General features: G+C 48.9%; 1 long non-coding RNA gene and 1 pseudogene across 1 annotated transcript; one reads left to right on the top strand and one right to left on the bottom strand.

The window, feature by feature from the left end:
* Positions 1 to 37745: 37745 nt before the first annotated feature.
* On the bottom strand, positions 37746 to 46763 carry LOC149369476 (uncharacterized; annotated as a pseudogene).
* Positions 46764 to 57243: 10480 nt separating this feature from the next.
* LOC149369475 (uncharacterized) lies at positions 57244 to 59641 on the top strand. The gene is made up of 2 exons (XR_016285345.1): positions 57244 to 57670; positions 58449 to 59641. It is a non-coding gene; the product is annotated as an uncharacterized LOC149369475 (long non-coding RNA).
* Positions 59642 to 72089: the final 12448 nt, after the last annotated feature.

The following is a 72089-nucleotide window of genomic DNA, read 5'->3' as shown; positions in this document are numbered from 1 at the left end:
TAGTCTGCCCGATCCGCACTTCCAAAAGAGGCTCTTTGCTGCCGGACACCCGCGGCGCAGTCGCGCAGGTGCTCGCCGGAGAAGCACCTACTGCCTCCCGTTTCCCCAGCACTGGGAGCGGAAATGTCCTATTCCGTTGCACCGGTAGCAGCGGAGCGGGCAACTTCGCCGACCTGTAGGGCACTCGCGGGCTAGGTGACCGGCGCCTCCGCAGCGATGGCAGGTAAATTCCCTGGAGTCGAGCGCTTGGTATCCTTGCGCTTGGTATCCTTGCAGCTGTGGCGGCGCCGGAGGACGCGGCCCGGTAGCGGGCAATCTGTGCAATTGGTCTCGATGGTACGATGGCTGTATCGCCGCAGGATGCAACGGCCAGTTGGGCGCCGCCAACTGATACTGGAAAGGCGCGGCTGCCGCCGCCACCATAGCGGTGGGTTGCGTTCCAGGCAGTCCAGTTGCGTTTATAGCCGGCTGGAAGGCTAGGTCTCTCGCCACTTGGTCGGCCGGAGGCGGTGGTGGCCTGTACTGCAAGCGCCTGCAATAACGCTGCATGAGGCCGTCGGCAGCCTTTGCCAACTCCGCGAGGTTGGCAAACTTTCTTCCTTCCACCAAGTCTTGGAGCTGCGGGTGCATTTGCCGCAACACGCGGTCCACCTTTTCCGACTCCGGCACTTCGCCGCTAATCCGGTCATAGTAGGCAGCGATCGTGTAGATGAATTCTTTTAAATTTTCTTCCGGGTGCTGCGTGCGGAGCTCAAGTTCTTGCTTTAAGCGGCGCTTCGCGTCGATGGAGGAGAATTCCGCAACGAATGCGGTGGTGAATGCCTCCCAAGACGCAAATGGGCTCACAAAGCGCCACCACAACTTCGCGCTGCTCTCCAGCACAGCAGGCACGATGTGAGTAAGCCTTTTGTCGGCGGCGACGCCGGTGACGAGGCAAAACGTTTCCAGCCGGTCCAAAAACTCCTCGGGAGACTGGGCGTCGTTGAATCCCGTGTATTTTGGGAGCTGCCCGGAGGAGCGCGGAGCGCAGTCCACCGCCGGTGGAACCACCATCGTCGTCGCCGCAGTCACGGAGCTGGCCGGCGCCGCCTCCGCCGCCATTAGCCTTTGTCGGACGGCCGCCGCGATTTGCTCACGTTGTATGGCGGAGCCGTTGGTTTGCCCCAGAACATGTTGCAGCAGCGCTTCAGGAACATCCACAGAGTCTCTGTCTATATTCATGCCGATCCCGGACGAGCCCCCACTTGTCACGTTTGACGACGGACTCGCACGTAGTACACGTTCCCTATCCTTTATTCCCACCACCAACACCAACACCACATCGTTCTTCCCACTCCGCCGCTCGTCTCTCCTCAGTCCCCTGCCTCCCGCCGGTTGATGATGATGATAATGTAGCCTTCCCTTTGTAACGGGTGGGCGCCTACCAAAGGTGCCCCGGCTGGATATACACACACATAAAAACACCACTATCAAACGCGAAGCGGCAAACACACACGCAAATACCGACGAAACAGTACTGTTCTAGTGCCGCACCAGCGTCCACCACTCTGTCAATCGGCGCTTCGTCGTTGCAACTAGAGCACTGCACGGGCCTCAATTTGAGGCCCAAGCCCGGCCCGGGCCCGAGACCTGAAGCCCGGGCCCGGCCCAGGCCCGCTAAATTATCGCTCTAGCGAGCCCGGCCCGGCCCGTGAATCCGGGAGTAAAGCCCAGCCCGGGCCCGGCCCGGCCCGTTTCACAGTATCGCTTGAGGTGCTCACTCTGAGCAAGTAGGCTGCTACTAGACCGATAAGAAACTGGCCGACAAAGGTTCGGAAACCACAGGTTGGCTTGCAGAAAGTTGGTTCTTTTTAACCCAGAAAGAAGTGATTAAGAGTAGTGCTCGCCAGGACCATCTTTTGGACAGTGATCTCGTGTAGGTGCGCAAAGATAAACTCGGAAGTTCCGAGAGACAAATAAAAAGGGCCGCATACGCGCGTAATAGACTACTTTGCATTCCCTCATGAGTTTAATCAGTTATATTTTGTCGCCCGCGAAGTATAAGCATTAAAGCTGCCTAGCAAGCAGTGGGATGACATTTTTTTTAGTGAACGCGATCTCACAGGTCGAACTCATAGCCGAACTGGTCGCCTTTTAGCAGAAACGAAAAGCTAAAAGGCTTGAGTATTTCACGGTGTGTGTTTGAAGACTATAACCGTCCTAAACTAATATGCTCTTCCCGAATGCATATCTAATAGCGTATAGGTATGTTTTGGGATGACGAGCGATCAATGGCCAATTAAGATCGGTTGAACTTTACTCTTACAGGTGGAGCAGAAGATAACGCGCGAACCACGTGATAACATACAGGGCTAAACACTTGTCATGACAACTAGGCGGAAGAAGCGAGGAGCGATAGATGTGGTTATGAGATGAGATTTAAAAATTCTCGCGAGCTTTTGTGGCTATTTCATTTACGTGATGTTCCGGTCAGCTGATCAAAAGAAAACCAAACGCGCTTTAGTTTGTCAATTTTTCCACATGATAAACATATAAAATCTATGTTTTTGGGGCTTAAGGGCATAAGGGGAGTCAGGCTGTGAGAGACACCGAAGCAGAGTGCTCCGGATCATTCCGACCCCCTGGGTTTGTTCAACGAGCAATGATAATGCAAAGCACATGGCTGTCATGCTTGCCGCCTAAATAGAAATACGGCCGCCGAGGCTAGGAGCACACATTGGTTCCCCGGCTCAGTAATCAAGCGCCTTGACCACTAAGCCACCGCGGCATGGAAATAAGGAAACATATAAGTCAATGAATAAAGCTTAGTTGTTTTCTCAGCGCGTACTATAACACACAGCTCATCCGTGTCGCTGCTCCAATGCTGCAGTTGTGTACTTCACTCTGCAATAGTGAAGGAATAGTCGGACACCAGCAGTTTCTGTACGAACCCAAGTCCGGCTCGGGTCCGCAGCTTTAAGCCCGAGCCCGGCCCGGGCCCGCTACTTCAGGCCCGGGCCCGGCAAAACAGATCATGTCCCGGCCCGGCCCGGCCCGCGGGCCGGGCCGAGCCCGGGCTTTTGGGCCGGCCCGAGCCCGTGCAGTGCACTAGTTGCAACCGCCGCCTGGTTTGCCGCATCCGCCGTGCAGCCCTTTTATTTGCGCGTCATCTACCGGGAGGAGCGCGGCAGCGCATTGCCTCTGTCAGACGTGGGATTCGCCACCGGCTTATCATGATGACGAACACTTGCCTAGACGGCGCTTCGGCTCCGTCCTTTTTTGACAGGAGCCACGACTCATTTGATCGGACCCCATCAAATTTGCTCCCTTTAGAATCGGCAAGTTCATCGGCATTCGTGGACACCAATTTCATTTAGGTGGGCCCACTTTTTGCAAATTTTAAAGCGGATTATCTTTCCCTCATCCGGCGCCGACACTAACGGCGGCGCCGGCGATCGGCTGCGAGGGAGCCGCTTCTTCCGGCAAGATGGCGGAAACGCTACTGCAACGCGGCTATGACCCGCACGCCATGTCTTGGTCGACCATTCCCATCACTGTGGAACCCAAATCGGCGCCGGCGCACCCGATCCGCAATGAAAATCTTCTCCGTCTGCTTGAGCGCCGCTCCAGACGAGAGGACAAGATAGCGGCTAACTCTGCTGCTGCTGCTCCGGCAAGCACCCGCCAAGCATTGGCCATCCGGGACGCCTTTCAATACGGTGAGCTCGGTGCCGCGTTCGGCGCTTTCCTCGGGGCGCCTAAGGCGATCGAGTGCAGCCTGCTTTTATGCAAAGAGCAAAATTTGATCCTCGTTAGCACCCGAAACGCTGACGTCGCAGACTGTCTGCTAGGTGACTTTTCCATCAAATCGGCCGAAGGAGATGTCCCTCTCGCCGGCCATCTTAAACATAAAGAGGACGTCAGCTATGGGGTCATTACGGTGGCCAATAAATAGACGTCTGAATCACTTCAACCTTGCCAGCAGTGGAGCTGGACCAATAAGGCATAAAGCTTCACAGTGCATTAGTGTTATATCTTACGCTACATATTTTCGAATTGTTTTTGCAGCAAAACAGGTATAAGAGGTCAGCACACTCGTCTTTCATTTACCTAGGAAGAAAGCAGCGCAGTCAAGAAAGTTACTTCCTCCTGCCAGTGAAAATTTAAAAACTGCGGTTTTTTCAGCGCCCGTATAAAATCCTTACATGCTGATGGCATGTTGTAATTTTTGTTAATGCACCGTAATAATTATCTCATGAAGCCCCAGCTCTTCTGGCCCAGGACGAAGAGTATGATGATTTATGGCAATATTTGAAGTGCATTTATGAACAAAGTTCTTATTGCTCTAACGTTCTCCTAAGCAAATAAAACTGAAAATTATGATGATTTTGATAATGCTTCATGGAGCTAACACCACCAGGACGTGGTAAATAAACAAAAAATAAATTATTTGATAAAGGCCTGTACGCTGCACTTGTGCTGCTCATTTATTTCATGCTGTCCATTTTCTCAGTGCAGTGTCTTCTTTGATAGGCATATTTCTGGCTCATTACATACTTTGCTTCGGTTCACAATTCTTTTAGCTATATTTTATCCACTTTCCTGCCATGATCTCTATTCAAACGTAATTTGTGTAATTTTGCTTTGTCCGGGCTCCTGCAATGTTCTAGTATATACGAATGATCTGAAGACCTGTTTCAAGCTGTTGCACTATAATTCAGTCTAACCTCCTTGATCACGATCACCTAAGCCTTTCCCTATCTGTTGCCATACTTTTTTATGGAAACACTTAAAAACAAAGCACCATGATCTATTTCAGTATTGTTTTATTTACCGATCTAATTTTTTCGAAGATAACATGGAATACCAACTCCCCTTTAATGTCCCCGTTCTCGTCTCGAAGTCGCGAATTTTTAGATGTGCGCTCAGTATTCTCGTTAGTGCATTTGTGCTCACAAGGGACTATAACAGCCAACGCGGCGAATAGGCTAGATTTTATCCTGTCAAATCGATCTGACATAGTCTCACCTATTACATACCTGCCAGGCATCAGCGACCACTTGCTAATGCACTCTGACATTAATCTAGCCACTCCGAACACTAACAAAAAGAAAAAATAATAATACGATACTAAAACGGAGCAAATTTTCAGGCGATAAATAATGAACTATTTTTTTATCGATGCTTTCCCATAGCTTTGGTGTCCGCAGCATTCAAACGAACTGGAGCATGTTCACAGCTATAGTCACCCAACTCACAGAACAATACACTCCTGAACGCACTGCTACCACCCACTCAATAGCTCCCTGGTGTAATAATCACATTAAACGTTTATCTAACAAAAAGAAAGCCTCTACCGCATCGTAAAGTTCTCGCCAACTAGTGAGCGATCGGACTTCGTATTCAGCGGCTTCCAACATGTATGTTCAGGCGCTAAAAAGCGCTAAAAGCACTTCCACTCACATGTAACCACCAATGTCAAAAATTCTGGCGGGTCATTAATCCTTCCACCGACGATAGTTTTGCGTTATCTGACCCGTTAGACGACCCCATCCCTTCTGACGTTTGCGTCACGATTCTTAACCGCGCAATCACTGACAACTTTACACCCATATCTGATGTATACATATATACAACTCACCATTTCAAATATGTTTTCATGCCACCTATAACTGTTGCTCCTACTGGTGTGAATAAGCTTATTGATGGACTCAGTGTTCATTCCGCTCCGGGTTATGAGTGCGTTAGCGCAAAGTTCTTAAAAAGCACTGCAGCTTATTCGCCCATTATACTAACCAAACTTTTCCAGCATTGACCAGTCAACGCTGCTACTGAGTGGAAGATCGGAAAGGTGGCTACAGTCTACAAATCCGGCAGCAAAGCATCCCCTAGTAATTATCGTCCCATATCCCTTACCAATCCTTGACCCAAAATGTTCAAACATATAATATTCACCAGCCTTGTTAACTTCCTTTCATTGAACAACTTTTTTATGTCAGCGCAACATGGTTTTCGAAAACCTTACTCTTGCGAAACACAGTTAATATAGTTTACACATGCATTGCACTGTATTCTAGACCTATCATCACTAACTGACTGTATATTTCTGAATTTTTCAAAGGCTTTCGACGATGTATGTCACAACCTTTTGGCTCACAAACTAAAACATCTGAATATTGACTGTAACTTGTAATAAGGGTGTAATTACTCATTGGCATCCACCCGAGCGCAGCCATACGGCTACAAAGGAAAGCTATACAGCTTTCTCAGAAACTTCGTAGTTAAAGAAAAATTCGTCCTGGTCCGGGGTTCGAACCCAGGGGTTCGAACCCTGAGAAAGCTGTATAGCTTTCCTTTGTAGCCGTATGGCTGCGCTCGGGTGGATGCCAATGAGTAATTACTCCCTTATTACAAATCTACTCCACCTTGGGAGATTCCCCTAAACATTTGACCAACACAGTTCCCACTTCGAGTTATTGATCAATTCGCTCTCGTCCTACCATAAGCTTGCCGTTCTGGTTAGCTCAATTGGTAGAGCGACTGCTCCGGTGTAGCGGTGGTCCTGGGTTCGAACCCCGGACCAGGACGAATTTTTCTTTAACTACGAAGTTTCTGAGAAAGCTGTATAGCTTTCCTTTGTAGCCGTATGGCTGCGCTCGGGTGGATGCCAATGAGTAATTACTCCCTTATTACAAATCTACTCCACCTTGGGGGATTCCCCTAAACATTTGACCAACACAGTTCCCACTTCGAGTTATTGATCAATTCACTCTCGTCCTACCATAAGCTTGCCGTACTGGTTAGCTCAATTGGTAGAGCGACTGCTCCGGTGTAGCGGTGGTCCTGGGTTCGAACCCCGGACCAGGACGAATTTTTCTTTAACTACGAAGTTTCTGAGAAAGCTGTATAGCTTTCCTTTGTAGCCGTATGGCTGCGCTCGGGTGGATGCCAATGAGTAATTACTCCCTTATTACAAATCTACTCCACCTTGGGGGATTCCCCTAAACATTTGACCAACACAGTTCCCACTTCGAGTTATTGATCAATTCGCTCTCGTCCTACCATAAGCTTGCCGTTCTGGTTAGCTCAATTGGTAGAACGACTGCTCCGGTGTAGCGGTGGTCCTGGGTTCGAACCCCGGACCAGGACGAATTTTTCTTTAACTACGAAGTTTCTGAGAAAGCTGTATAGCTTTCCTTTGTAGCCGTATGGCTGCGCTCGGGTGGTGCCAATGAGTAATTACTCCCTTATTACAAATCTACTCCACCTTGGGGGATTCCCCTAAACATTTGACCAACACAGTTCCCACTTCGAGTTATTGATCAATTCGCTCTCGTCCTACCATAAGCTTGCCGTTCTGGTTAGCTCAATTGGTAGAACGACTGCTCCGGTGTAGCGGTGGTCCTGGGTTCGAACCCCGGACCAGGACGAATTTTTCTTTAACTACGAAGTTTCTGAGAAAGCTGTATAGCTTTCCTTTGTAGCCGTATGGCTGCGCTCGGGTGGTGCCAATGAGTAATTACTCCCTTATTACAAATCTACTCCACCTTGGGGGATTCCCCTAAACATTTGACCAACACAGTTCCCACTTCGAGTTATTGATCAATTCGCTCTCGTCCTACCATAAGCTTGCCGTTCTGGTTAGCTCAATTGGTAGAGCGACTGCTCCGGTGTAGCGGTGGTCCTGGGTTCGAACCCCGGACCAGGACGAATTTTTCTTTAACTACGAAGTTTCTGAGAAAGCTGTATAGCTTTCCTTTGTAGCCGTATGGCTGCGCTCGGGTCGATGCCAATGAGTAATTACTCCCTTATTACAAATCTACTCCACCTAGGGGGATTCCCCTAAACAATTGACTGTAACTTATTGAAATGGATTGAATGTCTACTTAATCGCTCACAATTAGTTTTTGCTAACGGTTATAACATCTGTTTTACAGAGGTGTCTTCCGGAGTTCCACAAGGTTCAGTTCTTGGACCCTATATACTGTTCCTGATTTAACATTAATGATCCCCGCTCTCTTATGGATTCTCATATTCACCTATTCGCTGATGTTTGCGTCATTTTTAGAGAAAGAACCGACACTAACAACCTTATATTACTTGTCAGTGGCGGTCCCAGAGAGCGGTTTTAGGGGGAGCGTACAGACTGCTGTATATAAAAAAAGAAAAAATAGAAACAACGATTTTTTATTTTATTTACACAAACATTTTTTTGTGCTTTGTTATTGAAAAATAAATGGCGAAAGGTATAGACGTTATACCATTACTCAATCTTTGAATGTTAACGTTTACGCGAGCAATATTCATTTCGATACCAGGGGAAACGAGTCTACGTCTGAGATATTCCGCCACGGCATGTCCAATAAGGTCAAAGCACCTGCCCGGACATTTCACCAGTGGGGTTAGCGGCCTTCATTGCTCAGTTCTGGGAAGTGGCTTTGTTCCGCCCTCAGTCCCCTCCTTCAAGGCGGCTGGTCGGCGTTCCTTGTCAAGCCAGAAAGGGATGGTCCCCTCGCTGGCGTCGCTGTGTCCCAGGGTGGGATAAAGACATGAATGGGTGGCTCCCCCCCCTCCCTCCGACGAGGTTGTTGACCACCGCAACCGCAGGTGAATGGCACCGCCGTCGCCGCCGCGCCGGCGGCATGGCAAGACAACGGAGGCGGCAAGGCAGGAACACGATACCTCGACAATCACAACGAATTGTGCTTGTATAACTATCAACGTGTAGAACGTGGAATTGTGTGAAATAAGACAGCCGCTAACAAGGTGAACGTACAAAGCAGGGGACTACTTGACGAGACCACCACTGACTTCAGTGCGAAGAATGGTGAATGCAGCTATATATGAACAAATGCAAAGTCATGCGTGTATCTAGAAAAACTTCCGTCCCACCTCACTACTACGTCGATAACATTTCGTTGGAATCAGCCTCGTCATATAAATGCATCGGCGTCCACATCACTTATTATCTTAACTGGTCTCTTCATACCGAGAACATAATTGAAAATGCTAATCGCATGCTTTGCTACTTACGTCGCAACTTCTTTAACGTTCCTTCCAATTTGAAACAACTGCTTTATCAAACACTAATACGATAAAAACTCGAGCATGCAACACGTGTATGGCACCCTGCTCATGACAACTTCATTAATGATCTTGAGCTGGTGCAAAATAACTCTGTGCGTTTAATCCTTGTTAACAAAAACCGCACAGCGAGTATAACTACTATGAAGTCTAATATCTGCCTCCCATCATCGCGTAGAAAAGTGTTTCGTATCACCCTGTTCCACAAGCTGTACCATCATCCCGCTCTTCGTGATCACCTCATCCCCCATCCAATTTCTGTATCCCGCCTCATTGATCATGATCACAAAGTCGGAAGTATGTCATGCAACAGAAAACGCTGCTCGCAGTCATTCCTGCCGCGAACCTCATGCGACTGGAACCGCCTTCCCGCAGAAGTTGCCGGCACTGAAAATTATGAGCAGTTCCGCGTAGCACTAGCTAACATTGTATATTCAGGCGCTGTTTAATATTCATGTAATCAACTGCATTTTTCTCTGAGTCTTCGTATATTTACCATTCCCTTTGTGTAATGCCACTGGCCTTGAGGGGTAACATAAATAAACAAACAGAGTAATATGCAAGCCTCTCACACAACATTCACTAATATTTCTTTCTTTCTGTAATAACTATTTGTAGACAGCCTAAAGACTCATATTTCACTGACGTGAAGGTTCATTTTTCAGTCACAGTAGCGCAGGATAGCGCTTGTGCTGCATCGTTCTTCTGTGTGTGTCATTGTAGGCGCTATTGTTTGTTTTCGCAAGTACTATGCACCATGTACCCCAAACTGAAGTTCTTCTAAATCTTCTTTGATATTAGCAGTTGCAAATTCAAGCCTTCTGCAGGATTTGAAGGAGGCCCAAGGAGCCGAGGACTAATTTTATGCATATGTGAACAGCTAATCTATCTGTACTATTGTAACTTGCATTCTCTTTCTTGCTTTATGTGCTGTTCTTATATTTCGTACCATAGTGCTGAATGTCGTAATTTTCGTATGTATTATAGTGTAAATTGATACTGTATGTCTGCTCTCAAAGTGTTTTCTTTACTGTAATGCGCGATTGTAATGTTTATCTCTTATATTGTTTGGTGTACTTTCCATGTTCTTTTAAAGTACCAACCTGTTTTTCCTACGTTCAAAACTGTCATCTAATGGTCCCCTGAGCCTTGTCAAGCTGTGTGCTGTTGTGCCGGCGCTCATATTTCGCTGGCTGGCCTCTCTGGAAACAAGCGCTGCGCGCCCGCCGGCGCTCAAAGCAGGCCCAGACTCTCGGACATGTCGCGACGTGCAGCGTGACTCATCCCGACACCGCGGCGCCGACACGGACCCTTCCTCCTCCCCTCCTCTCCGTCGGTGCGAACTCCTCCGACGCTCGCCGGCTCTCGACCATTGGTCTAATTTGAACGGTGGCCAGTGATTGGAGGATTTGAACGGCTGGCTGCCGTAACCGTTACCAGCGGCTTTAAAAGCGGAGCCGCGATGAACCCGCGCAGCAGACGGGCAGCAGAAGAGCCATCACGCCGGAGCTACGCTCGCCGCCGGGGCCGCCCTTCTTCTGTGTGCCTACCCGTGGTGCTCTTGACCCTTGTATCATGTAAAAGCCCTTGCACATACTGTACATAAACGTCCTTTACTCACCGTCGCCTCGACCGTTTCCTGGCTCGGACTCCCAGTCCCAACAGTGGTGGCAGCGCTGGGATGCCAGAGTCCCAACAGTGGATGGCAGCTGCGGGATCGACCGGCGTCAGCTACCTCGGCGCGGTGAGTGCCTGATGTTTTCCCCTCAATTCGCCAGACTGCTCTAGCACACGTGATTGTAGTTTAGAGTAGGGCTCGGTGTAGCACTGTAGAAAGCTTTGCTGTTTCGAGCCAAGTCGGAGCGCTTTGAAACGAAAGCTGGTGCAGAGGGAGTAAACGAGGCATTGTTGGAAAGAATTACTTGCGCGTGTCATACTAGTAGCGCTATAGTAGTGAACGGCAAGGGAATTCTAAGAAAAGGGCAAACTACAAGAGGCTATTGTGCGCGATGGAGAACTTCAAAGTGAAGGAACTCATCGAAATTTGTGAGGAGTTGGGCATTGATTTGGGCCCCGCAAAACGAAAGCAGGCTATCCTTGAGATCATACGGGCAGAGGAGGTAACGGCTGAGGAAGCCAATGAGGCCTGGGAAGAGATCACAGAACGCCGTGAGCACGAAGAGGCTGAAAAACAGAAGCAGCTTGAGCGCGAACAGGCAGAACGTGCGCGCGAGGAGGCAGAAAAACAGAAGCAGCTTGAGCGCGAAGAGGCAGCAAAACAGAGGCAGCTTGAGATAAAACGGTATGCTCGCGCTAAGAAACTGATGGACCTGGAGCTTGAAGCGCATGAGACCGATTTCGAAAGATATAAAACATTGTCCGCTCTGCATGAGACCAACGGTCAGCAGCTGAGAGACAGGCCGCAGCCCTTCGTGATCGCCGAAGATATGGCGAAATATTTGGCGGAGCTCGAGCGCGTCTGCGAGAGAAAACGCGTTGAGCGGAATGGTTGGGCACAGAAGTTGGTAGCCCTGCTTTCCAGCGAAGCGTATGACGTTGTCAAGCGCCTGTTGGACGACGGCTTGGCGTTCTACGATGAGCTAAAAAGCTTCTTACTGACGAGATATAACGTGTCACCGATGGACCTTCGCCAAAGGTACCTGCGAGAGAATAGCACCCCATCGTTTAACGATTTTCCCTACCAGTTTAAAGCCGACATTTTAGAGTGGCTCGAAAATGCTGAAGGGTCGGAAGATCGTGACACAGATGCAGAGTGCGTCGCCGTAGAGCAGCCCTGCCAGTGCGGCACAGAGGAAGGTAGTCCGTACGTGGCAGATGTAACTGCTGCTGTAACAGTGAGAATTGCCTCGCATTCGCGAACTGAGGAAACCTCTCTACCATCGGATAAGGTAGTCACAGCATCGGACGATGCACTTACAGAGGTCTCGCCCATTGATATTGTGGCGGAGTTACCGGAAAGCGAATCTCCTAGCGTGTCGAAAACAGGAGAAGTTGCCGAACAGGGCAGAGAGGACGTCCGTCTGGACATTACTGAAAACGCTTGCGCCGACGCAAGCGAAGTAGATGAGGACGGCACACCGTGTTGTGATGCGCGTTCGGCAGCGATGCAGAAACCCGAAACTTACGATCAACGGAAGCAGGCGCATGGAGAGTTTGCGGACGCTGAGTTGTGCGTTAGTGTCTCTGGCGAGGAATGCAAAACGAGTCCCGTGCTTTCGCACTGCTCTGAGCTTAGCGACATTCGAGAAAGCAGCTGCAGTAGCGGGAACACCGCGACTGAGTGCACAGCCGACCCTCAACCGAAATTGGCTGAAACGCGTCAGGAGCATGACGAGAGCTGCGTGTCAGCAGTAATGTCGACAGAAAACACTGGTTCGTCTGCGCCTGAAGAAACTAAGGTGCTGGACGACAGTGGAGAACAGAACGTTCCAGACGACATAGGGGCGGTAGACGTCAGCCCGTCCGAGAAAGGTGAGGACGAATGCGCACTCAGTGACGCTGACAAGGAAGAACGCAGTTTGGAGGAGGCTAGTAAAGGCGCCAAAGACAGGCCTGATCCAGGTAGCACATATGAATCAGCTGACAATCAAAGCGACGTTGTCAGAGAGCAGAAACTTAGGCGACGGAAGCAGGATGTGCTTTCACAGGCGAAAGTGAAAGGAAAGCTCACGATAAAAAGCTGCAACCGGAAGGAAAGGCACCGCCAGTTCAGGAATGTGAGCTATCGCCACAAGGTGATAGCGAAACAAGAGAAACAGTGCTGCCGTCGAAAGGAGAGGAAAGGCAAGCTCAAGAGAGAGAGCTGTCACCGAAAGACGATGAAAGGTAGGCAAAAGAAAGAGTGGTGCCGCCGAAAGATGAAAGGCAGGCAGAAGAAAGACGGGCGCCGCCGAAAAGAGAGAAAGGGCAAACGCGCGAAAACGGGTTGCCACCATCGGAAGCGCCAACGTCGCCGGCAAAATGACTCTAGTAAAATCAGTCACGTTGTTAACCCTGAAACTAGAGTTGCAATCAGAGCTAAAGAAATGTGCGAAGCATCACTATCGCGCAAAGCGAGGTGCATAAGTGTGCCGAGGCAGATGGATCTGGGCAGTAGAATAAACTGCAAAAAGAAATCGTATAAGCATTCGCGCGGGAAAGAGTATAAAGGCAGGAAACCGAGATACAAGAGAGCGCTGCTCAAGAAGCTCAAAATGAAGGAGCGAGGCAGGGGTGAATCTTGCCGCGAGCACAGAGAGAGCAAGACGCGCAAAGGCGCGTGTTCTCAGGACGGCTCTCTCTTTCCGCTGCAGTCACGGGAGCAACCGCGCTCCCACAGAAACCGGCACGCGCGCGCAAGGAAAACGCGAGAACGGCTCAAAGAGCGAGAGATTGTACGAGGCCGCAGTGACAGGGGCAAGAAAATTGCCAAGAAGAAACCGTCTAAGCGCTCAGCCAAGCACAGTTATCGCGATAGAAAGCCGCGATTAGAAATGACGCCACTTAGTAGGCGTAAAATCAAAAGGCCGTGTAGAGGCGAACTACAAACCGAGCGGAAAGGCAAACGGATGCGCGAGAAAGTCAAGACTCGTGCAAGGTCTGACTTGCCCCCACGAACAGAGAGAAAGAAAGAACGGTCCCATCGGAAGCGTTGCGCACTCGCTATGGGACGTCGCGACTGGCGCGCGAAGCGCAAAGAAAGGGACAAGTTGCCAGTCTATGAAAGCGAATCGCTCTCGTCCTGTAGCTCCCGTAGAAACTGGAAAGACAAGTACAGAGAGAAAGAAAAGCGCGTATACCGTGAAAGAGGCGGAGACATTAGCTACCGCGGTAGTAGAGAGAGAAAGAAAAGCGCGTCTACCGCGAAAGAGGCAGAGACGTTAGCTACCACGGTAGTAGAGAGAGAGAGAAAAAAGCGCAGCACAGCGAAAGAGGCAGAGTCATTAGTTTTTCGCTGTAGCGGGGGTCGTTTACCGTCCGTTAGAAGCGAGGAAAACGCGAACGTAGACGCACTAAGCCGTGTGTTCTAAGCAAGGCTGGCTTCGCCTCCTCGTGACCTACATTTTGTCTCTTCGCGAACAGCTGTTAAGTTCGCTCGTAGATCGGGGAAAAATTGATATCCTCATTTGTGGCCTCAGCTGAGTGTCTTCTGGCCGAGTGATCTCAAGAGAGCGAATTTATTTTGCATTCATTTCATTCCGAGAGTTTCATGTGTTTGACACTCTGTCTGAGTTAATTACTTGGGAGTTCTTGTATCCCACATGTGTCTCTTGTAGAAGAGGGAACAAAAACGGGACAGAACTATTGCTAGCGGAGTTTTTACGACCTTTAAGTCTGGCGTTTTGACGGGTGACGGAGGGCACTTGCTTGTGTTGGGTGTTGCCTGTTGTCGGTCGGTTCTTGGCAAGATGCAGAACGATCAACGACCGATGCTGAGAAGCAAGCTCTTCCGAAGGACCGAGCGAAGCTGATCCAGTCACCTGGGCGACTAAGCTGCGGAGCAGTGATCCTGTCCTGGTGAGCGGGACCTGTTCTCGGAAAGGAGCCTGGAGCTACCTGCGGCTGAACACCGTACGAGAACTTGGAGGGGGAGAGAGAGAGAGAGGAAACTTTTATTGAAAATGAGGAAGGTTGCTCGAGCAACTTGGGGGAGCCTGGCGTACGAGCGCGCCCCGCATCCGAGCCACGCGGAAGTAGCTCGTCTTCGTGGCGCATTGTCTGGCGGCGGTGGTGCTGTTGTGCCGGCGCTCATATTTCGCTGGCTGGCCTCTCTGGAAACAAGCGCTGCGCTCCCGCCGGCGCTCAAAGCAGGCCCAGACTCTCGGACATGTCGCGACGTGCAGCGTGACTCATCCCGACACCGCGGCGCCGACACGGACCCTTCCTCCTCCCCTCCTCTCCGTCGGTGCGAACTCCTCCGACGCTCGCCGGCTCTCGACCATTGGTCTAATTTGAACGGTTGCCAGTGATTGGAGGATTTGAACGGCTGGCTGCCGTAACCGTTACCAGCGGCTTTAAAAGCGGAGCCGCGCTGAACCCGCGCAGCAGACGGGCAGCAGAAGAGCCATCACGCCGGAGCTACACTCGCCGCCGGGGCCGCCCTTCTTCTGTGTGCCTACCCGTGGTGCTCTTGACCCTTGTATCATGTAAAAGCCCTTGCACATACTGTACATAAACGTCCTTTACTCACCGTCGCCTCGACAGTTTCCTGGCTCGGACTCCCAGTCCCAACAGTGGTGGCAGCGCTGGGATGCCAGAGTCCCAACAGTGCACAGCTTTCAGCCCAGGGTGACCAGCCAGATTTTTCTGCTAAATAAAGTGCATTGACTGATTTATTAATTCATTGATATGCAACTTACAAATGATTGGAAATGAGGGGAACATGTGCACAGGGCGGAAAGCGCGTGGTCTGCCAGGAAACACTGAGGTGGCCCCGAGAAGGGCCTTTAGTAAGGACGACATCAGTTTTGTGCCTCTTCAATTAGCAGCGACGACACAGCGTGCGCAGTCCTCGTTTCGCCCGAGCTGTCGAAGCAATCCTTGGTAAAAAAATAACACGAGGGAACAAAGTCGTGCTGTGTATGCAGATGCGATCGCCTGGTGGTTCCATTCACGGCGAACAATCATCCGGCAAGCCCGGCTCTTTCGACGGATTCAGGAAACGACTGAAAAGAACAAAAGTAAGGAGCGAACAAAGGTGCACTGCTCACAGATTAGAACACAAAAAAACAAAGCTAGGCGCTGCACTCGGTTAACCCATTCAACGAGGCGTGGCGTGAGCTTTAAATCCGATTTCGACAAGGCGTGAGAAGTCGCTAAAAAAGCAAGGCACACTGCACTGGGTGAATGATATAGCTAGACTAAGCGCAAGTCATAACTTCTCTAAAGCCACACTGCACTCGTTTAACCCTGCAACGAGGCCTAGCGCGGGTTCTGATGTCTGGCGCCGATTTCGACAAAGAGAGGGAACACGGCCGCGAGATTGGATGCCCGCAATCTTGCAGGAAGCAATGAAGCGGCCCTGAAAAGGGCCGTTTGGAGCAGCCCTTCAACATCAACCTACAGCGGCGTGGCGGCGAGCAGTAGGCCCAGCGTCCGCGGCGAACAATGACATCGGCTTCCGACAAGCATATTCAGGGAACGATGCTGCAAAAAAAAAGTTTCGTTACAAGCACCGCAATTTGGTGAGTCCTCAATGCACGAGAAAACTTGCGACAATGTAGTTCAGTCCTTACCTCGGGGTTGAGAATGCGCACGCCCGACAAGCGCGTCAGCGTAGCTGTCAAACGGCGGTCCTCAAAGCGCGCCTGATGCGGATCCTTGTAGTTCCGCGGCAAAAACTTTAAATACGAGCACGACACTAGCCACGTGCTCCTGGCGAAACGGCGAAAGCCGCAAGCAAAAACTGCACAGAAATTTCAGCTGGCTGTCGCCGACGAGAGCACCACGCACGAACGCCATAGCTGCACACGCCTTTAAATGAGCGCGCCAAGGATGAGGATCCCGAAACGAATGCCCGCTCACCACGCACGCGCGGCGGGTGCACCTAGCGATTCCCCAGACGCTCTAGGGAGAGGTCGAGAAAGGCGCGCTGACGCCACGTCCGGTTGAGAACGAGGGCGAAGTCAAAAAGAAAAAATGGCTGAGGCTTAGCTAAGGTTAAGCCTAGTCAGATGCGAAGCATATTGATGGCTAGGCTTGGTAATACATGGCTTTCCTTGGTTGACGTTCATCCCGCTCTTCATCGGTCTCTGTGGCACGCTGAAGCTTTCGCTTCTCATTCAAATCAGCGCTACTTCTAGGCGGCATCCCAACACCTGGCCGCCTCGTAAGTGCCCGGAGAGCGAGGCAAGCTCAGCTTTATACCGCTGCTGTAGCGTCACGTGGTCAGCTGCAGCGCCTCTGATGTGGAGCCTCCACCGCCGCGGCCGACCGCGCGAGCCGGCAGCCCATCTCTCCTCTGCTGTGACGTCATGTTGTCACGTGGTCAGCCGCCGCGCCTCTGATGTGGAGCCTGCACCGCCGCGGCCGACCGCGCGAGCCGGCAGCCCATCTCTCCTCTGCTGTGACGTCATGTTGTCACGTGGTCACGCTAAAGGTCAATGGTAGCTCCACCGCCGCGCTGGACGGGTTGTAGTGTAGCTCTAGTAATATGCTTCGCATAAAAACGTCACGCAGAAGCGCATCCCATCGACTAAGAGCCGTGAGACGGAACGCTAGCATGGTGGCGGGAGCGGACGCATGTCGGACCGCCTCCCGCATTAGACACTTTTAGTTGGACGTACGCAGCGAGCTTGCGTACGCAACGACACCGCGGGTAACGAATGCGCATGCGCAGAACGCAACGTATCTAGCCGCGCGTTGCGGACGCCCGCCCGCTGTAAAGCATAACGTAGCGTACGCAACGTGGGACGCTACGTGCTGCGTAGAGAACATGGCGGCGACCATCTCGCCCGCTTCGGACCGATTTCAATTCGCCGCTGCTTTCTTCAATGCGATGGCTCGCTCTAAACGGTACTGTTTGCTTTTATTTTGTCTACTCTCACCCACACACCAAAATATTAGGGACAAATGCCCCTTGTTTTTCAGATAATGAGGCGATTTTTGACCTTTTAAGCCTAACTAAGGTTGTGTACGTTTATCGTCATAGCAACCGCACCTTTTGAATAATTTCTTTTAGTCATGTGCCTACTTTTGCACTTTATTAAACATTATACATTTTTTCCTTCATCAAAAACAGTAATATACTATTCATATTGTCAGAAACTGAAAAATGTTGAGCCGAGCGCTACAGCGCTTTCAGTGTATGTCACTAGATGGCGACACAACACAACGCGCTACGCACTGCTCTGCGGAGGTACGGCCAACTATAAGTGTGACGGGGGTGTCCTTTACAGCGTACGGAACGTAGTGACTCGTGAGCGTTGCGTACGCATTGTCGCTACGTATGCAGCAACTAAAAGTGTCTATTGTGGGCTAATTTTACCAGGTTAAAACGGACGTGGCCCAACCATTTTTGGTGTGCGAGGAAAGCAAGATATCTGACGCATCTGGATGCCAACTTCAAAACGGTAGGCCAATTTTGCGACTTTTTATCGAGTTGTAAAGTTCGCCAGCGAACCGCCGCAGCTAAGCCTAACGAGACGAAGGCCTCCGCTAGACCTCGGCGCTTGCGCCCAGACAGAAGCCGACGGAGCGATGCTCGCTAGCCCCAGCGGGAGCGGAAACGCTCCCAAGGGCGTGCAAAGCGAGGATTCACAGTGCGGGGATTCTCACAAGGAATACGAAGTTTCTGAGGACGAAAGTTCTACCGAAACGTGCCGGGAACGCGCGAGCGACGCCAACACGGACGCGGAGGAAAACGACAACGATGGCGCGGATAACTGGACGCCAGTTATGCGGGCCAGGGCGCGACGACGAGAAAAGCTCAAACAAGCAAAAGAAGAAAAGAAAGCCAGAGCGGAAGCCAGGAGGCTACAGACGCCAGTCGGACGGCACGCAGGGACCAATTTGGAGAAGACAGGCGGCAAGGCGCCATCGCGGAGGATACCACCGCTACCTAAGACCGACGTGAAAGTCATTGTAAGACCTAAGCAAGGGCTGCAACTGAAACAGTTTCCACAGTTTCTCATCTCGAAAGCAATCCAGGCGGCTACCGGCCACCACTCAGCATGCGGAGGAGAGAATTTCATTACCAGAATCCGACCTGGATCCAACATAATCATCACAAGCACGCCATCTGAAGAGACGGCAAGACAAATCAAGCAAATAAGACAACTCAGCATCAAGGGCGTCAACTACGAAGTCAACACGTACATTGCGGCGCCGGATGATGTGATCCGAGGAGTCATCCACGGAGTCGAGCCGGGCCTCAAGACCGAAGACCTACTGGCGGAACTTAGAGTCCGAACGCATGGAGTCGAAATCGTCGGGGCGAGAATGCTGGGTAAATCCTCCTCAGCAATGCTACTCTTCGACGGCAAATTCCTTCCCAAGCAAGTGATTTTTGCAGGGGCTGAGTACCAATGCTACCGGCACCGAGTCCGAAGGCAGGTGTGCCACACATGCATGCAGCCTGGACACAGAACAGACGTGTGCCCCACCCCACAGGTGAAGATATGCAAGTCATGTGGAACCCGGGACCCCCAGGAAAACCATCAATGCGAAAAAAGAAAATGTGCGCTCTGCGGTGGTGACCATGCTACTGGAGACAAGGACTGCGAGATGCGGTATAAAATAGCCAAGTACCAAGGGGGGCAACCGAAAGGCAAGACCCCGCCTGGTCAACGAACGCAAGACAACGGGGACGCTGGATCGCCGGGACAGCGAACGCAAGACACCGGGGACGCTGCTACACGAACGAGCAGATCCAGAGAAAAACAAGGGGCAGACGCAACGAAGCAACTGCTTCGTTCAGACAACAACGCAACACTCAGCAGCAACGCCGACAAGCGCACGAGATAGAGGTCAAGATCAGCGATGCGATCCAGATCCAGGTCGACAACGCGCAAAGAAAACAGCGGGTTCCAGGAACGCAAAGGGGACTTCCCAGGCCTGGCGAGCGAAAACAAGAAGCGAGATCTCAACCAGCCACAGCAGAGACCGGAGAAGAAGGTGAGCTGGCCAATTGGAAATAACTGTGCAACCACTGTGTCACACTCTAAGACAATGCAACTTGAGGACAGAATAGTAAAACTAGAACAGCGACTTGCGCAAAGCGATCAAAGGGTCAGAGAGCTAGAAGAACAAAACACGCATCTTAAAATAGAACTCCAAAAACAAAAAGCACAATACATGAACGCACTAAGAAACCTCGAACACGCCAGACAGCCCATGTCCATCTCGGAGGCCGATCATGTAGAAACGTACCAACGTAGGACAGAATCCGCAGAGGTGGCCGCCATAAAGGCGGCACAACACCAACTACAAGAAATCCAAGAACTCGATCAGGAGATGGTGAGAGCAACTTTGCTAGCAATAATGAAACACCATGTCAAAGTCAGTGAAGACCTGGAGAAAATTGACGGAAAATACAACTACATTAAAGGGAAAGTAGCGACTACAACGCAGGAAGCACACAGCAAACGCATGAGAGAACACATGAGCAATAGGCCCATCCATTCCGACGAGCAGGAAGCAAGAATACAAAATGTCTAACGGCAAACACACAAGGCTAAACAAGAAAGGAAGCTTGAAAGTTTGGCAATGGAACTGTAGAGGAATAAAAGGAAAACAAACTCAGTTAATCCATCTCATAAAGAACCAAGAAAAACCGCCGGACATCATTGCCATCCAAGAATACGGGGCCAGGGCTAAAACAAGCATAACTGGATACGAGATGTATGACGGAGACGGTTCCGGCAAGGCCGTCACCTTAGTACATAAGTCAATTACGGCAATCTGCAAAACCAACATACCGGATACGGACGTACACCACACTGTACTAGAAATTGTACCAGAAAAACCAGCGGATGACAGCGCTTTCATCACAAACGTATACAGCCCCCCAAAACAAAAGAACCCCAGAATACACGAACTGTTCAAAAAAGCCAGCGATATGGCAGGCCAGAACCCACTGTTGATCCTAGGAGACTTCAATGCGGCAGACCCCATTTGGGGGTACCAAAAACTCAATGCCAAAGGTAAAAGCATAGCAGAAAGCGCAGAAGAAAACTGCATGGAGCTAGCTAACGACCCCACAACTACGACGAGGATAGGAAACAGCGTCTGCAAAGACACCACGCCTGACCTAGCCTTCTCAAAAAACAACGAGAATATCCAATGGGAAAATACAATGGAAACCTTAGGGAGCGACCACTTCATCCTTAACTTAGAAATAGCCGCAGGAGAAATGAAGAGATGCCTAGGGACTACCAAAATCACAGACTCTGAAGCCTTCAGAAACCACAGCGACGAAATAATAAAACCGATAACCAACATAGAAGAGTGGTGCACGGAGCTTATGAAGGTCAGACAAAAATACACGAAGATTATCGTTCGCACGGAACAACACCCAGACGTAGACAGCCACCTTCTTCACCTATGGGAAGCACGAAGAAGCCTTATCAGGAAATGGAGGCAGCAAAAACACAACAGGAAACTCAAGCTGAAGATCGCAGAACTGACTAAGAAGGCATCAGAACACGCAGACAACATCGCCACGCAAAACTGGCAACAGTTCACGGAACCACTTAGAGGAACACTAGGCACGGCCCGAACTTGGAATATACTAAGAGCTTTGATAGACCCCACAAAAACCAAAACGGAAAGCGACAAGTCCATGAAAAGACTACTACACACCTTCCCTGGAACGGAAGACCAACTAACACAAGCACTGAGGGAAAAATGCTACGGCACAATCATGCACCCAAAGCAAGACCAAGTATACACCGGCGAAAACAACCCCGAGATGGATAGGCCAATCACCGAGGAGGAAGTAAGGGCAGCCATAGGGGAAGCACAAAAGAATACGGCAGCTGGAAAGGACAAAATAAATATTGCTACCATTAGAAACATGGGAGACACGGCCATCGCCGAGCTTACGAAGTACCTAAACGCTATCTGGGAAAAAGGAATCGTGCCGGCGGAATGGAAACATGCAGAGGTAATTATGATACCCAAGCCGGGTAAAAGACTCCAAATTGAAATCCTAAGACCAATCTCCCTAACCTCCTGTCTAGGGAAGATATACGAGAGGGTGATTAATGAAAGGATCACAAACTACATGGACGACAAGGGATATTACCCTGATGCCATGTTTGGCTTCAGAAGGGGACTGTCCACGCAAGACGTACTCCTACAATTAAAGGAGGATGTCCTCACTGAAATACCAAGAAGCGGCGAACACATAGTGCTAGTACTCGACATAAAGGGAGCCTTCGATAACGTGAGACATGCGGCCATCATGGAAGGTCTCAATAACATAAACTGTGGAAGCAGAGCCTTCCGTTATGTCAAAGCCTTTCTCACGGAACGAACAGCTACGATAGGCATCGGAGATACAAGATCGGAGAGCTTCACGGTGCCAAACAAGGGTGCCCCGCAAGGCTCAGTAATATCACCGCTACTATTCAACATAGCGATGACAGGACTCACGAAAGTACTGGACGAAATAGAAAACATCAGCTACGCAATGTATGCAGATGACATAACAATATGGACAACCACAGGCTCCCTAGCAGCTAAACAAGAGCGGCTACAAAAAGCGATCGACCATACTGAACAATACGCCAGGGCCAGAGGATTATCGTGCTCAGCAGAAAAATCAGAATACCTAAGAATCAAAAAAGGTACACGAAAATACGACTCCCAAATCACCCTGAAACTCGGAAACGAGACAATACCTGAGAAAACGGAAGTCAAGGTACTTGGAATGTGGCTGCAAAACACAGGCCGATGTAGCAAAACCATTGCCTCTATTCAGAATACAACAGAGAAAGTCGCCAGAATCGTGCGAAGAATCAGCAGTAGAAAGAAGGGGATGAGAGAACAGGACACCCTAAGACTCACTGACAGCCTCGTCACGAGCAGGGTTACGTACAGCCTCCCCTACCACGAACTGAACAAGCAAGAGACTCTACAAATCGACACCATACTACGCGAAGCATACAAAACGGCGCTCAAACTTCTAATGTCCACACCAACTAATGGCACCAAACTAATGGCCCTGGGAGTATCAAACACCTTCGACGAACTACGAGAAGCGCAACGTAGTGCGCAATTAGACAGACTCACTCAAACCAGAACGGGAAAACACCTACTGGAGAAATTACGGCTACCTCTAGGTACACAAAGAGACAAGGAACAGATTAATAATGAAGACAGAAACAACATCCGGGTAAGACCAATACCACGACACATGGATCCGAATTTACATCATGAAAGACGACAAGCCAGAGTCCGAGCACTCACCAGGGAACTCAGCGACAATCCCAACGTAGTCTACACGGACGCAGCAAAGTACCGATACCAACGCAAAACAATCGCCGTTGTAACAGACAAAGGAGGGCAAGAAATAACCAGCGCAACGATAAACAACCCAGACAGAAGCAGCTGAAGAAGCCGCCATTGCTCTGGCAATATCGCACGGCAACGCAACAGGACACAACCTCACTATAGTGACGGACTCCAAACAAGCATGTAGAAACTACACAAGAGGCAGGATCGACAGCATCGCCAATCATATTCTACACACGACGAGAAGACACAAAAACACTAAACATAGTATAGTGTGGGTTCCGGGACATGAGGGGATGAGGGGCAACGTGGCAGCAGACGAGTTAGCTCGAGGATACGTCAACCGAGCAGACTCAGCACTTTGCACCACAGGCACCTTTGACCCAGTTACCCCCACGTACTCAGATATACTCGATCATTACAAGGGTCAGCGGAAACGCTACCCAGCCCCACACAAAAGGCTCACCAAAGAGGAGGCGGTAGACTGGCGCAGACTACAAACCGGTACCTACCCACACCTTCACAAACTACACAAGGTTTTCCCTACACAATATGCAGACGAATGTCCGTGGTGTCAGGGTAAACCTACACTAGAACATATCACATGGACCTGCCCTAAGGCAGACTTAGAGCCAAGAATAAACCCGAGTGTGATGCAGTGGGAGCACTCGCTGGCCAGCGAGGACGAGGAAGCGCAACGATTCCTTGTGGGCCGAGCCACGATGGCAGCAGTCAAGTGCGGCATCCTGGACCAAGGATCGACCACGGCGCCCAGTGACCCGTAAAGGTCAAGAACTCCAATTTATTGACAATAAAGTTTTTTCCATCCATCCATCCATCCATCCATCCCATCGACCAATCAGCGTTTCCAGCCTACCTACCCGCAAACGCTTCTCATCAACCGGCGTAAGGCTAAATGGAGGAAGGCGCTCCTCATGCCACGTGACTTTTAATGACGTCATTCCAAAATGGCGTTTGTTTAGGTACATTTTTGGGTACTTTTTGTTGCAAAATTAGGTAAAAATGGCGTCGCAAAATTTTGAAACGTCCCTAGCCATAGTTTCTAGGTCGCTGGCGTCTCCACGGTTGCCACGGTGACCATCGCTGTCATCGCCAACGCCACGGCGGTTTGTTGACATGGCTGCGATGGCTGTTTACCGCGCGGTGCATTGACGTGTGGAGTAAGTGCTGCCGTGAAAGTCATCAAAGGTTGGTGCAATGGCGAGTAATATTGACCGCGCTAACGTCCGGACTTGTACCCCAGTGCCCTAGTGTTGTCTTTATTATGCAAGTTTGCAGTGCGACCTGTTCCAGCCGTGGTATGATATCGGAAGCCCCTAGAGACGTTTTGCAAGGCGGTGCTTGCCTGAATTTGAGGTCACTTCAGTTCTCTTCGGCACCTTTCGGTATTGTATCTCGTGTTTGAACATTGCCTCCTCTAGAAGGAGGCAATAGTTTGAAGCATTGGATGAGTGTCGAAAATTGTTTCCTTGTGTTGCGCGTAACTGATTCTGGGCAGGGTTTCGTGATTCTGACCTGTACTACGTACTGATAGGATGAGCTCGTATGCATAAAAATGGTGGGTACTGCGAGCCATTTGGAAGTTGTGGTACATATATACTATGTTCCTGGAGTGCTGCATGTGTGCCCACCGGCGACAAGCTATGCTAAAAAAAATTAAAATGCGGAAGGAAGGCGGACTGGACGTACTACGCTAGCCTTTGAAAGGACAACACATCTTCCGTCTTAATGCTTAATATGCCTGCAGTGTCTACCCACCAACTAGCCAAGCTGTAATGGATTACTTCGCGTTGACACCCATGTTGCGCAAAACACACGGTAGGCCACAGCTGCTTTGCACGACGCCGTAGCGTTGCCCACGGAGAGACTTAATTTCACGCAACGCAACGCATGGTGCCACATTAACTATGATCCGTACGCCGCTTTCTTCGCTGATAGGCGTTTAGCGAATGTCGTAGTATGGTCACACCACCGAACTTTTGAATATCTAGAAAGCTGCTTTTCTTTTATCTATTTGATGAAGTGTTTTTATACTCATTAAGTAGAACGTGCGGTTCTTGGTGTATTTCTTGTAACGTTCAGCATTGGAATAAAGCCAGACAAGGCCGAAACTTGTTTTGCTTGTTCTGTCATTTCTGTAGTGGTTTGTGATGAAGTGGGAGGCTTGACTTAGGCTTTCAGCATCTGCGTAGTCAGTGTGGCCCGTGGGTTTTGTTTGGAAACGATGATGGGTTATTGCATGGTAAGTAAAACATAACAGAGAGAGAAACGTAAACACTCGGGATGATCAGTCTCTTGCACGTTTTGTGTGTTACATTTTCTGAGCTTCAATTTCTAGACGCCATGAATGCATTCCAAATTTCACAGCTGTTTTTTCTGCTGCAGCAGTTAGTAAAAACACAGACTGATGGGCAAGTTGGTATGACATAGTAAGGCAAAAACAGCACACCTGCATAAGGAAGGTGCTGCGTCTTGTGTCATCTTCCTTCATCCTTGTGCAGGTGCACTGTTTTAGCCTTATTAGTAAAAGTATGTTGTACAGGGACGTTGGATGCCATGCATGCCGTAATGCGCTGCATTAACTTTGTGCTAGCATTTGTAGCTAGAAGGGTTTCTTTTTGACATTAGCATTGTATAAGTGAATATAATTTGTGCGCATACATGAATAGCATGCTGGCTTGGCCTTATGTAGGCCACTGCATCATTACGAAGTTTATGAGGTGTCACATTAATTGTACGCCTGCTTTTACTGCATGTTGCCAGTTTTGAGGGGAAAATCTGTTTTGTGTGGACTCAGCAGTGACTAGGAAAGCGACCTTTAAATGCAAATAAGCTTGCTCCATAGATGGCAGCTCTGTGGGGCAATGGACACACACACAAAAAAACAGTAGCCATGACCTTTCAATATAAAGTGAAGAAGCAGCATAAACCAAACATCAACACGCCATGCATGTGACGTACTTCTCTGCATACAGTGAAGAGCTTAAAAATGCATGAAATGTAAACATGGCTTGTCTACTTATATTTGGTTGTTCCTTTTAGAGGGAAGCATTTTGACAAATTTTTCTCTAGTTTATGGCAAACGTCTAAAGGAGTGTGGGATTTCAGCAAGGAAACATTTACAGTTGGCCTCATAAGTTTGAAGTATTCAAATTAGAAGGTCTGAAAAAGCTGTGTGCCTTTTCTTTCTAGCTGCATTCTAATTTTAATTTTTCCCCTGTCATGCTGCTGAATGGGTGGGTCTGCTGGTTCCTGAATTACTGTTTTTGTAATGTGCTCAGTCAGAACATATGTATACCACGAGTATGAGACAACATATTTAAAAGCACAATGTGAAAAGAGCTTGTGGGTGCATTTTTAAAGGTTGGCAGGCAGCTCAGGTCGCTGATATGTTTAGGTGCTTTTTATATTCTCAAGGCCCAGTAGGTATTAAAGGAGTAGAGACAACAAAATTTTAGTTGTTTCTTTCGGTTAGAATGATGCGCAGTACTTTAGAAAGACTAGACAGCTGCATGGATTGCGACAAGAGGCAATATATTTATAATTGCATTTTTTCTCTCGCACTGCTTTAGCTTAAACAACCGAAATACGACTGTGATTTCAGGGATGTGTTCAGGTCATGTGAGGCATACAAAGACAGCAGTATTGTTGCAGCTTTGTTCATTGTTATTTGCATCAACTCGTACACAAACCTGTCTAAGAGTTAGAGTCACATAAAGTGAACAGGCAGCGATTATATCTCTCTTTGCATGCCTCATGTGACCTGAACATGTATCTGACTTCAGAGCAGTCATTCGGCTGTTAAAAACCGAAACCAGATGACACGAGAAAAAAAAATTAAATTGTAAATTATTTAGCTGACAAAGTTAAAATCCACATGGTGGCTTGTGTACAGCATTGCCTAGTGCATCACTGTAAAGAGAAATGTGCATCCAAAAAATTACCGACGATTACGTTACTTCCTAATGCGAAATTTGAGCGCAGCAAATAAGCTGTTTCACCTTTTCGATAGATTGAGGCAAAGAAATCGAGCAACACATGTATGCGCTATCACAGAATTTTTTTTTTCACACGTATTCCTTTAACAAAGACTCCACTAACAGTTCTTGACAGTCATGAAGGAAGCTTTGTGATCGGAGAAATAGACTGATATATGTTCGACTTGGTACACCAATGCTTGATTCTCAAAGACGAGATCTATACAAGTGCCTCGCGAGGTTGTCACAGCCGTGGGACGCGTTACGAGCGAGAGGAACGGGATGTTCTCCCGCATAAGTGTTAGGAAATTGCTGTTTGTCTTTATGTCAACATTAAAGTCCCCCACTACTAACATCGGTGTGGATCGATGGACGGTTAATGCGAGTTGCAGGAAGTGCACGACGTCTTTCGTGAGTGCGGTAGGGGCGAAGTAGGCAGCTACTACCAGCAAGCCGTTGGGCAACTTTGCGGCGCACAGTTCGCCAACTTCATGTGACGTGCCAAACATTTCGACTGGTATTGCAGAGAGAGCTGTGCGCAAGTAGATAGCGACTCCCGCCGCTCTGTTGTGGTCTCTGCGAGCACCACAGCAGTATAGGAAATCTATGATTTCGAGAGGCTCTTCGGGATCCATCCAGGTTTCAGCAAAGCAAAGTACAGAGGAATGGCGCAGAATGTGATCGTGGTGTACGTCCTTGGCATGTGCGGCAAGGGAGCGTACGTTAAGAATGTGGTTGTGAATGATGAATCAAGTGCTGCCAGCGAATGACGCGTCCATTGGCTGTCTGCGTGTGTTACTGATGTGTGGTTAACATGTTAAGCTTCGCCTGTAAGAGTGGAACGCGACAGCGTCTTGCAACGCTGCCAGGGAGTCCACAGAACGCCATTGCCAATTCAGCTGTACGCCTTGCTGGACGGTAAATTTATTTTTTGAGGAAAGTAAATGTATCTCTCTCGCATATCTGGGTGGACACCTGCACCTCGCCGTAAGGGAAAGGGGGAAGATGGGAGTGAACGAAGACGCCGTATTAGCTAGACGCGCCTTTGTTCATTCCAAACCAATCAGCTGGCATTACGGAGTGGCTAGCGTGCTCGTAGCGCACTCCGGAGACCCTGGTTCGATTCCCCAACTGGACCAATTTCGTTCTCGGTTTTATTGATTTATGCGGTGTTACTAGAAAGGTTAATTAGGCTATTTCATATTTATATTCTTGTATTTCTATCCATCGTGTTCTGTCATTAACCTGTCAATTGTTGGAACTGTCTAGGATGTTCGACACAACGTATATGAAACGAGCAACGTCTTACTGAGTGGGGAAGTGCGTGGTGGTGGAGGGAACGCGGCTTCGTACTTATCTGTTTTTTTTTCAGCAGCGTCTCCTTCCGCGGACGCTGTTGTCGCTGCGGCGCGCGTCTTTCTTTTCTTTTCTTTTCTTCTGACCTCTTCATTCTCCTCTATATTAATTAGGCTAATTGATTAATTAAGCAATTAACTAAACTCATTCCAACTTAGTTGCAGCATCACTATACGATCCCTTTGATTGGTTGCATGGTTACTAGCCAAAGTACAATTAGCCCCATTTGAAATTCGCGCACTGTGACGTCACGAGCATTTCGACCAATTGAAAAGCGTGACATTGAGGGCGGAGCTGGTTACGAGGCCGACGCCGACGACGACGCGAAACCCAGGAACGGACGCCAAAGAGCTGCGCTCTAAAATTTGGTTTCTCTACTCCATTAAAGATGTAGCCCATGACATATTTGTGGCAGACCTTTGAGTTCATCATTCTTTTATGAGAGTTGTGAAACTGGCTCACTAGAGTGTAGCATATCAGGAGTCAGAGTGTTACTGGAGTACTATGAACTCATGGTGATTAAAATAGAAGAAAACTAGTTGAGTCCACAAAGAATGAGGCGCTCCTTTCAGAAGCACACCTGCTGTGAAGAATGTTCTATGAAAAGACAACCATCAGCTCTTTGCTACATTTCAGTTTATTATTTTCTTGAAGACCTAGTAACGGGTATTACAGAAATGATAAGAGGTACGTTGCAGAAATAATTGGTACCTGCATATTAGCATGACAAGGGGTGACTAATAAAATTTTTGTAGGGGTCTATAGAATTTTGCCTCCATCGAAATGCGACCGCCACAGCCGGGATCGAACCCACGTCTTTCGGGTCAACAGCCAAGCACCATAACCTCTGAGGCACTGCGGCGGCGAGTGATTTTCTATTAGTGGCCCTCGGTACGGTGGGTTCACGGTTTTGCGGTAGAAATGTTATTGGTGTGTGCCTGTTGTGCATATATTGGCTGAATATTTTTGTTCAAAGTAGTGCAAAATTTGTGAGTTCTTTTTTCTCTTAGAATCCACAATTTATACTGTGGCAGCTGTTACACTTGTATGACACCTTGATAAAACTAGCCAAAAATTATAAGCTCAAGTGTGATCAAGTAATTTAGATGGAGTGGGGAAGTTGTCTATCGTTAATTTTTAGATTGCAGATATAGTAAAAGTAGACGATACCTAGGCATCATGTAGGACATAAAGCAGACCTGGACTTTTGGTTGCTTATAATGTGGTGAGCCATTGCCCCGCCGCAATGGCTGAGTGGTTAGGGTGCCCGCTGCTGTTCCCAAGGACGGGTTCGATCCCAGTTGCGGCAGCTGCCTATCAGTGGAGGCGATATGCTAGGCGCCTGTGTACTGAGTGACATCAGTGCTCGATAAAGAGCCCCATGTGGTCAAAATTAATCCGTAGCGCTGCACTATGGCGTTCCTCATAACCCATGTTGCCTTCGGACGTTAAACCTCATATTCTATACCATACCATAACTTTGACGTGTTCTGTGTGCTTGACCATTTAAGCTGCAGTAATTGCTGAGCAATTGTTGAGTTTTCATGAGTATTTTTAAGTGCAAATGCACAATATGTGACGGGGTGCATATCGACAATTACGTATGCATGGCACTCATGCTAAGTCTGGCGTGCATGAGAATATTCGTGTCCATCGTGTAAATAAACGTAAGTTGCATAAATAGTGCACTAAATGTAGTGTCAAAATGTCTGTGAAGAAAAAAATTCTCATGTTTGCATGTGCTGTTGAGTCATTTTGATTGTAATGGCAAGCGTGGTTATGTTCAAGATTGCAGCAATATCTCGGCACATTATGATTTTGAATGGTAAAATTTTGTCTTTCTTGCATCCGTTGCAGTTTCAAGTAAGGTGGACGCACACAGTTTCAACATTGCTGCCAACAAGATTTGTGTGAATGGCTTTATTGTACACTGTTGGGAGTAAGGCTTCTAGTCCATTTGAAGTGCTCTGATGAAAAGTACCTTTTATAATGGTACTTGTGGTTCTTTCATGTTATTAAAACTAAACTCAAATAATAAATAATGTGAGTTTGAGCTGCATAAGTGAAAGTTATTTGACCGCTTTGTTCATGACAGTACATATGGTTCGGTTCAATCCGCTACAATGATAGAAGACCGTTCTGCTTTGAAACAGCCAATTGACATGCACTCAAGCTTGGGATGAGCAACAAGAGAGAAAGCGTGCATATTGTTGACGATGCAATGTTGACCCTTAAGTGCCCCTGTTGCGTTTTCAGTTTTCTTGCCTTCTTATGGTCGCACTGAGCGACCCGATTTAGAAAACTGCCAAAAAATAGTCGCGCGTCCTAGCTTTAGTCAAAACCAAGGAGAAGAAAACATGCATATTTATATTTTTGTTTTATTTTTGGCAAGGGATGCTGACACGCGCGTGTCAAGAGCGACGTAGGGGGGCTAAATCGCTCGTGACACGCAAGGAAGTACGTCATAACCACGTGACAACATATTTAAACAAAAGGGCGCATAAAATCAACATAAACATTTTATAATATTCAATTACAGCTTAAGTACTCACCTATAATAGTACAACTGTTAGGTTTTGTTTTAAAATTTGGTCGAAATGTCTTTAAAGCGCATGAGTTGAGGCGAGGCTGCGGCCATGGCTTGCGGCGGAGTGCGCACCCATGAACTGTAGAAAATGAATTGAATTTCGTCCAGACCGTCGGCTCGGAGGCACTTATAGTTCGCCCACACGGAGATACTCGATGCCGAGCAAGCGTACGACAGCGTACCCCATGCCGTGCTTTTGCCCATGTTTTTACCTCCCTGTCGGACTCGTACCTGGGGCCTCCGGAGCGTCTGCTGGTCGACATTCTACGTCTCTGTGAGGAAAACACGGTCGTCGCGCACTTCGGGTCCTCGATCGGCCCCATCGCAGTGAAGAAAGGTCTGCGCCAAGGGTGTCTGTCGTCGGCGAGCATCGAGCAAGAGCTGCTTAGGTCGCACATCGGTTTCCGCCTCAGCGGACGATCTAGTACTGCCTGTGGAATACCCGCCAAGGATTTGCAATTTCTGCTGAGCGACTGCCAGAATGTGGTTACTCGTTTGAACCGACGGCTCAGCTCCAAGAAGACTGTGGTTGTCTGTTTGGCTGGAAGCAACACGGCGGATTAAGAATTGACCTTGGAAAATAAGACTTTCGCCCAGAGTTTATAGTTCCGATGTCTGGGAGTGGAGATGTTCGCTGAAAATCCGTTACTGCCTTCACAAGGCTACCGACAGGCTGCCCTTACTTTCCGTGGCGCCGATTTCATGAGACAGTGGAGAGCACGCCATGCTGAATGTGTGAGCAAGCAGACAAAACTTCGGAACACTTGGCTCTCTGCTGCCAAGGCCTGTCTAGTCCACCACGGATGACAAATTCTACAGGCGTTTGGGTCTCCATTTCCCACCCAGCTAGAGGAGCTGGATCGCGATCACAGCGGCAAACGTAATGTCCGAGCCCCAGTGGAGACCATCGAGAAACACCTTGCTGGCTGGTGGGTGCTGTGTGCCGACGATACTAGGAGCACTTCTAAAAACACTGGTTGGGGGTGTCATGTGGCAGCAGTCAATGAAATGGCCACCAGGCTTACGATGTGCTGCTGTCATTTCTGTTCGAGTTGTCTATATGTGTTTGTGTGTTCATGCATGTGCATGCGTTATGTGTAGGGAGTGACTAGTTGTGTGTGCTATGTGCATGCGTTTGTGTACTCTGGCTGGGCACCACAGCAGCTATGCCCATCTGATTCAAAGGACAAGGCCACAGTCATCATCAGGCTGTCTCGACTAACTCAGCTCTCCACTGTTCCACAAGGGGGAAAGAATTATCATGCAGGATCTCAGAAGATTTGCCATGCATAGCAATTTCACCGAGAGCAATTTGTAACTACATACAGGGCTTCGATGGCACACTGTGCTCGGTGCCACTGTGATGCTTCAAGCTATCGAAAGCAAAGAAAGTTCCCTGTGCCCGCCCCACAAAATTTTTTTTTTTTTGCGGTTATGAAGATACCGTGACGCCTGCAAATACGAAAGACTTGAAGTGTTCTGGAGCCAGACCATTTGTCTGGCTTTCATTGGTTACTGTCACATAAAGCAAAGTGCATATCTGTGCATGATTTTGTAAATAAGCTCTCTAGCAGTGCGCCCTGAGATAACAGCCCCCATCTCCAACTTTTGTTTTTCAAACGAACGCAGCCTCTGACTGATCCTTTGCGAATACTCATGCGCTCACCAACCCCGACCATGAATCTTGTCAACCGACCCTTCGGTGTTTGCCTAGCAACAGCAACACCACATTAAGTTCGTTGTGTGTGAAATAAATATTATAATAAATATTGCTGCGACATGAATTCGAACCTGCCGTGGAGCGAACAAATCAGCTTTTCTGGCCAGTGCTCTGGAGCACTATGCTATTACCACAGCCGATCACGCCTCGTGTTAAACTACAACACACTCTTGCACTATGCACTGCATATTGTCATGTTCATCAGCTTCCTGACACGAATACATCAGAGCTTAACCTAGTCTAATATCCTTGTCAGACTTGCCGACGACCTAGCAAAACAAAACCATGAGCCAATCAGGCTAAACACATGCTTTCACATGTCTGTCCAGGTGAACTATGCGAAAACCCTGTCCTTCTTCGTCTAGAATTAGATCATTATTTCTTGTCTGACAGAGTGAGAACTGCAGTTGGAAATGGTGCATTGCATATCTTGATTGCACATATGAGGATATATGCTCTGATGTAAAATGTGTAAACTTGGTGCACATAGCTTTGGGTTCTGTTTTTCGAAATGCTCGAGCAGATTCTTGTAGTATATTAACAAGGAAAAGCTATGTACCACATTTTCCTAGCTTTGTCTTTGCAAGTTTTTTTTTCTCGAGTCCTTTTCGCAAAATTGTTTTCCCTGCTGCTTTTCTATCTACTCCTCCAATTTGAACCACTGGGTCAGTGGCCTTACCGCGGCATGTGGCTAGGTCAGTAGGACTTCAGTCAAGGAGAAATTCAGAAATCCTCAATTGCTGTGCGTTGCACGTGCACCCTTAAGAACCCCAGCTGGTCAAAGTTAATCTGGTGTCCATCGCTATGGTGTTCCTAATAGCTAACGTGTCGCTGAGGGATGTTAAGTCACAAAGTTTACAATTTAATTTTTTTTCCAATTTCTAAGGAGCTCAAGTTAGTCTTGTGTCTGTTAACGTACATATACCTCCATAGGAGAGTAGGGAGACATTTACGCCCATTCGCGTTAAATTGTTATGCACGGTGGGTGAGTGGTGCCATAGGTAGAGCACAAAACTGCATGGGAACACTTAATTTCCTCATCCTCATTATCCTTTGAAAGGATAGAGCAGATCAAAGAAAACGGCTGAAACATCTGTGTTCTAAGGCACTTTAGCTGAGTCCCAGAGCCAAAAATAGTGTGCTGATATGACTTATTTTGCAGTTGTTATAGTCACTTCAGTATGCCTGCAGTGCTAAATTTAAGAGAAGAACATTGCTCGGTTGGCGGAAAGACTTGGGAAAGCTGAAGAAAAAGGCTACACCCGCCCTTCAGGGCCACCAGGAAGAGACACAAAAGAAGGTCGTGTCCATTCCGTATCTGCTCGGTGTGTCTAATCATCTAGAAAAGATCGCGGTGCAGTGTTCCGGCGGTGTTCTCCGCTGATCATAAAGTTGGGAAAGTGAGTGTTGCAATGAACAAGAAGCTAGAACCGGCCTCTTCCAGAAAGGACGTTCAAAAGTGCTCTCTATCACATGCAGACAAGTTCATTAGTTGCAAAGGAGGGGTGGTGTGTAGGGTTCCTTTGTAATGCGGAAAGATATATTATAGGCAAACGGCTAGGTGCTGAAACGTCAGATTGGTAGAGTGCGAAAATTCCCTTGGCAAGAAAAATTCCCTTCTAACCTCGTGCTAGACTGCTACGAATGCAAAGAACATGAAGATCATCCTTGCCTGCCGGACTCGCATAACACGTCGATAGCATGCAAGAGTAGTAACCAGATAGGCAGGGAAATTTTTCAAGCATATTGGATCGCTAAGAACTCGGACACGTGTGTAGCAAAACCGTCTGTTGCTTTGCAGAGAAACAAGACAGCATTCCTTAATAAGTGCCTTTCCTGTGCAGTGTAACCCTTGATGTCTTTCTGTTTTTGTTTCGTTTTAAGTTTCATGCTGTTTCACCTTATATATTTCCTGATTTTTCCATTAAACTTTCAATTGTTAGACAGTGCCCGTGTCACCTTCTCTTCTGTCGGTCATTTGTCTGTTTCGGGCTGGTCTTCAAGATGAACTACATCCAACTCGCCCAATACAGCGTGGTGGCAAATTTAAAGCATCAACAATGTGGCTGCAGAAGCAATGTTTTTGTCGGGCTCAGCCCAAATTTACGGAAACTCGGTGCCTTCACGAAAACATCAACAACCCACAAGTCTACGAACACGAAGCAAATTTTTGTGTTGAGGAAGTGTTGATTTCTATAAAAAGAAAATGTCTAAGTTCACAATAAAAAAAATGTGTAAGTTCACAGTACAATTTTTTAATTGCTGTTTAAAAAAAATAAAAGCTCTTTTTTTAAATTTAGTTCCATGTCCCTTCCTAAAACAAAAATCACATCTGGCATGAAAAGCACTCTCCACCCCATTGGCATTAGTTGTTACAGAAATGGACATGGGCCAAGCAGTGGCAGACTTATGGGTCACTCTTGGAGGAGGTGGTTTGGGGGGAGAATCCCATTTGGACAATGTATTTACGGGCGCTTTTTTGTCTAAAAGATAGGGTTCAGTTCGGTTTGCCTGTGTAAAATTTCTTTCTTGGGAAAGAGTTTCTTCCCCATCCCGGCATAAATCCGCCCCTAGAGCCCAGTTTATGTGAACAGAGGCAGTTCTGGCGATTTGACAATTTTGGGCATCAACAGCACCCTTTAGCCCAGATCACTTCCACCTTCTAAAATATTGTGTGAACTGTGGCGGAGACCATCCAGCTTATTCTTGTCCATGTTTAGTGTGGAAAAAGGAAGACAGTACAATAAGGCTGAAAGTCAGAGAAAACATTTAATTTTCTTAAGCACGCACAGGAACATGACAGTCTTCAAAACGTGCCTCTCGTGATGTGTTCATGTGTATAGAATAGTAAAGTGGCCCAGGGCGTCGGACTTTTATTGAGATCAGTAGTGAAGCGTAGCTGGCAAATATTCTGAACTGAGCCATGAAAACCAGGTAACCTATATTCCTCAAGAGGAAAGCATGATATCTTGTTTGCCCTCACTGATGAGGGAAAAACTCTGAGAGTGATAATGAGGCTGGTATTTTAATTAAGGACAGCGCAGTCAAGCATGGAAAGTAACATGGCAGGGCAACGATAAAGGGTTTGAGGAGATCCTAATGAGTTAGGGAGCACGTAGGAGGTAAGGAAATACTAGCTGAAATCAAGGAAATGTACACAGTGAGTATGTGGAGGACGGATAACTGATGATCCATTATACTAAAGGAATGGATTCTGAGGCAAGAAAGACATGGCAGAGAGTCAGGTGGGCAGGTGAGATTAGTTTGATTGCAGGGATAAGGTGGCCGCATCTAGAACAGGAGGACATGGTTAATAGGCGGGATATTGGAGAGGACTTCATCTCGCAATGGATGGAGTTCACCAAGCGATGTTACATCAGATGCTTCTAAGGATGAAAGTTATGTGCCTAGAAAAGGCATGCTTCCTTGTGCTAGCTTTACTCGTTAGCAGTGGAGGCTCTGGGAAGCAGATGATTTCAAGCATCAGCATTTTAATGGCACAAATATAATATGTTTCATAACTAGCCAAGTTTGACATTGAAAAGGCAACTGCATAGGTTTCAGAAATTTGAAGAGCTTATAGGGGGTGAATGTATGAAACTTGAAAGTAAAGCATGCACAGTCCTTTCGGGCGAGTATTTGAAATGATGATGTAAATGCTGTCTGAAATCCTGACGGCGTTGAAGCTTCTCGCAGCGCAAAGCGCCAAGTTAGGGTGTGCATCATGATGTCATCGAAGGGACTGCTACATTTCCAATCCATCAAGGCTTGTTTTCAACGAAAAAAAATCTAAGGTCGTCAAAGGCAAATGTCGCCTACCGTTTTCAGCAGCACCCAACAAGGCACGGCAGGGTGTGGTCAACGACAGTGAAAATTTGAAATCTTGCTTTCCGTGACATCACACCAACCTTCTCTGCACTCCTCCGGTGCTGTGAGGAAAAGTCTAAAACTTAATCTTTGATTGTGTCAATATTTTAAATGCTGACGCCAGAACTGTTGGCATGCTTTATCTGCACAGCTTGTATATATTTGAATCCTTGAGTAGCGTGGAATTTTCAAAAAGTGGTGCAGTTGCCCTTTAAGACCAGATACATATCAAGCATAATTTTGAGTGTACTCTAAACACAATATGAATGCTATGCTTATAAAAGAGTCTAAATGTTTCACATTGTTTGGTAAGCACGTCAGAATGCGTTGTAATTTTATATGAAAACTGCGCCACAACTCTGTATCAGTCTGATGCTTGCCAGCATCTGTATCGGTCGTGTTGCGTTATGGTAGGACAATTATGTCGAGACAGATTTCGTTACATCACTATGATATGAGGAGGGCATACAGCAAGCACAAGCAGTAAAGAAAAACAAAATTAGGTGCTGAGCACAAAGCAGAAGAGGGGAATAAGATTGTCAAATGCAACCAGCTATGATAACCGCTCACGAATGTTCATTAACACACATAGGATATTTCGCTACCAAAAGACACGTGCAAACTGAAATGCATATGTCGCATAATAACACTGAAGAAATAGAAAGACGCTTACAGAAAATATTCTTGCAGTGTTCAGAGACTACGTTTTTGTACTGAAAAACCTGTTGAAGTCAGTTTCTTAATTAATCATGGGGCTGCGTGGTGCATCATTTGTCAGCCAAGTCCTTTAAGGCTGAAGCAAAGGTTCCAATATATTTGTTTTCAAAATTTATAAAACGGTGCCAAGTGAAGTAACGGAACGTAGCCGGTGGGTGGAACAAAGAAAATGAACGTTTATTGCTTGGTGTCACTGACTTTATAACGATACAGCAAAGGTCACATGACTGGCGCTGATAAGCAAGACTGCGACAAGTGTGAACCATCCTGCTCATGCTATAAATCAGCACACGTGCTTGATAACACTGCATCACGCGTGCTTGATGATGCTACATCCCTTCCCCCTAAGCTAGAGTAAGCGAGACGATCTGAAGGCTTCCGTATGCGAGTCGAACGACGTGGTGGTTGTTGGTCTTCGGCTTGAGAGCTGACTTCCCGTGCCTCCGGGCCTTGATTAGCTTCTGCCTGCTCGGAGCTATGCTCAGCTTCTTCTGTGGGTCTGGGCTTGGCTCGGCTTGCTAGGTGACGCCCCTGTGTCGAGTCGTGGCCGGAGTTGGTCTACGTGGCGCCGCTGCTGGCCCTCAGGTGTTTCCAGTGTTACCATACGTGCTCCCGTCGTGGACACTACCGTCGCCGGCACCCACTTCCCACCAGACTGAAACTGGCGCGACCATACATGCCTTCCTGGTTGAAACTGTGTCGGTCCTTTTGCTGCTCCTGGCACAGGTTCGCCAGAGCCATCATTTCATGTCACCTTGGTGTCTGTGAGGGAAGCTGTCAGCCGGGTTCGGGGACGGAAGCCCAACAGTAGTTCCGCTGGCGACTTTCCTCCTTCCAACGGTGTCGTTCTATAACGGAATAAAAACTTGATTAGTCGTTCTTGCAACGTGCCTGCCGGATTCTTTCGAAGCCCTTCTTTTACTGTTCGCACGGCCCGTTCCGCCAAACCATTTGACTGAGGATGGTATCGGGCTGTTCTTATGTGCTTCACGTGGCTTTCTTGCAACCCAAGCAACCACCGATATCCTTCGGACGGCCGACAGAGGTCTGTTTCGGATGTTCTGTACGTCCGCTTAACATCCGCAAACAGCCGGTAGACGTCCGTCGGCCGTCCGAAAGGTGGCCAAAGGTATACGGGTCGCCCGCCGACGGACGTCCAGTTGAGTACGTCCATTGGCGGATCTTTCTCGAATATTCGCATATATGGTGCATGCGTGCTTTTTTCACTCCGCGCGATGCAATAAAACCAAAAACAATTTGATGCATAGCACGCATATTTTATTGTGGTTGATGATACATCAGCAGGGCAATGGGTTATATTCGGAAAATTTCTTAGATGTGACTCTTCAAATGTGGCAAGCTTGGGACACACATCCGTAATCTTCCCACCCAGAGGATTTCTGAAATAAAAAGAACGTGGCAAACATCAGTCATGTGAAACAAATGGTACAATGCAGCAGACCAAGTAAAAACATTGGAACCAATTAATAGAAGTGTTTAATGCTGCAAGTATAACAGACAATGCACTTTAACAAACACCTCAATAAGTATAAGGCAATAACAGCTCTCACTATTCCACACCATATTTGACAATGTATGTGTTCTTTATTTATTCTCATGGGCCTTAGGGCACTAACCTGCGCAGCACTGTACGAGACTGTGCACAGAAAGCTGCAAAGCTTCCGTTGCGAACCACTGCGAACTACACATGCTTCCTATGGTCTGCCTTTCGCGCGTTGTCACACTTTGTATAGGCACTGTGAAACTAGCAATGCCTTAAAAATTAACAAGATGCGAAAATACTCCGTCCCGCAACTTTGAAGAGGAGTGGGAATTAGCCGCGCGAGTTGAGGGCTCCCGCAGCTGTGTGATGTAGGCTCCCGAAAGTTTGAGAACAGCACACACTTGTGGAAGCCATCTCCTAGCGCTTACTGCTCCCACTGTCCTGTGAACGAATGTTATATGAGCATGTTGCATTGTCCTAGAAGCAAGTTCCAAGAAGTGTACTGGAGACATACCTTCGTAGGCAATCACATGTGCACTAAGCCTTCTTTAAACCAAGGTCGACGCAGTACGGGATTCCGGTGTTCCAGAAGAGCTTCAGGCGTTTCCCGTATCTTCCGAATTGCTTAAGTTACATACTACTTTCGTCCACAGACCGAACAAAGCCACACATTATAATAACAGAGCTATAAAGCTCTGCGCGACAACATTACGCGACAAATCAACAACAGCGCTACGGAGCCGTACTGATGGATTGGATTGGACTGACCGCGAACTGACATCTATGATGATGGTGATAGCAGAATGCACGGGAGTTTTGATTCTTAGGAATGGTTTCAATGGCAAGTTTAGCTAGCAAAACGGTGGACATGTCGCACAACTCCCCTAATTTGGAGAAGTTTTATAAATATAAACTAGTCATCGAGTTCTTGCAAAATTCTGCAGCACCTGCTTCTCCTCTTAGATAAATTTAGCTCGTTGGCGGCTCTTGCACTGCAGGTAGGAGTGGAATCGCACCAATTTACAAACATCTTCGCGTCAAACCCTCCAACTGATGCAAATAAAACGGTATAGATACACGAAAGACGCGAATTCTCTGTGAAATAAATAACTTCCATACTCATGGCCTGGGAAAATACTCGGCCTTACATCCTTCGGACGTACACCTCGTCTCTCATGCGGATATACAAAAGTGGACACTGTCCGTACGTCCGGCGGATGTACGAATAAGGAAATCCGAAATTGGAGTGTGTTCGTACGTCCGATGGACGTCCGATCTCCGCAAAGGACGTTCGGATCTAGCTCGTACGTCCGACGGATATCTGTGGTTGCTAGGGAAGAAACTGGACATGGTGGCACTTTAAAACTGTGGTCCGTTATCCGATACTAAGCAGTGTGGTAGGCCAAAACGTGCGAAAATCCCTTGAAGTACCTGAATGGTGGTCTCCGCTGTGATGGTCTTCAAAGGTATGGCCTCAATCCACTTCGTCTCGGTATCAACCAACACGAAAACTTGCCAGCCATTGATGGGGCCCGCAAAATCCATATGCAACCTGTACCATGGTTTGTTGCTAGCCGGCCATGGAGACGGCACTGCAGCAGCTGGCATCGGCCAGCATTGAATACATTGAGGGCAACCATGAACCAGCACTTCGAGGTCCCTATCTAATCCGGGATACCAAAACAACGCTCGCGCTGTGCGCATCATGGCACTGATACCGGGGTGACTGTCGTGCAGTTCCTTTAGCATGCATCGTCGCGCCGCATCCGGCAACACTACGCGATGGCCCCAGTAAATCAGATCATGACTGGCCGTGAGCTCGTTACGGCGAGAAAAGTACGGCATCAGGTGTTGCTGTGCTGCTGATAAGTGACGCGGCCAGCCGCGTGAGATCCACTCCCTGATCTGGCGAAGCGCCTCGTCCGAGCGGCTTAACTCTGCTATTTCCTTAGCGGAAAGGGCCCTGGAATCTAGACTCCGCGTATACAGCACGTATTCCATGGGCTCTTGGCTTCCTCGGTCACCCAAGCACGGCAATGGTAGGCGACTGAGAGCGTCGGCGTTAGCATTTAGCTCTCCTGGGCGGTACTCGAGATCATAATGGTAAGCCGACAGTAGTAATGCCCACCACTGAATTCTTCCTGCGGTCATGTGCGGAATCGGCCTATCCGGGTGGAACAGTCCTGTCAGTGGCTTGTGATCCGTCACCAGAGTAAAATGGTTCGCCAGCAAATAATCCCTAAACTTGGTGACGCCGAACACCAAGGCCAACGCTTCTTTCTCCAACTGCGAATAATTCCGCTCAGCCGGTGTCAGTGCTCTCGAACGAAACGATATGGGGTAGTCCGTTTCCAATACGGTGTGACAGCACCGCGCCGACTCCCACTGGCGAAGCGTCGCATTCAAGCCGCAACGGCTTTCCGGGGTCGCAGTGCACGAGAAGTTCCCCTTCTACCTTAGCGCGCTTGGCTGCCTGGAAGGCTTCCTCGTGTTCGGCCTTCCATTGCCATTGCGCTCCTTTAGCCAACAGCCTGTAGAGTGGAACCAGCGTGGTTGAAAGGTTGGGTAAAAACTTGGCGTAATATTGTCGCGAGTGGAAGAAAAAGACGAGTAGCGATTGCGGCGCGCCGACGACGACGTTGCTGCTGGTGGACCTGCCTGTTTGTTCTGTGCTCTCTGTCTTCACCCGTTCTCGCCGCCGGCCTGTACGTCAAGCCGTGACATTTGGTGCAGGTGCTGGGTAACGCATCTCATGCAGCGCACCCCGCCTCGTAGTTCGAGCCCCGTCCTAAGTCCTGGCCGTCGAGTTTTCTTGGAGGAGCCCTCGGCAGAAACTGAGACTCGCGCTAGCCGACGTCAGCAAGGCCAAGCGCCGGAATTCGGACTCTTGCCCGAGGGATCGCGGACATCTAGGACAGCCAACGTCACCATGGCGTCCCAGTCACAACAAACCGACCCCGCGATTGTGTCGAGGATCGTCTACGTGCCTGACACTCCAAGATCTGTCGTCCCGTTCGTGGCGATGGCCTCGACGATGTTGAAGACTGGGTCCAGCACTATGAAAGAGTAGCTCGACATAACGGGTAGACTCCCGACCAATGCCTGCAGAATCTGTACTTCTCCCTGGAAGCCACAGCAAAGTATTGGTTTGAGAACCATGAGGCTTCGTTAACATCATGGGAGACATGCAAGAGCGAACTGGTACGCACGTTCGCGAACCAACACCGGCGACAGCAAGCAGAAGATCTGCTCCACGCTCGCATCCAGGGACCCACCGAAAGCGTCAGAAGCTTCGTCGAAGACGTGCTGCGTCTGAGTGCCCGCGCCAACCCGCGGGCTACTGAGGAGAAAAAGGTACGGGCGTTGATGAGGGGTGTCCGGAATGACATCTTTGGAGGCCTCATACGCAATCCTCCGACCACAGTAGCCGGATTTGTCGCCGAAGCTACAAATATCGAGCACGCATTGGCGACAAGAACCAGTCACTTTCAGAGACTGAGCGCCCTTCCTTCCGTCTCAAGTCTTGCCTCGTCTGGCCTGGGCGGAGTTGGTCTAGCCGATGTTCGAGAAATAATTCGCGACGTCATCCGCGAGGAGCTGAAAAAGCTCTTCCCTTCTCCTGAGCAGCCCGCCTCTGTCTCTATCGCTTCGGCCGTTCGCGAAGAACTGCATGCGACACACGCTGGCGCCAGAAGACGTCCCAATAGTAGCTGCAGCCGACCCACCAACTCTGAGCTGTGAAGCCAGACCCCGAGAAAACGGCTGCCGTCGCATCCTTCCCTCCACCGTCGGACAAGAAGACCGTCAGAAGCTTTCTTGGTCTCTGCGCATACTTCCGACGTTTCGTACGGAACTTTGCCCAGATCGCGGCGCCACTTTACCGCCTGACGAAGGATAACGCTGCCTTTGAGTGGACCGAGGAGCAGCAATCAGCGTTCCGCCAATTAAAACACGCCCTTGCAACATCCCCGATACTAGGCCATTTTGATCAAGACGCCGACACTGAACTCCACGCGCACGCTAGCAACAAAGGACTTGGGGCAGTGCTTGTGCAATTCCAGGACGGCGCTGAGAGGGTTATTGCGTATGCCAGCCGAGCTCTTTCGCAGGCGGAGGGCAATTACTCGACAACTGAGAAAGAGTGCCTCGCTGTCATCTGGGCCATCACCAAATTCCGGCCCTATCTGTACGGTCGCCCTTTTCGTGTCGTCACCGATCACCATTCCCTGTGCTGGCTCGCCAATATTAAGGATCCAGCAGGCCGCCTTGCTCGGTGGAGCCTTCGGCTACAGGAGTACGACGTCACCATCACCTACAAGTCCGGCCGCAAACATCATGATGCTGACTGCTTGTCTCGAGCCCCCGTGGAGCCGGCACCGGGAGGCGAAAATGACGAAGAGGACGGCTTCCTTGGGGCATTGGACATGGCAGATATGGCTGCTCGGCTACGCAGTGATCCTCAGCTTGATCAGCTGATGGCGCACTTGGAAGGCCACGAAGCTGCGATGCCTCGCATTTTCCAGCGCATACTGCCGACGTTCAAGATAATGCATGGTGTATTGTACAAGCAGAACTTCGACAGCAGCCCGAGGTCGTGGCTCCTTGTTGTGCGTGAAGACCTGCGCGCCGAGGTCGCCCAAGCTTGCCATGACGATCCTACAGCTGGTCACCTTGGCTACAGCCGGACACTTTCACGTATTCGAGAACGGTACTACTGGCCGACACTTCCTAAGTACGTCCGTCACTACTAAGAACTTGTCGAGAGTGTCAAAGGCGCAAAACACCGCCCATACGACCAGCTGGCCTTCTCCAACCACTCGAACCACCGCCTGTTCCGTTCCACACTGTCGGAATGGATTTTCTTGGTCCATTTCCAACGTCGCAGTCGGGCAACATGTACGTTATCATAGCAACAGACTACCTAACACGATATGCGGAGTCCCGAGCACTTCCGTCGGCGACAGCTGTTGAGGCAGCCCAATTTTTTATTGAGTGCATTGTGCTCCGTCACGGTGCCTCTGCCGTTTTGATCGCTGACCGGGGTGCCGCGTTTCTGGCCAAGCTCACACAGGAGATCCTCCGTCTCAGCTGCACCAGCCACCGCCGAACTACTGCGTACCATCCGCAAACGAATGGGCTGACGGAGCGGCTGAACAAGACCATGGCCGACATGATCGCCATGTACATGGATGTCGCCCACCGCAGTTGGGACGCGGTACTGCCCTACGTTACATTCGCTTATAATACCGCTGTCCAGGAGACGACAGGTATGTCCCCTTTCCAGCTGGTCCATGGAAGACAGGTCACCACGATGCTTGACGCTATGCTACCGCACGAGCCACCTGTCGACGTCGCCGATGATGCCCGACTAGTCTGCGAGCGCGCAGAAGAAGCTCGGCAACTCGCCAGACTCCGTACCCAACATCAACAACATGCCGACGCTCGTCGGTACAATCTCCGTCGACGCGACGTCCATTTTTACCCTGGAGACAAGGTCTGGGTGTGGACGCCGGTGCGCCGTCGAGGTCTCTCCGAAAAACTCATGAAGCGCTACTTCGGCCCGTATACAGTTGTTCGCCGCCTCGGTGAACTTAATTACGAGGTGCTGCCCGAAGGAACCCGACCGTCATCACGTCGTTCACCCCGCCCTGAAATAGTGCACGTAATGCGGCTTAAACCGTATTACGCGCGATGATCGCCTGGACCCGAACTGATTTTACCACTCCCTTTAACACTGGCCAGCAGGAGTTGCTGGGCGCGTGTGTGGTTTTCCTTCGTGTGCTCTTGCTTCCGTGTTAGCATCGGGACGATGCTTCTTCATAGGGGGAGGTAGTGTCGCGAGTGGAAGAAAAAGACGAGTAGCGATTGCGGCGCGCCGACGACGACGTTGCTGCTGGTGGACCTGCCTGTTTGTTCTGTGCTCTCTCTCTTCACCCGTTCTCGCCGCCGGCCTGTACGTCAAGCCGTGACAATATGTGATCAATCCCAAAAAGGATTTTAGCTGGCTCACAGTCTCCGGTCTTGGTGCGGTGGTGATGGCTTCCATATTCTCAAGGGGGTGCAGGCCAGTTGCATCGATCTTGTGCCCCAAGAACGAAACTTCCTTCTCGCGGAACCTGCATTTGTCACGGTTCAACTTCAGTCCGTTTTCGCGCAGCCTCTCGAAGACTTGCCGAAGAGTGGAGTCGTCATTCTGTTTTTCGGCAATAATGATGTCGTCCAAGTACACCTTGACGCGAGGGAGGCCTTGCAGAACGGATTCGAGGCGGCGCTGGAACAATGCTGGAGCCGATGCGATGCCGAAAGCGAGGCGGTTGTATGCAAACAACACGGCCGTTCACAATGGCCATGTGTTCAACACGGCCATTGTTCTTGCTGCATCGTCCAGCGGAAGTTGATTATACGCGTGACGTAAATCCAAAGTGGTGAACACCTCGCCCCCGTACAGAGATGCGAAGATGTCCTCAATTTTCGGCAACGGGTACTGCTCCAGATGTGTCGCTGGATTCACGGTTAGCTTGAAGTCGCCGCAGAGCCTAATATCACCGTTTCGTTTCAGTACGGGCACGACGGGCGTAGCCCTCTCGGAAACTCTCACTGGTGCCAGCACTCCTTCCTGTACTTGGCGATCGATTTCTGCTGACACTTTTTCCCGAAGCGCTTAGGGCACTGGTCGAACTTTGAAAAAGCGTGGTATAGCGGCCTCTTTTTTGTGAAGTTTCACGGGCGGTCCCTTACAACAACCCAACTTCTCCTCGAAGATGTCCGAAAATTCAGCCAGAAGTTTCACCGTTTCTGTGTCACTGTGAACCACATGTATGTTCTGCGACTAGCATTCTTCCAATAGTGCCATGCCAGCATTCCGGAAGGCTTGGATGGTGTTCCGGCCGCACAATAGAGGCCCGTCGCAATCCACTACTACGAGCGAGCTGTCCACTTGAGTGCTGCCGCATTCGACTTTCATGGCCACTCGGCCAAGGACCGGCAGCGGCGCCGCCCAGGAAGCACACCAGGCGTAGTGAAGTCTTCTGCAGGGCCGGCCACCCTTCGCAATGGTTCTCGTATACCCTTCTTGGAATGACGCTGACAGTGGACCCTGTATCCACCAGCATGCGCAGGTTCCGGCCTTCCCAGATGAAATCCCTTTCGAATGGGCGTGCGGACTGGTTATTACTGCAGCTGTGAGCCACCAAAGCGTAGAGCATTTCTTCTCCGCTTGCGTCACTGGCGTCCAGCTCCTTCACCGCGAAATTTCCCGAGAGGTTAGCGCGGCCACTGGAGCACATCCTTGCCAGGTGTCCCTTCCTGCCGCACTTGACACGTCGCTTTCCTGTGTCTGCATACTTCCGAAGCATGGTTCAAGCCACATCTCCAGCATTGAGTTGACTCGGTCATGGATCCATGCCCGCGTCCGGACTTCTGCGGATTCATCCTGCGCTTCTGTACAAAGTTTGCCGCGCCGTTGTCATTGAAGCTCCTTTCTTGCATTGCCCGGACATTCGCTTCTGCGGTTTCCGCTCCTAGAGCAAAAGCTTCTGCATCCGCCAGGTTCAACTTCTTTTGCGACATGTGTCGTCGAGCTTGTTCATCACGTATTCCGCAGACAATCCGATCCCGCAACATGCGGTCCGAAAACTTCTCAAAACTGCAATCCTTTGCCAGACGTCTCAGGTCGGTGATGTAGTCCCGTACCTTTTCGCCTTCCGCTTGGTTCCGCATGAAAAAAGCGTAGCTCGCTGCTATCTCATTGGCTTGGGGATCGAAGTGGTTATCCAGGTGCTGTACGACGGCCTCGTAGCTCAGGCTGTTCACCGATTCCGACTGGCACTGGCCTTGAACCACGCGAACCACGTTGTCACTCAGTGCCGACACTAGAAGCGCACGCTGCTTCCCTGAATCTGTGATGCCGTGACCCTCAAAGAAGGCCTCCAAACGAACACGGTAAGTGCTCCAGCTACTGGTCGTGTCGTCGAACTCGGGTGGTCTGGCTGTCATCGTGCAGCTATCCCATAGTAAATTTCCAGGTTCTTCTGCTTTCCTTGCACCAGGGGTGCACCGCCAGAGACGGTTGGTAACTCGAACTGAAGCTCTTCGCACCAGGGGTGCCACGTCAGAGACGGTCTTGTGTTCAGTTGAGACGCAGGGGTAAGGCGAAGACTTCAAGGTTTATATACAGATATTTACATTACATCAAGTTGAGGCACTATACACATATTAAGCGGCAAGAAGACAAACAACAAAAAGGGTGGAACTGGCTAATACTAGGGGAGGCCCCTACTCGGCGTTGCCGAAGATGCGTTGCATCTCACCTTAGCGCAGAACCCCGCTTCCAGCTCCGGGGCCCGGTTTTAAAGCCCTAAAGGCCCGGCCCACATTTCGTGGCTTCCAATCATGTTGTGCTGTTAACATCATTGGTTCTTCAAGGGCATGGCCAGCGCTCCGGCTTCAACAAGGTAAAGCACTCTCTCCACCACAAAATAAAAACAAACACAAATAGACATTCGTGCCAGCACGTGCGCGAATCGGTACCGCGGGGCGGGTGGACACCCGTACTTCCTGGCGCGTTCGCGAGCGGCCGCGTTCCGAGAAGGAGACACTTCGCTTTGAGCGCTCCCAGCCGCGTTCCGATGACCCCGCGTACACTAACGATCCCTTACACGCCCTTCCCAAGATTCTACAAAGGGCTCAAATGTCACTTTTAGAATTAAAACAAAGGGATCGGTACGGGTCACAAAACCACCCTGTGGGTGACATGCCGCAGCTACACCAGCACTGGCACCAACAAAACCAAAAACACAAAAAACGCACACGGGCACCAACACAACATTACGCAAAATGCACACTTAAATACACACAGTGGCATGCCTGCCGTGCGCCGTAACACAGCGTCCAAGTTGGTGCGTTGCACCCAGTTCACCAGCATGCACACCGTGGTCCTGCTCGGGAATGATCACACATACACACAGACACTCGCAACTTCAGCGTTCAGTAGCACTCGCACGACGTCCGTAAGTGGCCACGTGAGCCTCCTTAGTCGCACCGAGCGCCCTTGTGTGCGTTCGAGCCACCACGCGTCTCAATAGACACGATCAACGCCCAATGGCCACTATGCCCACTAGGCCGATGCCACAGCGGGGCAAGAACTCAACAGCTGGAGCCCTCCAGGATCAAACACGACCTGGTTCTCGATGGGTCCAAACCCATGACCACACGACGCACCTGAGGGCCCGCTCTCTCTGGCGCGCCGGTACGAGCCGCGCGCTGCATAAGGAGCATAGCCCCTGCCTTGTCTAACCGTACCAGTGAGGCCGGTTTTACTACACTTGATCAAGCGTACTGCAGCACGGAACGTACTGTTCCACGAGCAGACTTTCAGTGCGAAAGCTACGCACCTGCCTCCTGCTACTCTACTTCGCTTGGGGCCATTTGCACCTTTACTGCACGGGCAAACCTTGAAATTGCCGCTCCGTGCTTGATCGGCGCTTGCCGGCTTCGTGGCATAGTCTGAGGCTGCATGAGCTCCCTCGCAGTCGCTTGACCCTACTTTGCCTTGTGGCAAGTCGCCACGCATCTCGTCCACGAAGGACCTGGTGGGACACACGTCGGGTGCGTTCAACAACTGCGCGTTGCTCTGCCCGGTCGGCCCAGCAAGCCCGCCTCCGTTCTCTGGCTCGCATGGAACGCTCTTTCCATCAATGACGCTACGGGGCCCTTCATGCCCTATGACCGACACAGTGTGCGGTTCCAGCAACGCTAGACTTTCTCCTGTCACTAGCTCCGCGATCTGACATCTGTCGACGCTGGCCGTTCCCTGCTGAGCTAAATGCTCTTTTCCGCAGCTTGCTTGAGACCGCGTTTTTGGAATTGTGAGACTCACTTCCAACAATCCTGAGCACGCGTCCGCGTCCCTGGTGTCATTTGGGATTGAGCTAACCTGGGCGGCCGTGTCGTCGGAGTGCGAGATCACCGCCTCTAATACCGCGACGCTGCGTTCCATCAGGATGCTTTCTTGAGCTGCGACTCCAGCTTCGCAGAAATCTGGCTCACTTTGTACTTCTGCCTGGCTGTTTTCTTGGCCTGTGCTTGACAAGCATACGGCTTTACCTTCCAGCACAGGTGGCCTCTCCTCTCGGGACTCGGAGTAGTTGTCCGTCGCTAGTCCACTAGCTTTCCTAGACTCCTTGAGCTCAGCGAGCTCCAGCGCTAGCTGCTGGCGCTTTGCTTCTAATTCCTCCAAGACGCAGTTAACATCCTGAGGTTCCTCCTCGCACAGCGGCGCCTTTCCTCCATTCACTTTCGCAAGTTCAGCCTGAAAGTACGCTAAGCGCGCCTTCGCTAATTCCAGTTGGTACCTCACATCGAGTGAGAGCCGGCATGGATAACCGTCCATACCGCCGTCTGTACCCCTCAACTGTCCTACCGGCTCGAACACATGCACAGGGACGCTAACAATGCGACGAAGGAAACTCACAGTTTCGATGCGTCGATCCGCATTGCCAGCTCCTTGGCGTCGCAGTCCACCGCCACTTTCACCGGACGCTGCGATGAGCTGTCGCACGCCGCTGGTCGTGTGCACGTTGTCGTCACTTGCTGCAACCCGCCGGTGACTGTCGAATTCTGGACGCGCTGCTTTCCTTCACCGGACGCAGTCTCGCGTCGCTGGTCCGCTGACGCGTGGCCCTTGCCGCTGTCTCTCCGCAGGTCCTTTCTCGAACGCTGCTGTTGCCTGACAGTCGCCTTTCTCCCTGCGTTCAATCTTCTTCCTGCGCCGTCTTCCGATGGCCGCAGGATCCTCGTCGACTGCGCCAGTAAATTTCCAGGTTCTTCTGCTTTCCTTGCACCAGGGGTGCACCGCCAGAGACGGTTGGTAACTCGAACTGAAGCTCTTCGCACCAGGGGTGCCACGTCAGAGACGGTCTTGTGTTCAGTTGAGACGCAGGGGTAAGGCGAAGACTTCAAGGTTTATATACAGATATTTACATTACATCAAGTTGAGGCACTATACACATATTAAGCGGCAAGAAGACAAACAACAAAAAGGGTGGAACTGGCTAATACTAGGGGAGGCCCCTACTCGGCGTTGCCGAAGATGCGTTGCATCTCACCTTAGCGCAGAACCCCGCTTCCAGCTCCGGGGCCCGGTTTTAAAGCCCTAAAGGCCCGGCCCACATTTCGTGGCTTCCAATCATGTTGTGCTGTTAACATCATTGGTTCTTCAAGGGCATGGCCAGCCCTCCGGCTTCAACAAAGTAAAGCACTCTCTCCACCACAAAATAAAAACAAACACAAATAGACATTCGTGCCAGCACGTGCGCGAATCGGTACCGCGGGGCGGGTGGACACCCGTACTTCCTGGCGCGTTCGCGAGCGGCCGCGTTCCGAGAAGGAGACACTTCGCTTTGAGCGCTCCCAGCCGCGTTCCGATGACCCCGCGTACACTAACGATCCCTTACACCCATCCTCGTCGCCACTGAAGTAACGGAACGTAGCCGGTGGGTGGAACAAAGAAAATGAACGTTTATTGCTTGGTGTCACTGACTTTATAACGATACAGCAAAGGTCACATGACTGGCGCTGATAAGCAAGACTGCGGCAAGTGTGAACCATCCTGCTCATGCTATACATGAGCACGCGTGCTTGATAACACTGCATCACGCGTGCTTGATGATGCTACACCAAGGTTGGCTTGAGGTGCGACAGTTGTAGAAAGATGTATGGTCACGGTGAGAAATAGATTTTGTATTAAAATGGCAGTTTGCGCGAGTTGGTTACCCGATAAGTGTATTTTTGACAAAGCGCATGCGCGCGCTTTCTTGACGCCCTGCCTTGAAAAGCAGCGTGTTTTTCCAATAAACGTAGTTGCAAGTTCAGCGCCGTGTGTGTCTACTCTCCGTTCTCGTCCTGTGTCCTTGCGCTGTTTTTATTACAAGATTTTGTATGTTTGATGGCTTTGCTGTGTGTAATGTAAACCAACATTAGCTATGCAACATGCAATGTTCTTTTGCAACATGTAAATTTGATTTTGCCTAGGGTAGCTTCATTAGTACTTCTTAAGACAAAGGAACAGTAGTCTTCCTGTCCTAAAACATTGAAAAAAGGGCCACAATTGGGCTTTATCGCACGAAGGAGATTTAAGTTATTGGTTAGAGGGCTGAATCACCGGCGTGTTGAAGAATTTGTCTGCTGAAGGGCTCTTTTCCGCAGCATTTCATGCCACAAAAGCTAAAAGCAAGGCCTGTAGAAAGCTGGCGTCTAAACCCAGCGCTGTCTACATGCAAGGTATATGCTCAAACTTATAGCCACTGCCTAGCAATTACTAGGCAGTCTTACAATTTTATTTGTAGGGTAACTGATAATTCAAGCAGTGTACTTTTTTTGAAGGAAAAAAAATTTGTGCAGTTACCTTAAGAGAGTAACTTACATGAACATTTCACTTCTTGTCAAGGACATGTAGATGTTGTGGCACTAGTGATGTTGTTAAGGGGCAGGCAAGATTAGCCTTGCAATGAAAATTGCAGAGTTGGTCCACCTGTATCACGTAGTCTGTAAACAAAATACAACTCCTAGCATTGCTCTATCACAAAACGAACTGTGAGATTATGCGTCTCGAAATGTCAAGAACAGCCTCGTCACGTTGAATAATATTTACTTTTCTTTCCCTGAAATCAAATACCTACTGATCCTTTAGAAATGACACAGAGTATTTTATGTGGTGCATGGGACCCTTGTTTTCCTGAAGGGAGAGAGAGACTAATGAATACAGGAGAGGTCTGCTTGGTAGTTCGCACAGCATGCTACTCCAGGTGAGGGTGAAAGAAGAGAAGAAGAAGAGAGGAAAAGGAAAAAGTAAAGGGTGAAAAGTGAAATATAGCGTAGTCAACACTCATGCACTCACATACACACATAATTATCAAAGTGTGTCCATCAACCCATCTCCCTAAGAAAAACTAATAATGGTTTTGTCCCTCATGCAGCCAAAGCCACATCACTCCAGGGTCCAAGAAACTGCTCCAGGTGCACGGGGTCATCCTGACGGAGTCTTAAAGCACTTAACAGTGCCTTGCAATGGTTAATAAAGGTTTGGCAGCAGCAGATCAAGTGTTGAAGATCTTCGCGCACACCACATGTCGGGTACAGAGTGCTACTTGATGCACCAATTTTATGAAGATGGCTTTTATTGAAGGGAACGTCGATGCCAATTCAGTGCAGGTAATTGCAATCATGTCTATCTAAATTGTGAGGCATGCGGAAGTCACAAGTTGAGTTGATATGAAAGAGGGGTCTATATTGACGCTGTGGATCACCCCACAAAGAGCATTGTGTCGGCCAGGATTTAGTAGCCAGAAGTCTCGCATCATCAGTACAAGAAAAGGATATGGGTGGGATCAAGGAAGTGTCGCTATGCACCGACCTTGCTGCACCGTCAGCATGATTGTTGTCTGCGAGGCCGCAGTGAGTGGGTAACCACTGAAGCACAACACGGTGACGTAGTTCACAGGCCTCGGTGTGTAATCTGTTCAAGTTATCGACGATGTGCTCCTGAAGGCTTCCTGATGACTTTATCGATTGTAGTGCAGTGCGAGAGTCACTGAAGATGACCCACACTGTTGGCAGTTGTTGCAGAATGTAAGTAAACGCTGCTCTTAGAGTAGCCAGCTCGGTAGCAGTCGTCGAGTCGCTGTAGTTGTGGTGCACAATGACGGAGTCCAGGCGCCAATTGCTGATGAGATGGAAGCGTCAGAGCCATCAGTGTAGATGTGGCGGTGCACACTCTAGCAACCATAAACGGGCTCAAGAGCAAAGTATTTAAGTGCAGGATCAGGGGTGTTTGTTTTTATTTTAATGCCAGGGACTGTTGTCCTGATGTGCCATGCTATAAGTACCTCCAAGGTGGGGAGGAGCTTGCGACAGAGTGCTTGTATTTTTATGGAAGAAGGTCAGAAATCAGAAACTTCCTCTATGTAGTACTCTGTGAATGGATGGTTAAGTACACGAGCCACAAACCGCACCTCGGCGCGAAGGAGCTCCAGGGTTAACAGTACTGATGCGTCTGCTCTCTGCTAGAGTACCCACTGTGGAGGTGTTCTTGGGAAGACCAATGCAGATTCGCAAGGCTTTAGCTTGCATAGCTTCACGGATTTTAATATTTGCTTGCGAAATACCCTGAAGAGCAGGGAGACTGTAGTGAAGGCCTTCACAGAGCACTCCATACAGCCGTAGTATTGAAGGTGTAGAACAGCCTCTTCTGATAGTGGAGAGCATACAAATGATAGAGTCGCAAGAGCAGTGCTTGACTTTCAGCTGTTGCACATGTGGGGACCATGATAGCGACCTGTCAAACGTCACCTTCTGGAATTTATTGCTTGTGACGTATTGTATTGGGTACCAGCAAGTTTCAGCACGTAGCACGAAAGATCGCGCCTCGAAAATGCAAAAGGTGAGCTTTTATCTGGCAACATGGTGAGACCGTGCTAACTTAAGAATGATTCAATGCAGCGTTTATGAGCATTTCTTGTAACCAGTCACCCTGTCCCTATTTTATTGTGGTTGATGATACATCAGCAGAGCAATGGGTTACATTCGGAAAATTTCTTAAATGTGACTCTTCAAATGTGGCAAGCTTGGGACACACATCTTTAACACTGCAAGAGCGGGGGCTAGTTGGAGCTTCATACTGATCAATTCACGCGCTTCGTCCGTTTGTGTTGTGGCGTGTATGTGCCTTGTAGCGCGAATTGATCAGTACCGCAATCTTCCCACCCACAGGATTTCTGAAATAAAAAAGAACGCGGCAAACATCAGTCATGTGAAACAAATGGCACAATGCAGCAGCCCAAGTAAAAACATTGGAACCAATTAATAGAAGTGTTTAATGCTGCAAGTATAACAGACAATGCACTTTAACAAACACCTCAATAAGTATAGACCTACCCCATGTTTGCAAACAAGCGAGGTGGCACTGCAGTCGCTAGCGGGCTCGCGGTAGGCAAGAGGCCAGGGATTGGCGTCGAGTTGAGGTGGTGCAGCGCCAGTTCTCAAGGCGCGTTTTGGGTTTCTGAGAATCATAGCAATGGTTGATGCTTTCAACTTAGTATTCCTCGAAGCACGCGGGCTCGCGTTGGCCATGTACGGTGTATTTCGCCACAGCGTATTTATTGTATTATGGCTAGAAGGCGTTTCTGCCGTTGGTTTCTACCCTAGGCATTGAATAAAATAATGCCTTTTTGACACTCTGCACTACCCAGAATGATTTTACCTCGGGACAGTAGTGAGGGAAGCACTGGCGTCTTTTCGGCAGAGCCGACGTGCGCTCACTGTCTGTTCACACACGTGTCGCGCAGTGCGAAAAGTGGGGACAGCGTCAATCGGGTGCCGATCTCATCTCTGTCGCGTAACCGCTGTTTTTAGCCATCAGATCAGGCACCAGCCAGGCCGACTTCTCCCTTCTTAAAGTGCTCGATTTGGTGAAAAGTTTGGATTCCTGAAATTATATTCTTTCCTAGTCCTGGGCATTCTGTTTGGTGACAAAAAATTATAGCAAAATATTCAGTAGAAATTCATAAAATTACGGTTTTTAGATCTGTGGTTGTCAAAAATTGTGAGGTAATGGGATTCTTGATGGTCCAGGCACGTCGCAAATTCTGCGGGTTTCCGACGACGGAGCACCACAATGGTAGCATCACTACGAAGAAAAGGGATCAGAGGCTTCGTTGATTTCAATGCCGCATTCTTTGACCAAAGCAAAAGCGAAGAGGCCTTAAACGAGGGAATAAACTTAAAGGTTTGTTTTGTGATCTACCACCTTTTCTGCGATTGGCATCACACACCGCTTCGTAAATTTGTAACGAATGGAAATAGAATGATTCTATTTGTCGTGAACGATTCTAGAGACGTTGAGGAGTGCAATAAATCTCTCGATTTTTTCCTTCAGGAGCAGTAGTATGTTAGTTATTTTTGTAAGCAAAGTTTTCATGTTACTATGCATGCATAAGTACTGAGAATCTAAAAAGAAATTAATACCGCCGTCATAGAGAATAGGGCTTTCGGAACATGCTGGCATAAAGAATTTCCGCACTTTCTACTTAATTATTCAAGACCCGGGGTGACTTGACGAGAGTGTTAATTATAATTGCCCAAGAACTGTACCAGGTATAGCTGAAAATAAAACGCCTTACTGAAATTAGCAAAGTAATTTTATATTTGCACCAAATTTGGATACATATCTCATGCATCAATAAAGAAAGCACGTTTCATTTCCTCATCCCCTGTCAATTTCGCTACGTGCCTTTGTTGGTAGCCCGCTTGCGGTTGCTTCTTTCCAAACAGGCTTCGCGATCATGTACTACTTCATGAAGCAGCTTATGACATATGCATGATGCAATGAAAAGCATGTGGTTTTTAGCACACTTAAAGTACGCTGTTCGAAGCATGCCAACGTGACCGCACAAGATTGTCACAACTTACCAGACGCATTTACTAGAATCAAATAATTATGTCGGTCATGTTAAGAAATAGTTTCAAGTATATATTAAATGCCCTAAACCGCGCCAGTTTACGTTCGCATAACTTCTACACACGTTAAAACATGCTGTGCTATCAACAAAATAGCGCACTAGTTGGTGGTCAGTGATCCTGCCGGCGCCCGTACGCAGCAGCTCAGGGTGATAAATACGTGCGCAGCTACATACAGGCTTTTTTTTTCCTTGTGCAATTTTAAGCGTACCATGCTGTTGTTCAGGTGATTGAGCCCGACAATTTCTCTGCTATGAGGTACGTTGACTGGCAGCGCCGGTCAACACCGAGACTTCGCGCTTTTACTGCTGCGGCCCATTTCCTAATGCGGTATTTATTTGCGAGAAGCCTCTTAAGGCTTATCTATTTTTCCGTTTTATGATACTACGCGGATGCGACAGTTGCGCAACTGGTCAGTACATGCTGCTTCTGCAGTGCGCAGGCATGATGCAGCCGCCGGTAGCTGCGGCAGTTGTGGTAGGCACGGGCAGGCGGAACCTGTTTTGCCTACCGCGCGAAAGTCGCTACTGACATCAGCGCCACCGCATCTTCGTGACGTCGCGGGGTGAAGGAGGTCTATAAGGAGTGGGAATCAGTCGAGCGAGTTGAGGGCTCCCGCAGCTGTGTGATGTAGGCTCCCGAAAGTGTGAGAACAGCACACACTTGGGGAAGCCATCTCCTCGCGCTTACTGCTCCCATTGTCCTGTGAACGAATGTTATATGAGCATGCTGCATTGTCCTAGAAGCAAAGTTCCAAGAAGTGTACTGGATACATACCTTCGTAGGCAATCACATGTGCACTTAGCCTTCTTTAAACCAAGGTCGACGCAGTACGGGATTCCGGTGTTCCAGAAGAGCTTCAGGCGTTTCCCGTATCTTCCGAATTGCTTAAGTTACATACTACTTTCGTCCACAGACCGAACAAAGCCACACATTATAATAACAGAGCTATAAAGCTCTGCGCGACAACATTACGCGACAAATCAACAACAGCGCTACGGAGCCCTACTGATGGATTGGATTGGACTGGACTGACCACGAAGTGGCATCTATGATGACGGTGATAGCAGAATGCACGGGAGTTTTGATTCTTAGGAATGGTTTCAATGACAAATTTAGCTAGCAAAACGGTGGACATGTCGCACAACTCCCCTAATTTGGAGAAGTTTTATAAATATAAACTAGTCATCGAGTTCTTGCAAAATTCTGCAGCACCTGCTTCTCCTCTTAGATAAATTTAGCTCGTTGGCGGCTCTTGCACTGCAGGTAGGAGTGGAATCGCAAACCCTCCAACTGATGCAAATAAAACAGTATACATACACGAAAGACGCGAATTCTCTGTGAAATAAAAAACGTCCATACTCATGGCCTGGGAAAATACTCGGCCTTACATCCTTCGGACGTACACCTCGTCTGTAATGCGGATATACAAAAGTGGACACTGTCCGTACGTCCGGCGGATGTACGAATAAGGAAATCCGAAATTGGAGTGTGTTCGTACGTCCGATGGACGTCCGATCTCGGCAAAGGACGTTCGGATCTAGCTCGTACGTGCGACGGATATCTGTGGTTGCTTGGGAAGAAACTGGACATGGTGGCACTTTAAAACTGTGGTCCGTTATCCGATACTAAGCAGTGTGGTAGGCCAAAACGTGCGAAAATCCCTTGAAGTACCTGAATGGTGGTCTCCGCTGTGATGGTCTTCAAAGGTATTGCCTCAATCCACTTCGTCTCGGTATCAACCAACACGAAAACTTGCCAGCCATTGATGGGGCCCGCAAAATCCATATGCAACCTGTACCATGGTTTGTTGCTAGCCGGCCATGGAGACGGCACTGCAGCAGCTGGCATGGGCCAGCATTGAATGCATTGAGGGCAACCATGAACCAGCACTTCGAGGTCCCTATCTAATCCGGGATACCAAAACAACGCTCGCGCTGTGCGCATTGTAGAGGGCGCTGGTTCGGCTCTATAAATAGAGACGCTGGCAAGAATAAAGGGTCTTTGGCTTCCGGTCTTGAGAGCGTTCACTGCTGCGGCTCCGTCCGCTAGCATGGGTCCAGGCTAGGCCTAGTAGCCGGCCCAACTCTGCAACCCTGCCATCTCGGCAATCTCTACATGGTGTCAGAAGTGTTTGGATTCTGATCTTTCCTTTTTTTTGAAATCTTTAGGCTATCTCAAGACCATCTCAAGACCATCTCAAGACCAAGACCATCTGCAGCGCCATGGACGCGTCGTCTTCGACTCTGACGCAACCTCGATTCGCGGGTTTGTCTGGCCTAGCGCCGCCACCAGCATTCGACTTCGATGACCCGGCCTCCTGGTCATCGTGGGTGGAGCAATTTGAAGATTTTGCTGTCGCCACGGGTGCGTCTTCAGCAACGGACGAAGTAAGGATTCGCACACTTTTTTATTGCATGGGTGTTCAAGCGCGCCGCATCCTCTCTTCTCTTGGGCTCACCGAGCTGGAAAGCGCGTCGTATGCAGAAGTTAAACAACGTTTCACGGCTCACTTCATTCATCCTGTGAATGAAGTTCATGAAAGCTTTCGCTTCCATAAGCGTGTACAACAACCATCCGAGAGCGTGGACGCGTTCTATTCCACCCTGCGTTCGATGGTAAAGAAATGCAATTACGGCTCTTCCAGCGTCGAAAACAGACTGGTTCGCGACCGCTTCGTTGTTGGCCTGTTCGACACTAAGCTTTCGGAACAGCTTTGCCGAACGCCGGATTTGACTCTCGAGAAGGCGCTTTTACATGCACGCATGTATGAAGACGCGCAGAAGGAAAGCCAGGAACGAGCGCACAACGGTACTTTGCCTGTGCATGTGGACGCCACCGCGCGTCGCAAATCCATAACGAGAGACGCTCGACGAAACGCTTCGGAAAAACCTTGCAACTTCTGCGGACGCGAAGCTCATACACGTGATAATTGCCCTGCGCGGAACGCTGCATGCAGATTCTGCAAAAAGAAGGGTCATTTTGAGAGCGTCTGCGTCTCCAAGCAACGCTCATCCGCAAGACACTCGCACTCCATTTCTGTGCATCCTATCAAGAAGGAGAACACGGAGAACGCCAAGTTCGTGTGTGTGAAGGTCAACGGACTTCCTCTTGAATTTAAAGTGGACTCTGGTGCAGAAGTGACTGTGGTTCCCGCCACTTTTCCAGGCATTCCGTCGCGGCTGGACGCGCCGGAGGGTTGCCTCACCGGTCCAGACAACCGGCAGTTGAGGGTTGCTGGTCAATTTTTAGCTACCCTCGAATGGAAAGGTCGCACTTCGCAGCAGAGAGTCTATGTCCTGCCTTCGCAGTCGACGCCACTTCTGGGTTATCCAGCCATCACAGCTCTTGGAGTTGTTCATTTCGTTGATGCGCTGGCACGTTCGCAAGTAAGTCTGGCTCCTCCTTCTCATTCTCCTGGTCAGTTGCCGACGCAGGATATTTTTGAAGGCATAGGGACTTTTGGTGCGGAGTACACTATCCGACTAAAACCGAACGCTGTACCTTTTGCTTTGAGCGTCCCACGTAGGATTCCCCTGCCCCTCCATAACGTGGTTAAAGATGAACTTGACTCGCTTGAAAGACAGGGAGTTATTAGGCGTATTGACAAGCCAACGGCATGGTGTGCAGGCTTGGTGGTAGTTCCTAAAGTTTCAGGTGGATACCGCCTCTGTGTGGATCTGACCAAACTTAATAAGGAGGTTCTCAGGGAAAGGCATGTTTTACCTACGGTTGAATGGGTCCTAGGACAACTAGGTGATGCCAAAGTTTTCTCAAAGCTGGACGCTACTGCTGGATTTCATCAAATCCGTCTTTCGGAAGATTGTCAGGAATTCACTACATTCATCACGCCTTTTGGTCGTTACTGCTACTGTCGTTTACCGTTTGGAATAACATCTGCTCCGGAATTCTTTCAAAGGGAAATGGCTAGAATCTTGGAAGGCCAATCTAATGTTGTTAATATGATTGATGACATTCTTGTTTTTGGGAAAGATAAAGAGGAACACGACCAGAAGTTATCTGAAGTTCTGGATCGTCTAAGCAAAGCAGGTGTAAAGCTTAACAAAAACAAATGTTGTTTTGGCCAATGGCAAGTAGAATTCCTAGGCGTAGTTGTGAGTGAAAACGGTATTTCTCCGAGTCCTGACAAGCTTGAAGCTATTCGTTCTTTACCAACTCCGACAGATGTTCATAGTGTTCGCCGGTTTCTTGGTATGGTGAATCATATTGGTAGCTTCCTTCCAAATCTGTCACAGGCTACAGCACCGATTAGAGAACTTCTAAATAAGCATAGCGACTGGTACTGGGGTCCTATGCAAGAGTTAGCTTTCAACAAGGTTAAATCAATGCTAACGTCTTCACTGTGTGTAGCTAAGTATCATCCAAGCTACAACACAACTTTGTCATGTGATGCCAGCTCTTTTGGTATTGGCACAGTTCTGTTGCAAGAACAGCCCACTGGTGAGCTACGTCCTGTAGCATTTGCGTCTCGTGCACTGTCAGAGGCAGAAACACGCTACAGCCAGACCGAAAAAGAGGCTCTAGCAGTGACATGGGCAATTTACCGGTTTGACCAGTTCATTCGTGGTATCTCCTTTATTGTGGAAACGGATCATCAACCTCTAGTAACTCTTCTAGGGAAATCAGATCTTGACATGATGCCACCTAGGATTCAGAGGTTCCGTATCAAACTGATGCGATATCAGTTCCGAGTTGTTTATGTGCCTGGCAAGCAGCTTGCTACTGCAGACACGCTGTCCCGCACTCCAGTAGCTTCACCTCCCCAACAAGTGGATATGATCGAAAAATTCTTAAAGCTGCATATTTCAGCAATCACTGAGACTCGTCTAATCAGTCCTGATGATGTTCGCAGCCATCAACAGCAGGATGGGGAATGTACCCTTTTAACTCAATACTGTACTCAGGGTTGGCCGCGTAAGGAAAGGCTTCCACAATATATGAAAAAGTATTGGGAGTATAGAGGTGATTTGTCCCTCATAGATAATATTCTCTTTAAGGACCATAGACTTGTCATCCCTGCTTCTCTCCAAAAGGTGACAGAACTTCTTCACGAAGGTCATCAGGGTATCAATAGAACTCGCCAACGGGCGCAAGAAGCTGTTTGGTGGTTTGGCATGTCTCAACAGATCCGTGACAAGGTACTCATGTGCCGACAATGTGCTTCAACACGAATCCCTCGTCAGGAGCCACTTATGGTTACAAAAACTCCTTTGATGCCATGGGAGGAGGTTGGCATAGATTTGTTCAAGCACAGAGGTCATGATTATCTGTTGGTAGTCGACTATTACTCGAGATATCCAGATGTCATTCACCTGAAGAATACAACTTCTGTTGATGTTATAAATGCCATCAAAAGCATCTTTGCTCGATTCGGCATACCCAAGCTAGTAAGAAGTGACAATGGACCTCAGTTCTCTTCAAAGCTCTTTTCCTCCTTTGCGGGTCAGTATGGTTTCGAACATAGAACGTCAAGCCCTAATTACCCGCAATCGAACGGTGAAGTTGAGCGAATGGTTCGCACCATCAAAGACATCTTCACCAAGTCTTCAGATCCATTTCTGGGATTGTTGGCCTATCGTAATACTCCGGGTGTCACTGGTTACAGCCCAGCGCAGCTATTGCTAGGTAGAAGATTGAGAACAAGGTTGCGAATGGCTAAGTGCCAGTTGAGACTCAAATGGCCGTCATCTACGACTTTCCACTCCAGGGATCGGCAGGCTCGCCAGCTTCAGAAGAAGCATTACGACAAAAGGCATGCAGCCAGTCGTCAGAGAGATCTAGAAGCTGGGGATCGTGTTTGGGTCCGAGACGTAAAAACTCCTGCGGTGGTACTTAGTCCAGCAGCCCGACCGCGCTGCTATGTGGTGGAGACGCCGACTAAGGTTCTAGTCCGCAACAGGATTCATTTGATGCCTTTTGTCAATGACATTTCTGTTCCGCAGTCGACAGAGCTTGTGTGGAATGAGAACGGGCACTCGACCTTGCCTACTCAAACTCAAGCAGCATCAGAGGAGTCCTCGGGCGCAAGCACTGAACCTCAGGCTTCAAGCACGCTGTCGTCTCCGACAAATGCACTTGACAGCAGCCCTGTTTCTACACCACCTCGAGGGTTGCACGGTCCCTCACCTCATCGTGAGATGCTTCAGTCTTCGCCAGAAGAAGTCCTGGACGCTCTCCCCTCTTCGTCACCACCTGGGCGCACTACAAGATCCGGCCGACGTGTGAGGACACCTCGCAGACTGAACCTGTGAACCTGTGTGACTGAACCTCGCAGACTGTGTGACAGTGAGCTGTGTCGTGTGCGTGATGGGGGTCAATGTGTCGGGAAGGGGAGATGTAGAGGGCGCTGGTTCGGCTCTATAAATAGAGACGCTGGCAAGAATAAAGGGTCTTTGGCTTCCGGTCTTGAGAGCGTTCACTGCTGCGGCTCCGTCCGCTAGCATGGGTCCAGGCTAGGCCTATTAGCCGGCCCAACTCTGCAACCCTGCCATCTCGGCAATCTCTACACGCATCATGGCACTGATACCGGGGTGACTGTCGTGCAGTTCCTTTAGCATGCATCGTCGCGCCGCATCCGGCAACACTACGCGATGGCCCCAGTAAATCAGATCATGACTGGCCGTGAGCTCGTTACGGCGAGAAAAGTACGGCATCAGGTGTTGCTGTGCTGCTGATAAGTGACGCGGCCAGCCGCGTCACATCCACTCCCTGATCTGACGAAGCGCCTCGTCCGAGCGGCTTAGCTCTGCTATTTCCTTAGCGGAAAGGGCCCTGGAATCTAGACTCCGCGTATACAGCACGTATTCCATGGGCTCTTGGCTTCCTCGGTCACCCAAGCACGGCAATGGTAGGCGACTGAGAGCGTCGGCGTTAGCATTTAGCTCTCCTGGGCGGTACTCGATCATAATGGTAAGCCGACAGTAGTAATGCCCACCGCTGAATTCTTCCTGCGGTCATGTGCGGAATCGGCCTATCACATGTGCACTAAGCCTTCTTTACACCAAGGTCGACGCAGTACGGGATTCCGGTGTTCCAGAAGAGCTTTAGGCGCTTCCCGTATCTTTCGAATTGCTTAAGCTACATACAACTTTCGTCCACAGACCGAACAAAGCCACATTTTATAATAGAGTGATTGTATACGCAGACGTCGTGTTCGCCAACCGGAAGTTTGTACACGCACGATGTGATACGTTTGCGCCATCTGACGAGAAAAACGAATATCAACTTTGTTTCTCCGTTGCCTCCGTAATTGGCTCCGGATGCGCGCCGCTGTTCGTTGCACTATCGCGGAGGCCACGGTCCCACCGCTCGCATTTGTGTGTTTTTTTTTACTTTTCTTTTTCCTAACTGGGCCCCGGGGGCCCGAGAGGAAAGGCGGAGGAAGTGGTGCAAAGTCGTCCGCTTCTACGCAGCACGTTTGAACTTGTTTGTTTACGTCAGTCTCGTTTACAAAATTGTCAGTCCAATGTTTCCAGTGCTGCTACAGCCTTGCTGCGTCTGGAGCAAAATGTGTGTGTGCGTGTGTGTGTGCGTGCGCGCGCGCCTGTAGCCTGTACAGACGCGTGTTCCAGAATTTGTAGGGTCTGCTCGCGGGCAAGTCAAATCCCGCGCCGCTCACCGCGGGTAGTCTGGAACCCTTCTTCCCGAGTGGTGGGGCGAGAGGAATTGCCCACAAATTTCAAAGCCGCTAATAATCGTTCTTGGCCGCCTAGACGCAGGCGCATTTGGCGGCAGGCGCCTCGGGCGCGAGCGCTGCTTCGTTTTAGAAGTTTCAATATAGGCGAAATACGAAATAGAAAGAAAGAAAGCAAGCGCGCACTTATGCTGCATGTGTAGCGGCAGCTCCCAAAGGCGATGCGCTCGATGGCAGGCTCGACTACGGAAAGGGACGCTGGCTGCAACCGTTGGGAAGGGGTTTGAAGCTCCGCTGCGGGAGGGGCGAACTATAAAGAAGGTGGTGAGGGGGAAAACCACTTGCTTAGAAAAGCAAAAGGTGCACGAAGGCAGCACGGGGGCCGGCCAACCGGCACATATAGCTAGTTCGCTTGCCAAAAAGCGCTGCCGAATGCCGCGCGGTATCTACTAGAATAGTTTAGAAGAGGCAAGCGGTGTACCATTACGAGAGCGCCTAGGGCCCGCCTCGAAGGAAGCGGGAGGTGGCGGTGAGGGAAGGGGAATGGTTCAAACAACGTTATAACTCTGTCGTCTTGCACTCGTGAAAACCACTCAAGTTACAAATTTTCGAACTTAAGACTCGCGTCATGCAGGCAAGCCGAAAAAGTGCTCGTTCACAACGCTGTATTTAGTCACGAACAGTGTATTCGTTCTGACTCGGAAAATCTCTGAACGCTTGTTTCGCGAACTTCGCAAAGCTGTCATACTTCTCCCCTAAGCAGATCTCCATCACAGCAACGCCGAAATGCCTGTCGTCCACGCTCAGCCATTGGCGATCTGGTGGAGGCCGCCAAGCATGGATGGGGAGAAAAAAAGAAAAAAAAACGCAGCACGCGACTACGCGCGGCGAGAGCGAACGCCAATTTTCTTCGCTAGACGGCGCAAGCGACCCACGTCGTGCGGGTACAAACCTCCGGTCGGCGAACACGACGTCGTGCGTATACAATCACTCTTTATAATAACAGAGCTATAAAGATCTGCGCAAAAACACTACAGTGAAAATATTCTAGTTCACTGTAACAACTCTACGCGACTAGAGCCGTACTGATGGATTGGATTGGTCTGACCGCGAACTGACATCTACCGACTGTTGCGTAAATCAGAGAAAATCGAAAAAAAAATTCTCTCGGTAACCGCGCGTTTGTTCGGGCTCAAATTTCGCACAGAGGTTGGATTTTGTGGTCAGTTTTGTTTTATATCCCATTTAGGTGGGGTACTTGCCTGATTCGGTCAGAATTATTTGGAAATCCCCATTGTCTGTGGCGACGGAAAACCGAAACAGAAAAGCTTCGCAGCACTAGTACCCGTGGCGCCATCTCGTACTTACCAGAGAAACTAGCCCACTACCGGGGAGAGAGAGAGAGAGAGAGAAAACTTTTATTGCTCTTTCAAGAGATTCGCGGAGATGAAGACTTCTTGGTCGTCCTGCTTGGGCGCTGGCGACTTGAGTCTTCGAGCAAGGGTGGGCCCTCAGTCCAGGGCTCCACTGAGTCGTGCCGCTTCAACAGCGTGCTGTACCAAGGCCCTCTGGACCTCGAGCTCGCTGCTGGAGAGACAGCTCTCCCATTGCTCCTCACTCGATGTTTGATAATTGTGGAATACTACCGGGGAGCGTGTTCGCCAAATGCAGCCGGTACAGCCAGCGATGACAGCGCCGCCCACCGGCAGGTAGCAGCCACATTAAGGCTGGTTATAAATATTCATTCAGAACGACGGCTTGACATCGCCGCTATGGCGCAGTGGATTAGAGGCACGTGTTGCGTATGGAAGGTCGGCCGTTCGACTCCGCTCCCTGTACTGTAATTTCATTGTTTTTTAATTTCATTTCTTTTCAATTTTTTACCTTTTAGGTCGCAAATCGTGATGCTTAGTGGCATATAACGCCGTTTAAGAGGATTCATTATCCCTTTTAGGTAAGCCGTTGTGACAATCTTCAGTCACCGTGATCAATTCACCGTGGTTTCAAGCCATGTGGCTGTACAGGCTGCAGTTGGCGAATACGCTACCGGGGAGGGCGGCGCATAGAGTTTCTTACTATTACCTAGAGGGAAAGCTGGCGGCGCTGCATGGAGGAAAAAAAAAAGTTTTTTCTTCCTCCATGCGGCGCTCCACTTCAGCCACCATGGACGCTCAAAGCATCATGGGGCGGTGAGCTACTTGTTGCGAGACAGTCGTAGTTTTTTGGGAACACGGAGTGGCACTACTAAGACGTTTCATTCCGAAAACGTTGTTCGTGTGTGCGCAGACGACTTTCGCGCGAACGCAGTGTGCAAAACCCATAGTAGTGAAAACGCTTAGACACACGACGCCAATAAAAGGTTTCACTTTTTCGAAATGCTATTAAAAAACCTCTTATAGTATTTAAGCAACAACATTTTTTTTTTGAAAACATATTTTCTTTTAAAAATGCGCTTGTTAATTACGAAATATTAGTTTTTATAGTGTTCTTTACTTGGCCAATAGGAGAGCGAGTCGTCTCTTATTTTGGGCAAACTTTGCACTTAAATGCTTTTCTGCTTGTTTGTTGCAATCATTAGACAAGATTTTCAATGTTAGGACGTTTGTAGTTATCAAACAGTTTTATTTCTTGATTATTTTTTGGCCAAAAGTTGCAGTTCCGCAACAAGTAGCTCACCGCCCCATGATGCTTTGAGCGCCCATGCTGGCTGAAGTGGTCTCGAGGGGTCGCCATGCAAACTCCCATAGACGGGCTGCCAGCTTTCCCTCTAGGTAATACATGGAGGAAGGAATGAGGTAATAGTAAGAAACTCTATGGGGCGGCGTAGGAGGACTTGGACTCGCATCCAAGTCACGGCCATGGCCCTCTCTTGATCGCTGTACGACCGCATTTTTGGTGATGTCTTGCGCTGCTTCGCAGCAGACAGCACTACAGTGTACTAGAATACTTTGGGCAAAGGCTTTCTAGTACACTGTAGACAGCACCAAGCAAAGATGATTTGCTCACCAATTTAGCACAGCTCGGTTTCTCCGGTTGGTACGAGATGGCGCTACGGATACCACTGCTGTGAGAAGCGTTTGCGGGTAGGCAGGCTGGAAACGCTGATTGGTCGACGGGATGCGCTTCTCCGTGACGTTTTTTGACTTCGCCCTCGTTCTCAACCGGACGTGGCGTCAGCGCGCCTTTCTCGACCTCTCCCTAGAGCGCCTGGGGAATCGCTAGGTGCACCCGCCGCGCCGCGCGTGTGTGGTGAGCGGGCATTCGTTTCGTGATCCTCGGCGCGCTCGTTTCGGGGCGTGTGCAGCTATGGCGTTCGTGCGTAGTGCGCTCGTCGGCGACAGCCAGCTGAAATTTCTGTGCAGGTTTTGCTTGCGGCTTTCGCCGTTTCGCCAGGAGCACGTGGCTAGTGTCGTGCTCGTATTTAAAGTTTTTGCCGCGGCACTACAAGGATCCGCATCAGGCGCGCTTTGAGGACCGCCGTTTGACAGCTACGCTGACGCGCTTGTCGGGCGTGCGCATTCTCAACCCCGAGGTAAGGACTGAACTACATTGTCGCAAGTTCTCTCGTGCATTGAGGGCTCACCAAATTTCGGTGCTTGTAACGAAACTTTTTTTTTGCAGCATCGTTCCCTGGATATGCTTCTCGGAAGCCGATGTCATTGTTCGCCGCGGACGCTGGGCCCACTGCTCGCCGCCACGCCGCTGTAGGTTGACGTTGAAGAGCTGCTCCAAACGGCCCTTTTCAGGGCCGCTTCATTGCTTCCTGGAAGATTGCGGGCATCCAATCTCGCGGCCGTGTGCCCTCTCTTTGTCGAAATCGGCGCCAGACATCAGAACCCGCGCTAGGCCTCGTTGCAGGGTTAAACGAGTGCAGTGTGGCTTTAGAGAAGTTATGACGCGCTTAGTCTAGCTATATCATTCACCCAGTGCAATGTGCCTTTGCTTTTTTAGCGACTTCTCACGCCTTGTCGAAATCGGATTTAAAGCTCACGCCACGCCTCGTTGAATGGGTTAACCGAGTGCAGCGCCTAGCTTTGTTTTTTTGTTCTAACCTGTAAGCAGTGCACCTTTCTTCGCTCCTTACTTTTGTTCTTTTCAGTCGTTTCCTGAATCTGTCGAAAAAGCCGGGCTTGCCGGATGATTGTTCGCCGTGAATGGAGCCACGAGGCGATCGCATCTGCATACACAGCACGACTTTGTTCCCTCGTGTTTTTTTTAACAAGGATTGCTTCGACAGCTCGGGCAAAACGAGGACTGCGCACGCAGTGTCGTCGCTGCTTAGTGAAGAGGCACAAAACGGATGTCGTCCTTACTAAAGGCCCTTCTCGGGGCCACCTCAGTGTTTCCTGGCAGACCACGCGCTTTCCGCCCTGTGCACATGTTCCCCTCATTTCCACTCATTTGTAAGTTGCATATCAATGAATTAATAAATCAGTCAATGCACTTTATTTACCAGAAAAATCTGGCTGGTCACCCTGGGCTAAAAGCTGTGCACACAGCTTGACAAGGCCCAGGGGACCATTAGATGACAGTTTTGAAGGTAGGAAAAACAAGTTGGTACTTTAAAAGACCATGGAAAGTACACCAAACAATATAAGAGATAAACATTACAATCGCGCATTACAGTAAAGAAAAAGAAAACACTTTGACAGCAGACATACAGTATCAATTTACACTATAGTACATACAAAAATTACGACATTCTGCACTATGGCACGAAATATAAAAACAGCACATAAAGCAAAAAAGAGAATGCAAGTTACAATAGTACAGATAGATTAGCTGTTTACATTTACATATGCATAAAATTAGTCCTCGGCTCCTTGGGCCTCCTTCAAACCCTGCAGAAGGCTTGAATTTGCAACTGCTCATATCAAAGAAGATTTAGAAGAACTTCAGTTTGGGGTACATGGTGCATAGTACTTGAGAAAATAAACAATAGCGCCTACAATGACACACACAGAAGAAGAACGATGCAGCACAAGCGCTATCCTGCGCTACTGTGACTGAAAAATGAACCTTCACGTCAGTGAAATATGAGTCTTTAGGCTGTCTACAATTCGTTATTACAGAAAGAAAGAAATATTAGTGAATGCTGTGTAAGAGGCTTGCATATTACTCTGTTTATTTATTTATGTTACCCCTCAAGGCCAGTGGCATTACAACAGGGGGAATGGTAAATATACGAAAACTGAGAGAAAAATACAGTTGATTACATGAATATTAAGCAGCGCCTGAATATACAATGTTAGCTAGTGCTACGCGGAACTGCTCATAATTTTCAGTGCCGGCAACTTCTGCGGGAAGGTGGTTCCAGTGGCATGAGGTTCGCGGCAGGAATGACTGCGAGCAGCATTTTCTGTTGCATGACATACTTCCGACTTTGTGATCATGATCAATGTGGCGGGATACAGAAATTGTATGGGGGATGAGGTGATCACGAAGAGCGGGATGATGGTAAAGCTTGTGGAACAGGGTGATACGAAACACTTTTCTACGCGATGATGGGAGGCAGATATTAGACTTCATAGTAGTTATACTCGCTGTGCGGTTGTTGTTAACAAGGATTAAACGCACAGAGTTATTTTGCACCAGCTCAAGATCATTAATGAAGTTGTCATGAGCAGGGTGCCATACACGTGTTGCATGCTCGAGTTTTTATCGTATTAGTGTTTGATAAAGCAATAGTTTCAAATTGGAAGGAACGTTAAAGAAGTTGCGACGTAAGTAGCAAAGCATGCGATTAGCATTTTCAATTATGTTCTCGGTATGAAGAGACCAGTTAAGATAATAAGTAATGTGGATGCCGATGCACTTATATGATGAGGCTGATTTCAACGAAATGTTATCGATGTAGTAGTGAGGTGGGACGGAAGTTTTTCTAGATGCACGCATGACTTTGCATTTGTTCATATATAGCTGCATTCACCATTCTTCGCACTGAAGTCAGTGGCGGTATCGTCAAGTAGTCCCCTGCTTTGTACGTTCACCTTGTTAGCGGCTGTCTTATTTCACACAATTCCACGTTCTACACGTTGATAGTTATACGAGCACAATTCGTTGTGATTGTCGAGGAATCGTGTTTCTGCCTTGCCGCCACCGTTGTCTTGCCATGCCGCCGGCGCGGCGGCGACGGCGGTGCCATTCACCTGCGGTTGCGGTGGCCAGCAACCTCGTCGGCGGGGGAGGGGGGGAAGGGAGCCACCCATTCATGCCTTCATCTCACCATGGGACACAGCGACGCCAGTGAGGGGATCATCCCTTTCTGGCTTGACAAGGAGCGCCGACCAGCCGCCTTGAAGGAGGGGACTGAGGGCGGAACAAAGCCACTTCCCAGAACTGAGAAATGAAGGCCGCTAACCCCACTGGTGAAATGTCCGGGGAGGTGCTTTGACCTTAGTGGACATGTCGTGACGGGATATCTCAGACGTCGACTCGTTTCCCCTGGTATCGAAATGAATATTGCTCGCGTAAACGTTAACATTCAAAGATTGAGTAATGGTATAACGTCTATACCTTTCGCCATTTATTTTTCAATAACAAAGCGCAACAAAATTTTTGTGCAAATAAACTAAAAAATCATTGTTTCTATTTTTTCTTTTTTTATATACAGCAGTCTGTCCGCCCCCCCTAAAACCACTCTCTGTGACCGCCACTGACTGAAGTAATGTAAAGTTGTTAGTGTTGGTTATTTCTCTAAAAATGACGCAAACATCAGCGAATAGGTGAATATGAGAATCCATAAGAGAGCGGGGATCATTAATGTTAAATCAGGAACAGTAGCTAGGGTCCAAGAACTGAACCTTGTGGAACTCCGGAAGACACCTCTGTAAAGCAGGTGTTATAACCGTTAGCAAAAACTAATTGTGAGCTATTAAGTAGACCTTCAATCCATTTCAATAAGTTACAGTCAATATTCAGATGTTTTAGTTTGTGAGCCAAAAGGTTGTGACATACATCGTCGAAAGCCTTCGAAAAATCCAGAAATATACAGTCAGTTAGTGATAGTAGGTCTAGAATACAGTGCAATGCATGTGTAAACTATATTAACTGTGTTTCGCAAGAGTAAGGTTTTCGAAAACCATGTTGCGCTGACATAAAAAAGTTGTTCAATGAAGCAAACAAGCGAAGGGGTATGAGGGGCTCGTTATAAATATGACAGAAGCCAGGACGTTCCACGTCCGCTGCTTATGAACGTGGGTGGCGCTGATGAAGACTCTCAAGGTTAGGTTATTTGTAAACATAAATGCCCCCGAACGCAGAAGATTTGACAGCCGTCGCCGTAGCTCAGAGGTAGAGCACCGGACGCGTAATTCGGAGGTCGTGGGTTCGGATCCCACCGGCGGCATGTGGTTGTTTTTTCTTCTGCTTTTCTATTCAATTAACTTTAAGCGATAACATATTCAGTAATATTCTAAACTGATCAACACCTCAAAAATAAATAAATTAATTAAATATCCCCTGTGCCCCTTGGTTTATGTGGCTGTTGGCTTCTGTCATTGTTCAATGAAAGGAAGTTAACAAGGTTGGTGAATATTATATTTTTTAACATTTTGGGTCAAGTATTGGTAAGGGATATGGGCGATAATTAATAGGGGATGCTTTGCTGCCGGATTTGTAGACTGTAACCACCTTTCTGATCTTCCACTCAGTAGCAGCGTTGACTGGTCAATGCTGGAAAAGTTTGGTTAGTATAATGGGCGAATAAGCTGCAGTGCTTTTTAAGTAACGCAGTCATAACCCGGAGCGGAATGAACACTGAGTCCATCAATAAGCTTATTCACACCAGTAGGAGCAACAGTTATAGGTGGCATGAAAACATAGGAAGGGGAATGAGGGGCTCGTTATAAATATGAGAGAAGCTAACAGCCACAGAAACCAAGGAGCACAGGGGATATTTAATTAATTAATTTTTTGTGGTGTTGATCAAGTAAGAATATTACTGTCGCTTAAAGCTAACTGATTAGAAAATCAGAAGAAAAAACAACCACATGCCGCCGGTGGGATCCGAACCCACGACCTCCGGACGCGTAATTCGGAGGTCGTGGGTTCGGATCCCACCGGCGGCATATGTGGTTGTTTTTTCTTCTGCTTTTCTAATCAATTAGCTTTAAGCGACAGTAATATTCTTACTTGATCAACACCACAAAAAATTAAGTAATTAAAAATCCCCTGTGCTCCTTGGTTTCTGTGGCTGTTGGCTTCTCGCATGAAAACATAGTTGAAGTGGTGAGTTGTATAGCATATGTATACATCAGATATGGGTGTAAAGTTGTCAGTGATTGCGCGGTTAAGAATCGTGGCGCAAACGTCGGAAGGGATGGGGTCGCCTAACGGGTCAGATAATGCAAAACTATCGTCGGTGGAAGGATTAATGACCCGCCAGAATTTTTGACATTGGTGGTTACATGTGAGTGGAAGTGCTTTTAGCGCTTTTGAGCGCCTGAACATACATGTTGGAAGCCGCTGAATACAAAGTCCGATCACTCACTAGTTGGCGAGAACTTTACGATGCGGTAGAGGCTTTCTTTTTGTTAGATAAACGTTTAATGTGATTATTACACCAGGGAGCTATTGAGTGGGTGGTGGCAGTGCGTTCAGGAGTGTATTCTTCTGTGAGTTGGGTGACTATAGCTGTGAACATGCTCCAGTTGGTTTGAATGCTGCGGACACCAAAGCTATGGGAAAGCATCGATAAAAAAAAAGTTCATTATTTATCGCCTGAAAATTTGCTCCGTTGTAGTCTCGTATTATTATTATTTTTTTCTTTTTGTTAGTGTTCGGAGTGGCTAGATTAATGTCAGAGTGCATTAGCAAGTGGTCGCTGATGCCTGGCAGGTATGTAATAGGTGAGGCTATGTCCGACCGATTTGTCAGGATTAAATCTAGCGTATTAGCCGCGTTGGCTGTTATAGTCCCTTGTGAGCACAAATGCACTAACGAGAATACTGAGCGCACATCTAAAAATTCGCGACTTCTAGACGAGAACGGGGACATTAAAGGGGAGTTGGTATTCCATGTTATCTTCGAAAAAATTAGATCGGTAAATAAAACAATACTGAAATAGATCATGGTGCTTTGTTTTTAAGTGTTTCCATAAAAAAGTATGGCAACAGATAGGGAAAGGCTTAGGTGATCGTGATCAAGGAGGTTAG

The sequence above is a fragment of the Amblyomma mixtum genome, chromosome 1, assembly GCF_055824585.1.
Source record: "Amblyomma mixtum isolate Tamu chromosome 1, ASM5582458v1, whole genome shotgun sequence".
Lineage (NCBI taxonomy): Eukaryota > Metazoa > Arthropoda > Arachnida > Ixodida > Ixodidae > Amblyomma > Amblyomma mixtum.
Note: the sequence above shows the minus strand (reverse complement) of the source record. Positions and strands in the feature narration are given on the sequence as shown.